At 47.9% G+C, this 71,249-nt stretch overlaps 3 protein-coding genes across 4 annotated transcripts in view; 2 read left to right on the top strand and 1 right to left on the bottom strand.

Moving 5' to 3' along the window:
• The first annotated feature begins 27,990 nt into the window (after positions 1-27,990).
• Positions 27,991-34,122, top strand: LOC139057503 (T-box transcription factor TBX21-like). Of its 2 annotated transcripts, none has more exons than XM_070535866.1 (5): positions 27,991-28,908; positions 29,711-29,811; positions 29,936-30,054; positions 33,697-33,842; positions 33,944-34,122. In XM_070535866.1, exons 1-5 carry the CDS (start codon positions 28,679-28,681, stop codon positions 33,945-33,947), a joined length of 600 nt encoding a protein of 199 aa, XP_070391967.1. In that variant the 5' UTR covers positions 27,991-28,678; the 3' UTR covers positions 33,948-34,122. The 2 variants fall into 2 exon arrangements, with proteins under 2 accessions (XP_070391967.1, XP_070391966.1); XM_070535865.1 differs by having other exon boundaries at positions 27,993-28,908; positions 33,992-34,122.
• Positions 34,123-42,810: 8,688 nt separating this feature from the next.
• On the bottom strand, positions 42,811-51,421 carry LOC139057501 (uncharacterized). The gene is made up of 5 exons (XM_070535862.1): positions 50,565-51,421; positions 44,430-44,530; positions 44,178-44,296; positions 43,101-43,246; positions 42,811-42,993 (listed from the first exon to the last, which is right to left on the bottom strand). The coding sequence occupies exons 1-5, from the start codon at positions 51,122-51,124 to the stop codon at positions 42,990-42,992; spliced, it is 930 nt and encodes a 309-aa protein (XP_070391963.1). The 5' UTR covers positions 51,125-51,421; the 3' UTR covers positions 42,811-42,989.
• A 15,136-nt stretch (positions 51,422-66,557) lies between these two features.
• LOC139057498 (uncharacterized) overlaps positions 66,558-71,249 on the top strand; it is a 9,296-nt gene continuing 4,604 nt past the window's right edge. Inside the window, exons 1-3 of the mRNA XM_070535860.1 lie at positions 66,558-67,839; positions 68,374-68,474; positions 68,612-68,730. Coding sequence (XP_070391961.1) covers positions 67,175-67,839; positions 68,374-68,474; positions 68,612-68,730 — 885 coding nt within the window. The 5' untranslated portion in view covers positions 66,558-67,174. The remainder of the gene's footprint in view (positions 67,840-68,373; positions 68,475-68,611; positions 68,731-71,249) is intronic.

Genomic DNA, 71,249 nt, shown 5'->3' with positions numbered 1-71,249 from the left:
CTTGGACGAGCGCGCCGTTTTGCAAGGCAGCTGTACGCTCGGCGCTGGTTTATGGTGTTTGTTGTCGCGCTATAGCGCGGTGTATGTAGTGTCACGTGGCGACTCCTACGTGGAAAACTGTTTTGTGAGACGTACTGAAGTGGTCTAAGTCGGTATGGCAGGGCTTTCTGCTGACATTGAGGCGATGAAGAATGCAGCGCGATGTGTGCGCGCATGTTTGAGCCTACAATGAGCCTTGGAGATCAATTGTGTATTTCTGAAAGTTCCATTTACTAATGTGACCTTATTGCAGTATTGTCCTCTAGTTCTAAGCTGCGGTTTAGGAGCAATGAAACATAGTCGACGATCGTAACAGCGTGGGTACCGTTCTGCTATGCGATAGGAGCTGTGCTGTTATAGTTTGAGAAGCGTTCAAACTGTTAACTGCAGATTAGATTGCGGGATAACTTGGTTCCGTGGATGAGGTTTCCACCCATTATTAAGATAGTTTTGGTTAGAAATAACAGCATACCTTACAGTGTGAACTATATTTGTCCAGCAAAGCGACCGTTCACGAACTGCGCCAGCAAAGTGGTAGGTGCTGGATTAAAGATATCTTTGTTCCATATAACGCTTACGTTTATATAGATCTGTAAATGCTGCGCGGCGTGACTAGGCGAAGTCGTACTGCGGCGTTAGCTCGTTTTCTTTTTCGAGAAAGAGGATGATAACAATTTTTTTTTTCGGTTGTGTTCGTTCCGTTCTCTACGACGCAATCGCACGTATTACGAAAATTTTGTCCACAAAAATAGCCATCCCATTCTTTTTATACAATTGCTCTCGGATATTATGGCTTTACAGGGCAAAAAGGCAATGTCGAAGCACATAGCTTATATATGTATCACGCTCGTTTACCAACCGCAGTGATCGATGTGTTGAGCAGCGCCATGTGCTTCATGCCAGAGGCTAGCGTAGACAGATACTGATTTCAAGCATACTAGACTTGAAATGCGTGAGAACGATGCCGGTTCATCAAAAATATTTGATAGCGCCTGCCGCTTAGATTTTTCGTGATTGCCTTAGGTTGGCCGTACACAAGCATGCGCTCTTATGTTTAGTCCCTACGCCAAGCGATCAGATATTGAGCAGCTTTACCATTTTATACTGGCATTACATAGGCGCCGGCTCTCTTCGTTAAATTGAAACCGATATACGCAAAGAAGTTCACAACATATACACACACCGCGGCTAATAATGCGCGTCACATGTTCGCACTCCCGAGAGATATTTCCGCGTACTTTAGTTACCGATGCACCGAAAGGATTTCCTGACGACCTTATGTAAACGTATACCTGTGAGCAGAAGTATATGGACCAGAGATTGCGAGAAAAAACTCAACTTCTCCTCTGTCTGCGAATGCAACTTGAAATTAAAGATTGCAGTCTAAACTTGGCAGTTTCCGTTTATGCGTGTTAATTGCGATGAAATTCTGTTTTTTTCGCCGACTTTGTGGTACTTTTGCTCACGGGTGTACATTGCCTAAATTTCCCAAAGTACGATCTAAAACATTTCGAAATCGTTCTGCAGCACGCGACAGCAATGCTTTCAAGCAGCGCCGCGCCGGATCACACAAGACAGAGAGGAAGAAAGGCTCGCCGCAGGCCCTTTCCTCCTCGCCCCATGAAAATGTCGCTGCTTGCCTTCACACGACTCTTCCCCCTATCTCATATGTGAACTTCCTCTTCTCTCTCTCCTACTGCTCTCTACAGTTCTACGAACGTCCCCTCTGGCCTAGTACACTAGTAGAAAAGGAAGCACTGCAGTTTCTGGAATGCTTTTGAGGGGAGTCACGGATAATTACAGCTGTCAAGCGGCTAAGGTGGCGATGGCCAGGGAGCCCCAGAGGGCATTGTGCCCATTAGATGTGGTGGCGTGAAAGTGAGTTTCTTCCGTCGCCTTTCCTCCTGATTCGCTCCTGTCAAGTATACACACGCTCTGAATCGCCCACCGAAGCGTTGCGCGCGACAGCAGCAGTGGCAAAGTCCAAGGAAGAGGCAAAGAAAGCGTCGTTCAAAAGTTCATGAGTGCCCTGATTACAATTATTTCATACACTGTAAACAAAAGTTAGCCGACATTGGGGTTTTTGCGGCTCATGAGCTTTGAAGACTACCTTGCACCAGAAAATTACTCTGGCATGAGGTAGTAAAATGCGTTACATTACATCGTTTTACTACCATCACCGAGAAACGTAGTAAAAGGATGTCATGAGCCGGCTTTACGACGTACAGAGTTTTAGATCACATGATCAAAAACCATCTATTGAGAGTTTAAAACCACGTGATCTGGAACCAACCTGAAGATCACATGATTAAATACTACCACTTTACTCCCCAAGGTTGCAAGCTCCGCCCAATCCAGTTAAGCCTACGCTCGGCGACAGGCACGGCCGCGGCAGGAATGGTAAAGATCGATGCCGTGGCGGTGCATCCACCAGCGGAACGGCAGAACGTTGGAAACTTGGAACGTATGTATACTACATACGTCGCGTAAGAGGTGTCTCAAGTGGACGCGGCTTCCTGCCGGCGCGCCGCCCGTTGCACGACCGACGAGCCGATCGACTGCATTGCGTCAGTGCGAACTCATCGAAAAATAGTGTTCCGATTCCGCTCTGCACGGCGAACCGGCGTGGCCATGCTCGCATTCAGCGACAAAAATCGCCTCAAGAATCGTTCCTGGACCGATCCTCTCTACGGCAGGTAAATATCTTGCCGTTCGCGAGGGATACCGCCATCGGCCGGCAGCCTACAAACGGCGAGTTGTCGCGTCTGCTGCTCCGGCCGGAAGCAAGCGTGTCGGTCAAAGTTCATTGCCAAGCACAAGCCCACTTTTTCATGCTTCTACGAGCGAGAAAACGACTGTTTCTTGTCCACTTTGAAGCTGTGAACGGAATCGTCACGACCCACTGTAGCACAAAATAAACAAAACGTTGGTTAGTTGTAGTGACAGTCAATGGAAAGCTCGATCACGCACTAGAAATAGATGCGATCATGTCGAGCGGTCTCGCCAATTCAAGGTGAGGGCACATAATCTTGTAAACACCACAGCTAGCGCTGTAGGAAGCGTGTATACGAGCGGTGATCATGAATTTGTGCTCACGGTCCGATTCGGTGTCCGATCCGGCGGCCGACGCGCCCGAACGGCAGCCGGAATCGAGGTGTTTTGCCGTGCGCATGCCGAAGCGCCGGATCGGACGTCCGGCGTGCGACAAACCAGGCAAATTTTCATCGTCCGATGTGTCCGACAACCGCACTCTCCGCACCGTCGTTTGGCCGCAGCTGTGACGTTCTCTGACGTTCCCTCCACGGAGGCGGCGCTGGCAGGCCGGTTTCTCGCCGTCTTTTTTTCCCCCCCTTGCCTGCTGCAGTTTGTTGCCGACACGAAATAGTTACCAGTTCAATAAAGTTATCTCAAATATGTGTTTATTATGCAAAACAGCGCCTAGTACACTAGCACTAAGCTACCGTCGAAATCGGGAGCCGCGACGCGAGGGCCTTTCCGCGTACAAACAGCACACACCGATCTCTATGCACCGACTGTCCGAGCGAGGCTGCTCGCTTCGCTTGCACGTTTGCCCTTCGCAACGACTGCGTCGAGTAAACCAATTGTATTTGATTACGGGCTACCTAAGTGCACAGCGTTAACTGTTTTGGCAAAAATAAGCCCTCTTCATCGAGCTCGGGCTGAATCGAGCGCCGTCGGCCGCAGCGTCCGCCTAGCTATGCCTGCCGGCCGTATCGCTGACTGTTACCGGAGCCGTCAGTGGACAACGCGCCGTCGTGAAGTGTTCTGTCACTTGCAGGGGCATAATTTTATTGACAGTGTTCACGTAAAGCGAAGCAGTGTTGTGCAGAGTTTTTATATTGCGTTTCTCGACGTGAATCAGCTGGGGGGGGGGAGGGGGGGGCTGGATCTGGGCGGAGCTTACGCGCCGCTCGACCGTTCGGATACACGCACGTTGGATCGGACGCCGAATCGTACCGTGTGTCTCCGCTCGCTCATGGTTCGGCGTTAGTCCCTGTATATTCTTTATAAATAAGGAAGCCTACCTAGGCACTGTAAACCCAACAATTGGGGCCTAAATGCCTGCCCTCCTCCCAGCTACAGTTTCGTTTGAGTGACAAAGTCTGATTTCGAAGGCCGTGCTTTTGCAAACTGCATGCGACTGAAGCGGTTGCGAATCTTGAAGGCGACATCCGCTTCGTTTTTTTTTTTATACATATACAGTACATTTTCTTGAAATTCGTATAAAAAAGTGCATATTTATACAAAGTTAACACTTTTGGACTCAAGAAATTTGTTAAAGTGTCCCTACCGATTGTTGTTAGGAAAAAACACGTAATTTTCTCATTTACGACACATTTTTTCAAAACCGCAGAGTGGCGCCACTGCAGTATTCGTTTGGTCGACGTACCACGTTGGTTCTGGTAAATGCAGTAATTTGAGTTATATTTTAGAAGTGCCTAGACAAAATGTGCTCCTTGTCGTGTGCAGTAACCATCGCAAACCCTCCGGATTCGTGTAACGCCGTTAGTTCGCCGTGTGTTTCGTGCGATCTATGAGTGTCGACAGTGAGTGTCTTACTACAGCGCCCGTCCAGCTGCCTTTGTTCTGCCCACGACCGGCTTGGTTCTGCCGAGCTGCCTGCCCGCGCTCTCGTGAAAAGTCTGGTACTGGAGCTTCGAATCGTAGTGTTGAAGGTTCGAATCGAATCGAATCGTAGGCTGTTGAAGGTTGTGCTTTTGTGGAGCTGGAGTTCATCGGAAGTTCTACAGTGCTTGCGCCAGAAAGACGTCGGTGCCTCGGTACCTTTGAGACGAAGGAGCGTTGGCCAAGTCTTTTTGAAAGGTAAGCAAGTTTGGCCCTTGCGCGCATTCTTGAACTTATGATTTACGTAATGAACGTTGTGTAACTAGCTAGAGCAAAGCGCTTTCTGATCGTAGGTTGGCCGTCTTGCTGTGCACATTTAGCAAGCAATTTCACGAAGGCTTCCTCTGATGTTACAGCGTACTTGCATTCTGCTGTAAAATATATGCTACCCGCCTTGATTGCTATGCCTGAATGGGCACACAATTATGAAAAAACTGAAAGTTGCTGTTCGTTCGGTAGTTTTCTGGCAAGATGTTATTCGTTATATATGCATTCCCGCAAGTACAGTACAGCCTCCCTGATTTTTAATAATATAGCGCGAGCGTCGACTGAACTGCTTATAACAGCTTATAACGGCGATAAGCGTGCAACAAGGCGAGAGTTCGCGCACGAGCCTTGTTGCCTTGTTGCACTCGCCTTGTTGCACGCTCTTGTTGCACGCTTATCGCCGTTATAAAGCGCTCACCAGCAGTTCAGTCGACGCTCGCGCTATATTATTAAAAATCAGGGAGGCTGTACATGTGTAATGTATCCGTCGATGTATCATGGGCTTCGCGCGTTGGCACACGATTCCTACGTTTGACGCTTAAGCGGATAGAAGCTTGTATGAAGATTTTTGTATGTATACAGTTTGGTTTGGAGGACCACGTTGCGAGAACCTGTTTATTGTTTATGTTCTTGAGTGTCTTCGCGTATTTGTCTTCTATGTTGCAAACCCGACATAGGCCGATATTACAGTAACGAAGTTTATTTTTAATCCAGACATTTCAGGCACCGGCCTTTAAGAAAGACATAGACCAACCAATTCTTACGAACGGGATGCCAGCTCTTGCAATCGTAGGTTATACGGTAGTGCATAATAAAGTAAGGACTTCGATTTTGTAGCGATACTTACCCCTCGATTCTATACCACTCTTGTCGCCCACCGCAAACGGCCGGCTGTTCCAGTACGTAGCACGGGCCGGGGCGGCGGTCAGACCACTAACGAATAACGAAAAGGAATAGCATCGCTACAAAATCGCGATCTAGCTTTCAGAATGCTTTTCATGTGCTCAATATTTTTGTTTAATCCAATGCGCCACGTTTTATTGCATTATGAGTTTTGTTTTTGATTGTCCTGGTAGCCTGTTGTTGCTGATTTCGTTCCTTCCTGAAACTTCACTTGTTACAAAATATCAGTGTAACTTCCTTAGATATAACAAAAAGACATTTGTGCAACCAGGTGCAAATTCATGCAGCTGGCTGTGTGAGGCTCTCTTTGCAATTCCACATGACACTGGTAAATCACAAATTCCCAGGTTCACAGCACAATAAATTAAACATTTCTTATTTTTGAAGGCTATGCGGATTCTGGAGGTATCCCTGCATCGAGCAGGAACCTGCTGCACTGCTGGAAGCTGGACAGCACGACAATAAAGCACGTGATCTGTGCGCTTTCTCAAAGGTGCGTACAAAACTGGTGCTGCCTTTCGAGTTGTAGGATACATTTGTGTTATATACAATCATTTTCAGGATTTCTAGTGGCTGATCACGAATTTTATGTTTTGGTAGAGTGCCCTCAGTTTAATGAATTTACCTAAAGTAGCCTCCTTTGAGTTAAATATAATTGGGTGCTTGAGTAATTATGCCTTATATACTCTATATAGACTATATTAATCTAGCCAAAATGCCTTTTTAAGAACCATGAATTGAGGTTTCGTGCCTTGAATAATGTGCTCTGGAGTGTCTAGAAAAATGCGTTGTACCACCTAAAGACATGGTTTACGGAAAAGTGCCTTAAGCAATGCTTTCGCACAATAGTTGTATCATCAAGAGTTTCAGAGAAGCCTGTGTGGTCGGTATGAAACATGACAAAGACAGACATAGACCAACCAAATACAACATTAAAAGCAATACATTTTGGCTTCCATATGGAAGCCTTGTTCACAATAAGGCTAAAAAAAGTGGAAGTGCATATTTAATTAAGTAAGTTTTAGCATAAGATGGGCGTGGGCTCCTTGGTTTCAGATAAACGTGTGTCCTGTTGATTGCATCTCCAGGGAATCCGTGTACAGGCATGGCTTCCAATTTCTTTCCTGACCGATTATGCTAGACACTATCCAGTCACTATTGTGTTTAGTCATTGCTGCATGCTCTGAAAAAGCATTTGATACCACTCTTTTCTCATCCACATCGTTCTGATGTTGGCGTAGCCATTGCTTAAAGTTGCCCATTGCTCTAATGTAGATAGTATTCATATACACATGTTATGTTTCAAAGGTCAGAATTCATCTCAGTAAAATTTTTGATACGGTTTGTTACTGAGATGGCTACCTTGTTGGTTTAACATGGCTTGTCACTGGGATTGCTCTCTTGTTTGTTTAGCTTCTTGTCGGGTTCTTATGGATTTGATTTTGTGCACAATGAGATGTTACACACACACCTTGCATATACATGAAAAAAAGGTTTACAACAGAGATAACATATATGCATGGGCATATATATGTGTCAATAAAATACTCGAGCCTCATTTCTGCCTACAGAAAAAGAAGTTATTTCTCCTCGAGGGCATGACTGCTTGCAATAATGAACCTCCTAGAAAAGGTTTTCTCTAATCCATATTTTTGATATCTAAATGCTTATGTGGCATGTACAAACTGCTTGCATCAATTTCTCATTGGGATGAGTGGTCTAAATTTTAAATTTGAGTAATAATTGCAATAAATAACTCATTTCACCTGTCTTCTAATGACTCTAAAATTTTATGCTTCTACCTTGCCAAACCTTTTATGAAATTAGTTTGATGAGGCCCAATATACAGGGCTTTCTAAATTGAAGGTATCAGTACCTATTAAAGACTGTGCTAACTAAGAAAATGCTGCTTGTGAATGTGGTTTATTCATTTCTCAGACAGAAGCTTTACACCCAAGTGCAGTCAGTAAATCGAAAACGATTGCGTCTTGTTCAATAGTTCTCGAGCACTTGTGCGTCACTATAGTCGGATACAAATTTAGAAAAAAGGGGAGGCCCCGTCCAGATGAATGAAGCGCGACGTCCGATTGCCTCCGCGACTAAAATAATCCCGCTCAAAAAATCGTGCTTAGGAAACGCGCAATTCCCAGTATAAATAAAGACTTTGATGACTGGTTTAGTGGAGCTCTCATGTGCTACAGCACATGCCAGATCGCAACAGAAAAATAACCCCGTGCCTTCCACAACGCTGCCCGTCGTCTGCTCTTTAGCTTCATTGCAAGTGGCAAAAGTAGAAAGAGCAACTCTGCATGGCATTTGCTCAGTGTCAGCGAAAGCACCGTGTTAAAGCTATATATATTTTGGGTGGCAAACTATCGACGCCCTCACGAAAACGCCCACAAAATGTGGAGAAAAGAAGCAGCACGAAGTAGGACACATGTGCGCTGAGGTCGTGTGCACGATTTCTTTCACCACAACGAGATACCGACGATCGAGAAGATCACTAACGAGTTCTCGAAGCGTATATTTTGTTATGTTTGTGCCCTGGGATTTGCCTGACGGAAGGCCAGTGCTATGGTTTGTCGACCGTCGAGGCAGCATTCATCCCCACATGGTGCCTGCCTGCTTCGGACACGACTACGTGCACGGCTCGAGTTTCCTCGCGGCTGCACGGCGTCCACGATGGAAGCAGCCACCGGATCACGGACTGCTATTCGGCCCCTCCCTGTCCCGGCAGCATTGCAACCCTCCCCTCCTTTCTCCGGCGGCGCCCACACCACAAACGACTCCCACTGTGTTTGGGACAGTTTCCAAAGGAGGGCTGTGTTTCGACCCGGTGCCTTGCAATTGGTTCCCTTTGTCCTATGCGGGCCATAAAACTTGCCCGGCGCACCATTCTGACCAACTGCCAAATCGTCCTGACGCCGCAGCGCGGTTCAAGGAAGCGCCGGCCACCGAGAGCGGCGTTAGGACCCTGGAGGCTGCCCAGACCATCTCTCTCACGGCCTTGTTTCGTCCTTGGGGACTGTCTGGGGGATCTTTGGACTGAGGGGTGTTATTTAAGCAGCTTGCAGCTGCTCTGTTGTCTCTGTCCTGATAACGACGACAACATGTAAACATTGTATAAAGAATTATTCGCAGAGAAAACTCTCCTCGTCTCTGACTCTGCGTGAAGCGAGGTCCAGACCTCCTGCCAGCCACACATACCTCGGCAAACGCAACAATGGATCTCCCATCACTGAAGCGGTGTACTGTGTGTCAAGCACAGCAGCCAAGCATTCTCCCGTGACCTCTCAAATAAATAAGCGGTTCATTTGATGACATATTCCTTCTAATGGAAGCCCAATTCTGAAAAAGCAACGTCCTGCACAGATCATGCTCAATATAAGCGTTGGCATGGAAACGTGCTGAAATGCTGGAAAATCTGAATGCAAATGCAGTTATTAACTCTGAATAACTATGTGGGGCCCGAAATGCTCATTCGGGCAGCCACTGTCCAGCTTCACACGAAAGAGCAGTAGTCAACCTGAATGAAATTGACAGCCACTCTTAGCAGCCTGCACGCCAAAGCACATTGTGCTTTGCGCGCAGTTGTGCTGCCCCTACTGTTTTTTCCAGCCCGTTGGGATGAATAATGCCAATGTCAGAAGGCCCAAAATACTCTAGTGCGCAGCCACCTATGAGCATGACGGGCCCTGTGATGAAATAACAGTCGTCAGGGCACGCTTCAAAGGCACCTTTAGCAGTCTGCACGTCAAAGCCCAGTCAAGCCGTCACCACTGTTGGTGAAACGGCAGCAACCAATGCGACAGTGACAGCCACTGTTGGCAGCTTGCATGCAAACACACATTCATGTGGTGGCATTGTTTATTTTGGTTACCTGGCCTAGGCAAGTAATGCGAATAAGAACAATTATCAAACATCATTAGCTTAGTTAGGCCCAATATACTCAGTCGGGTAGCTATTAATAGCAGTAGTCAAGGGCACGCTTGAAAGGCACCATTAGCAGTCTGCACGTCAAATCACAGTCATACCGCAGTCATTGTTGTATTTATTTATCTGACCGGGCAAGTAACACCAATGTAAGCACAATTATTCACCCTGAATAGCTCTGCTAGCATTGTGCTAAAAAAATGCTGAGTGAAGTTGAATTTGTTGTATTGAGGCAATTATTTAATTTACAAGCCATCGGCATGTCGATCAACGGCCAGGTTCAGACAATGTCATTTGTGAAGTAATAAATGGTGAAAGTTGCAAAAGCTCTCAGTGCACTGCTTTGCTGGGCTCCATTCACTGAAGAATGTCTTTGCAACGGCGAAAGCGTCAGACAGAAATCACACCCCGCTACACATTGTTATTCGTGCTGAAAATTTTCGCCATCATATGTGATAGGCAGCGAAACCGTTTGTTTACTAAGACTGAATGCATGAAAAATGCAACAGCATAGCAAGGTGTTTCACAATATGCAGCCTTTCATGTGCACTTCTGGCTAGCTGCCACATGCACTGATGCATAAACGTGAGCAGAGGTAAGAGGCAAAGTTGCTGTGCAACCCACATGACGCTTTTAAGAAAATGTATCTCTAAACCTTTCTGTTTTGATAGGCGATCAAAATATCTTTTGAGCAAGTTGGTTAATCACATTGCAGCAACAATACAAGAAACAAGGACACAAAACGCAGCGAGTAGGCAGGTTGAGAAGACGAGGTAGACCAGTGAGAAAGGTTTTAATGAGATGGAAGAGGCCAGTCCTGCAGTGTACAGGAGTTAGTGCTTTGAATGAGATTGGCTAATGAAAATGTGTAAGGACTTTGCTGAACGAAAACTATCAAAAACAAATGCTAATATAAAATAAAAGGACAAATATGAGTAAGTGCAAACACGCATGGAAGCAGGAACGCTGGCAACACAACTTATGCGTGACTGTGCCACAGCACGCATTCCACAGCTTGCGTGCGCGGTGAGCACTGGTGGAAAGAAATCAATCGACGGTGCTATACACAACGCTCGAACACCGCCATTAGACGCTCGGCTATCTCACTGTTGACAACGATCACTCACGCTAAGTTGACGGCGACAAATCTTTGCATTGGAGGCTTCTTTGTCAAATATTTTCTGTTGAGACGCTCATAGGTTTGTTTCACGCACGCACACTTTTCTAATTTCTCCTCAGAATGGTTTTGCTCCATCACTTTACCCCGTCCAACGAAAAATGCAGCGACACGGTACACGAACTCACCCGCCGCTGACAGCAGGCACCAGACTTTGGCAAACTTTTCTTGTCTTAACTTCACTCAGGAGCGAAATAAAAAAGACATGAAACAAACAGGCAGGATGTGTGTGCAGCAATCACCGAGGCATTCTATTTTCAGACAAAGCGTAGCGCAGCATCAGCGATGCTCGCTGCAATGTTTCTTCGCCGGATCACGGCTTAGAATAAACGCACGCGGCACAGATGCCGCATTGTAAGCTCGCAGTAATATTTCCGGCATGATAGACAATGACAAACAGATTGGGAATTCACTGTGACGAGGCATTGACACGCACAGCTGACGCGACTTGGCCCAGTTCGAAGCCCGGGTGGCCATCTTCGACGGCGCGCCACCGGCCGTCCGGCGCATGACGTCAGTCCAGAGTGTGCACCCATTAGTGGATGCTCGTGTGCATCCGCCTCAGACGAGTAAAGGCCCGTTTTTCTAAAGTTGTATCCGACTATAATCGAGCACAGCTTGACCCTTGGCCTAATACTAAATCAGGCTTGAAGCTTTCAATGTGTGCTAACCGCTAGAACAGCACCAGATTTCATTCTGTGCCAAGGGGTGGAACGCATTTGCTTAGAGCTAGGCAGATGAATGTCTTTCTTTTGCATTGAAGTTCCCAATACTTTCTAGTCTTAGGTGAAAGTACACAGCTCAGCACAACGCATGTATGGTATACGTAAGGGTACTTTGTTCTTTAAACCGTATCAACAGGAAGCAGCTACTTCCGTTTTTGCAAACCTTACCTTATTTTCTAACCTTTCCTTGATCAAAAGTGTAGAAAATTAATCTGTGCTTGTTCTGTTGTTTCACAGGTAGACATCGGCGACGGTGTATATGTTGAAAAGGGCCTGCTGAAGAGGCTGCGCCTGGATGCTAACAACTCGGGCTTTCAGTTTGCGGGGGGCCTCCTTAAGGCTCCTTTTACAAAAGAGGTTGAAGGGAGGCGCTACACATGGATGCGCAGCGATTGTTTGTGACAGCGTCACTGCTGGCAGGCCTGGCCTGCCTTTTCGCTTTGTTCTGGGTCTTCCACATTATCTACTCGAAAAAGGCCCACAGGATTTTGACATTTATTGAGCACTGCTTTCTGGATTTTTGCTACACAAAGCCGCAGGTGAAAGCATTGGATTTAGTCAATTTTTACAAGAACTATTGCTAGGCAAAAAAATTTTCAGATGCATATCCTCAAGAAAGTTTCTGTCAAAATTATTTTGCCTAACAAAAGCACTCGTGGGTTCTGTGGCTGACAGGTTGCCCAAGCCATGTAGCACAGTGCTTGCTTTAAAGGGACACGAAAAATAAAATTTATTTGAGCTTTATTAAATCATTCTTCTACAACACCGAAAAAACAACTCCCACCATGAGAATTGGCTTGATAAGCCAGATAACTTGCAAAAACGAAAACTGGTGTCGCCACCACCACCTTATAGTTCCTGCACCAGCTCGCTGTGATATGGAATTTGACGGTGTCTGTTCGGATCTAGCTAATGTTCTACTGGCCAATATTGATGAATTCTGTTGTAAAGGTGTCAAAGAATATACTTAGTTGAAGTATGACTCCACACTGATGTGCGGGCACTGCATAAAACTTGAAAAATGAAAGTTAAATCTTCATTTTCTCATCTAATAATCCGCTTATTGCCACAATGTTCATGAATACAGTTCTGAAAGATTGTTTTATTAGTCTAAAATGATTTACTGTTTCACTTTAGTATTTCTGTAATGGACCTTCAGCAACAAAATGTGTGTTAGTATTCCACAGGTATTCTCAGCGGGGGCAAAAGCACCAGCAGCATGCTCAATGATTCTGTACCAACTGATAACTTGAAGGATATCCTGTGCCACTAGGGTTAGGCCAACGTGGCTCTGTGTTAATCACCACAAGTGTATTATGCAAAACTTAATGGCCCAGAGAGAGAGAGAGAGAAACGTTTATTAAACGAAACAGTGTCCCGAGCGAGGCCGGGTATCACCCTAAGGTGGGAGGGCTCCTTAGTTTAGGAACCCTCTGGCTTCGACTGCCCTCTTGGCCCTGGCGACGAGTTGTCGCTGGTCTTCCAGGTCCCCGAGGGTTAGCTTGGCCTCCCACGTTTCGAATAGGTCGTTTGCTTCTATTGCTCGTTTTGCGTGCATTTCTGGTTGCATTTCGCTGCCTTCCTGCCACGGGCATTCCAGGAGCAAGTGTGCCAGAGTGTCGGGTACGTTGCAAAGTGGGCAGAGGTAGCCGTGGAGCGTCGGGTAGAGGCGATGCATTATCGTTCCGTGCGTGTACGTATTACTTTGCAGGCGTCTAAGGATTAGGCTTTCTTCTCTGTCGAGTTTAGGGTGCGGTGGAGGGTACACTCGACGCTCGAGCCTGTAATGCTGCAATATGGCCGAATAGTTGGTGGATACGGCCTCCGCCTCTTCTGTCACGGGTCCGAGAGCGCGTGGGGAGAGGGGAGCCCGGCTGACGTGCTCGCGGGCAGCGGCGTGGGCCGCTTCGTTCCCCTCTAGGCCCTCGTGTCCGGGTACCCACGTTACGCAGGTGTACGGGAGCGGAGTGTTTCGTCTTTTTAGTATCTTGAGTGCATCGGCCGAGATGCGGCCCCTCAAGAAGTTTCTGCAGGCGGCCTGAGAGTCGGTGAATATAACCGCTGCGTCTCTGCATGTGGTGGTGGCGAGAGCGATTGCCGCTTCTTCAGCCGTTTCCGGGTTGCGTGCCTTGATGGTTGCCGATGCTAGCTCGGAGCCTTGGGAGTCTACGACGCTCAGAGCGTACGCGTTTCGATGTGAATACTTGGCCGCGTCGGTGTAGCGGGCATTCGGGTCATGCCTGAAACTTCGTTTGATGGCGTTGGCGCTAGCCTGTCTCCTGCTCTTGTGATATATGGGATGCATGTTGCGCGGGACACGTGCGATGCAAATGCACTCTCGAACGTCCGGCGGTGTTCGTTCTTTCTTGTCCGTGTCTGCGACATACGTCTCGCTGTAGTTTAGGTGTCGGAGTACTGATCTCCCTGTGGGCGTGAGCTTGAGTCGTTCCAGCTGGCTGTTCTTGAGCGCTTCGGCGAGCTCTTGCCACGTGTTGTGGACGCCCATCTTAAGGAGACGTGATGTAGAGGCCATGGCGGGTAGTCCCAGGGCGACTTTGATTGCCTTCCTTATCATGATGTTCAGCTTTTCTATTTCAGCGTTCTTTAAAGCCAGGTACGGCGTTCCGTATGTGATGTGGCTGGTGAGGAGCGCCTGTATTATTCTTAGAGTGTCTTGCTCCTTGAGCCCGCTTCTTTGGCTTAAGATCCGTTTGACGAGGTGCATTAGTTGCGAAAGGGTGCGTTCTAGTCTCGGTAGGCTGGCAGCTCCCGATCCGTCTTTGTGGATGTGGAGTCCAAGTATTCGCATAGTGTCGACTTTCGGGATTGTTGTCCCGTTGAGTGTGATGCTGGGGTCAGGCTCTTCGTAGTTGGGTGGTCGGCCTCTCGTTCTTGCTTTCAGGATGAGGTGTTCAGACTTCTCTGGGGCGCAGCGGAGGCCGCAGTTTCGGAGATAGCTTTCGATGGTGTCGACGGCTTCTTGTAAGCTACTTTCTTGCCTTCCAACGTTCGTAGCTCTGGTCCAGAGCGTGATGTCATCAGCATACATCGCGTGACGCAGATCTGGTATGGTCTCGAGTAGTGGGGGTAGCTTGATCATAGCTACGTTAAAGAGTAGCGGGGAAATGACCGACCCTTGCGGGGTGCCTCTGTTTGGAAGTAGGAAGCTTTCACTGCGGATGTTGCAGATTCCGACTGTTGCCGTGCAGTCCATCAGAAAGTTTCTGACGTATGCGTAGGTCCTAGTGCCGCAGCCGGTTCCTTCGAGATTGTTGAGGATCGCGTCGTGGCTAACGTTATCGAAGGCTCCCTTGACGTCTATTGCCACTATGGAGTATTTGCTTCGATTGTTTAGGTGATCTAGAAGGCCTTCCTTTAGTTGTAAGAGTACATCCTGCGTTGAGAGGTGCTGCCTGAAACCGAACATGGTGTCTGGTAGGTGGTCGTTGTCTTCTAGGTACTGGGTAATGCGGTCGTGCACCATATGTTCAAAGAGCTTTCCCGCGCACGAGGTGAGGGAGATCGGGCGTAGGTTCTCCAAGGTGAGAGGTTTGTTGGCCTTGGGGATCATGGTGATGTCCGAGTGTTTCCACACAGCAGGCAGTTCTCCTTTCTCCCAGCACTCATTGTAGAAACAGAGGAGAGCCTCGGTGGCCTGCTGCGGTAGGTTGCGTAGGTGTTTGTTAACGATCCTGTCTTTACCTGGGCTGGTATTTCTAGTCAGCATGGATAGGGCTACGTGGATTTCGGCCTGCGTGAAGGGTCGGTCGAGTTCTGGGTTCGGTTTTCCAGAGTATTCTTTGCTGCGAGTTGACGTGGTAGAGGGTGCGTCTCCGCATAGTTTCTTTTGTAGTTCTTGCAGGAGGTGTTCTTCTGATCCGGCGTGGTTGTGGATAAGACTGTGAAGATGTTGCTTCTGTTTCGTTTTGGTGGGTTCAGTGGCCAGGAGTGCGCGTAGGAGGTGCCAGGTCCTCTTCGTGCTCAGAGTCCCCTGTAGCTTGTCACAGAAAGCGTGCCAGTTCTGCCTGACGAGGTGGTCCGCATAGTCTTGAGCCTGCTTGGTCAGGAGAGCGATACGTGTTTTTAGCTTTCTGTTAAGCTTTTGTCGCTTCCATCTCTTCAGGAGGCCACTTCTTGCCTCCCAGAGATGTAGGAGGTGCGCGTCGACCGCGGGTGTATCGGCATCGAGTTGTATGATCTTGGTGTGACGTTCTGCTGTGTCTAATACATTTTTGAGCCATGCGTCAATGTCAGTTATGCTTGCTCCGGAATCTAGCTTGTCCCTGAAGGATTTCCAATCGGTTAGCCGTGCAATTCCGGTCTTGGTCTGTTTACGGGTGTGTGCTACATCTAATTGGAGAATATGGTGATCGCTACCTAAGGTTTCCTGAAGTCGACTCCACTCTGCCCAGGGGACGTCCGCAGTAAAGGTAAGATCGGGGTTTGTGTCCCTGGAGACGCTGTTTCCAATTCTCGTGGTCTGGAGGGGATCATTCCAGAGGGTGAGTCTGTGTTGCTGTGCGGCATCGTGCACTCTAGCACCCTTCTTTGTGGTGGTATGATAGCCCCATGCCGTGTGCGAGGCGTTAGTCTCCCACTATGACGAGTTGGTGTCCATTCGTGGATTTCCTCATTTCTCGTACAAAGTGATCGAAGGCCGGTAGCTGGTCACGACCCGGGCTGTATACGCTGGCCACGAATAGGCTTTTCTGCGTCTTTCGTTCCGGTAAAACCTCGATTAAGGTGTGTTCGGTCTGGGTGTTCTCTATGTCATGTTTTTGGGCTGTCAGAGTTTTCTTCACCAATACGGCAGTTCGTCGGGTTTGTGCATATGTGGCGTATCCTTGCAGTCGGACGTTCTGCGTGTTGGTTTCCTGTAGTGCTATGACATCCGGCTGGTTCAGCTTGACGAATTCTTGTAGATTGGCGTGTCGAGGGCGGTATGATCAGCAGTTCCATTGCCATATGCGTATAGTTGACTGCTGGTTCTTTGCCTTGTGGTTAGGGATCGCCATCGTCGATGGATTCGAATTCGCGTCGGCGATCGCGAGTGGGCGAGACCGAGCAGGAATCGCTGTGGCTGTTCGCCTGTGCCTTCTTCCGACTCGTGGGGCGCGAATTTTCGAGCTGTGCCTTGGTGATGTAGTTGTTCTTCACATGCGCGATAAAATTGTTGAGCTGTGGTGCGATACCATCTATTTTGGCGTTTAACGTGGCGATCTTGTTCTCGAAGGTAGCGGCTGTTTTTTCGACTGCTGATTGTACAACTTTTTCCATTGTGGCGTGAATGTTTTTCATAAAGGCTTCTTGAAATATCAGGCACCTTGCATCTACTATGGCTTCAACGTTGGCCTTGGTCAACGTCGTTCCCGACGCCCTGTTTATGTTTTCGAGCTCCTGGCATTTTTGGTGCAGCTTGTCTGTGAGTTCTTGTTGTTCTTTGCATTTTTGAAGCAGTTTATCGGTGAGCTCTTGCTGTTTCTGTTGACTGCGGAGTAGCTTGTCTATGAGGTTTTGCTGGCTTTGCAATTGGCTGTGCTGATTCTCCAGTTTGCTCTGCTGGTTCTGCTTTTTGTTTTCTAGGACCCGTATGACTGCGGCTTGGGCCGATGCATCCAAGCTGCTCGTACCACCCGAGCCGCTCGAGCCGCTTACCGCGTCGGCGTAGCTCGCGCGCTTGGCTGAGCGGGAGCGAGAACGGGAACGTGAGCGCGAAGCACTTCGCAGTATTGGCTTGGAGCTGCTGCGTCTAGGGGAGCTGCTCGCGCTGGTGGCCGAGGTGCCCAGCTCCGGGAACTCTTCACTGCTGGAGCTCCAGCGGTTGTCTCTTTCTTGTAGTCTGTTAAGCCGCTGTTGCCGTATATTGTAGGGTGGAGGACTTGGCTTCAGTCTCTTCTTGCACTCTGTACTTGCAGTTTCATGCGCTTCTCCGCAGAGCTTGCAGGTCGGTGTGCAGTCATGGTCTTGTGCTTGTCCACTCTTGCCGCATTTGTAGCAAAAATCTGGGATCGGTTTCGGACAGACGTCTTGGCGGCAACACACTCAATTCCCTTTTAGTCTAAGAAGCACTACAATTTTTAGGCAACGAAATTGAAATCTGGCTTGTACCCATAAGTACTGCAATACAGTTGTGCAATGTGTTCCTCTTGTGTGGAAAAAGGGCTGCATATGTTTTCTTTGAGCACAAGGGGGAGTGGTATCAGTTAGAGCCCCTCCATCCACGTGCCACTGCCGCTTTCTTAAGTAGCGACAACCTTTGTTGTGCGCCGCCTTTTCCCCTCACACCAAATCCGGTTCCAGCATTTCCAGTTTAAAAGTTTCCGGTTCCGGCGTTACCGCTTCCTGAAGTTGTGCTGCTGGAATTTCCGCTTTGACTGCCGATGGTGAGACGCCCACGCTTGCTTAGCAGAGCTGTGGGAGTCACCATGAGAAGAATGCAAAGGGGACATGCTGTTGTATTCCGCTGAAGTAGTAATTCGTGGTCGCTGTTTTCTAAATGCACGAAAAACGGCAGTGGTCTCCAAGCGGCCAGGCACTACATTCCACTGTACGTTGTCTCTCGTGGCACAACCCGTCGCAGGTTAACGCGAAACAGCGAACACGATCAGATCACTGATTGCAATAGGCGGTGGTACTTGGATGGAATCGCATTCACAGTTTAAACCGCAGCTGGTGCAATTAAAGCCTCTCCATCGACGCGAAAGTAAACAATGTTAAGAAAAACATAGCGTTACTTCCACTCGGAACAGGAAGCTGCAGCTACGGAAATTCCGCTTGACACCGGAAGCTAAGGGGGTGAGTGGCAGAGGAGCGTGGAGGAAGAGGGTAGGTTGGCGGTACTTAACCTGGTCGGCGAAAACGTGTATAGAGGGGCTTTAGTATCAGTTAATGGCTGTTTTCACATATAGGTTTTGTCGTGTGTATTAGCAATCACCATTTTCCTTATCTGAGTGAGGTCATTTTTTAGAAAGTTTGAAAGTTTATAGAACATGTTGCTCATGGTTGTTGCAGTTTTCTTCCTAACTATCCATTCATTGCACTGTGCACCCATGTCTTGGGCAACTAGCTGTTTGAGGGTTAGTATGCTATCGATGGGTCTAATGGTAATCTCTAGTGCCCTCTCATTTGCTTGTTGCAATACTAAAGAGTTTTGTATATTGTGTCACTTGTTTATTTTCACTGTACTTTAGTTTCACTACATCTTGAATGTGTTGTGATAGTTTTTCTTTTGCAATGAAAGATATGGTGGACAGTTGCCCACACTCATGTGATAGTATGAATGCTTGCTGTATTTATCACGATTGTTTCATTTCGCTGGGGCACTAATGGTCATTAGCAGCAGATGCTAGCTGCCCTTAAGTGCAATTTTTTTATGTTGCATAGTATTGTTCATGATCCATTGAATGCACTGCACGCGCATGTTGTGGACAACTGCCTGTTTGAAGAAATTGTCTGCATATTCAGTGGGTCTAATGTGAACATCTCTACTACTGACTTAGCTTCACTACATCTTGAATGTGTTGTGATAGTTTTTATTTTGCCGTGACAGATGTGGTGGGCAGTTGCCGGCACTAATGTGATAGTATGAATGCTTGCTGTATTTACCACATGGTTGTTTCATTTCGTCTGAGGCACTAGTGGCCGTTAGCAGCAGATGTCATGTGGCCTTATGTGCAATATTTTTATGTTGCATAGTTTTGTCCATAATCATCCATTGAATGCACTGCAGACCCATGTTCTGGACAACTGCCTGTTTGAAGGAATGATCTGCATATTCAGTGTGTCTAATGTGAACATCTCTAGTACTTCCTCTGTATTTGTGAGTTAGATTTTGTATTGTGTGTCATTTTGTTTTCACTGTGCTTTAGTTGCACTACATCGTGAATGCGTTGATAGTTTTCCTTTTGCAGTGAGAGATATGGTGGGCAGTGGCCGGCACTAATATGATAGTACGAATGCTTGCTGTATTTACCACATGGTTGTTTCATTTTGTCTAGCGCAGTAATGGCCATTAGCAGCAGATGCCATTTGGCCTTAAGTGCAATATTTTTATGTTGCATAGTTATGTTCATACTAATCCATTGAATGCACTGCACACCCATGTTCTGGACAACTGCCTGTTTGAAGGAATGACCTGCATATTCAGTGAGTTTTATGTGAGCGTCTCTAGTACTGACTGTATATTTATCAGTTAGATTTTATATTGTATGTTGCTTGTTTTCACTGTACTTTAGTGGGATTGCACATTGAATGTGTTGTGATGTATTTTATTTTGTTATGAGAGATCTAATGGGCAGTTACCAGCCCCCAGTCTGTGTGTTAGTACAAATATTTATTATGCTTATCACAGCATCTTATAAGGCTATAGTTTTGTGATGATTAACTCATGCCTGACTTTTTTATGAGAAACATGTCAGAACTAATAAACAATCCCTCATGCTTGGGATCCATGAAATCATCTTTGTAATCTTTCAATTGTCTTCGAAATATTTCCACATCAGGCCCAAGAAACTCCAGAACGGGCTTGAAAAATTACTCTCGGAAAGAACCGAGAAAACCTGATGAACGAGGTAAGAAAATACTCCGAGATCAGCTCCAACAAACCACAGAATGGGCTTGAAAAATTACTCTCAGGTAGAGCTACGAAACCGTGATAACGAGGTAAGAAAATACCCCGACATCAGTACCAACAAACTCGAGAATAGGCCTAAAAATAACTCCCAGGAATAGCCTAGAAAACTGGATGAATGAGGTAAAAAAATACTCCCACATCAGACCCAAGAAACTCGCGAATGGGCTTGAAAAATAACTCTCAGGAATAGCCTCTAGAACTTCGTGATGGCAGTAAAAATATAGTACCACTATCGTCCCTAAAAACCTTCCCACAGATTAAAAAATTACTCTCGTTTCTACATACAAAAACCTTGGTCAGCATGGTAGTAAATTTTTACCTCGACTGGTACGTAGTAAAAAAAACCCAGAAACGGGAATGCGATACAGGACGAGCGGTTTACTCCCGTTTCGCGTTATTTTTGTTTAGTGTGTACCACCTTGCAATGGGTCTTCTCATCAAGAAAATCAGCGGCGAGATTAAAAAAAAAAGAAACAGTTTTCGCAAGTTTGACGGCATTTGAAGCGCCCTTCAGCAGTCCACAAATAAATCTTGGTTATACGCTCCTCACACTGTCCAGGCGGCGCGTCCGAGCAGTGATCGTCAGCGCCTCTTCCGGCACCTTCCGTCCAAATCGACACTGATGGGCCGCGCTACTCACGCTGCCCACGCGGATCTGCCAACGTGATCGCATGTTCATGCTTGTTTTGAAACGAACAAATCGTGCAAGTTTTGCTGTGTGGTTTCAAACCAATCTCAAATTTAGGCGGTCGGATACGCCCTGCCATTCGTCGAAAAAGGTATGGCCGGTGCAACGCAGGCTGCTGTGGATGAGCCCGTCTCCGGTGTCATGGATCCATCGACGAAGATGTGAAGGTGGTCCCCAAGTTTCTCTTGGAGAAGAGAGGCTGCCTTCTGCTGTAGGGCACATGTTGCGGAACGGTTCTTTAAGACACCTGGTAGCTCCGTCGAGGTAGGGATTGGTGGTCAGTGTGGTGGGCGAGGCTGTACGGCGTTTGCAGGCGTGTCCCCTATGACTTCCTTATAGAGGCCATACAGCCGTCCCATGTGTGATGCTGGCCGGGAGCGTAGGCGGGTCAGGAGTGCTTGATGATCTGCGGCACGGTGTAGGTGATCAATGTGTCGTAGCCCCTGTTGCAGGAAGAGTAGTGACAGGGCCCAGTTACCTGCCCCAGCAAGAGTGGCGGCCACTTGTGAGGATCGGGGAACGCCAAGACAGACCCGTATTCTTGAGCGGTGCTGCAGGTCCAGTTTCCGCAGGCGGGGTGGGGGCAAAGCCACAAGAGGGAGGGGCATACAGTAGCCGTGAAGTGGCTTCAGCTTCAAAGAGCTGCAGGGCCCACCTGGTGGTACAGCCCTGTGCACGGGCAAGGAGCTGTGAGATCGCCTTGCGGACCCGGAGCGTCTGGGCGCACAGGGCATTGGTAGCCGGCAGCCAGGTCAGCCGATGGTCAATGCGCAAGCCAAGGTACGAGACTGCCTTGCTCCATGAGATCTGGACGCCCTCCAAGCGCAGCCGGGCAGCTGAGCGATGGGCTGCTGCTCTGGGATGCAGCAGCAAGGCCTCGGTCTTCCTGGCCGAGATGGTAAGGCCGATGCTGCACAAGTAGGCAGCCGCAGTGTCCAGGGCTCTCCGTAGGGCTGCACGTGTCTTGAGGATGGGTTTGGGTGGTCCCCGTACCCATAGGACGATGTCATCCGCGTATATAGATTGAGGACTGCACGGGGAAGTGAGGGTCGATCGGCAGGGCAGCAGGCAACCGTGCCAAGGCCAGGTTGAAAAGGAAGGTGCTCACCACTGACCCTTGTGGCACACTTGCAGCGACTGGACGGGGGGTGCTCTTCAATTGACCCACACGCACCCTGAGGGTGCGATTGTGCAGGAACGATAAAAGGAACTCCCGCAGGTTGCCACAGATGCCGAGGACGTCCAGGCCCTTCTGGAAAACTGCGTGAGGGATGCTGTCGAAGGCACCCTGTACGTCGATCAGCAAGAGCATCACGAAGTCCCCACCGGCGTTGGCGTCCTCCAGGGTGGACACCATGTCAGCGATGGAGTCCGCAGTGCACCGCCGCCGCTGGAAGCCCGTCTGTTAGTCTGCCAGGAAGCCGCAAGCATGGGCCACCCAGTCCAGTCGTGCCAGGGCCATGACCTTCATCACCTTGCAGGCAGCGGAGGTGGAGACCGGTCGATAGGACGACAGTTCCCTAGCCGGTTTTCTGGCCTTGAGGATGGGTGCCACAATGGCTGTCTGCCATGCCTCTGGCACCTGCCATGACTGCCAGATCTCATTGAAGTACTCTAGCAGGCGCTGTTGCTCGCTGGCGACCAGGTTGCAGAGCATTTGTGGCGTTACACCATCTGCTCCTGGTGCGCTGCGGCGTTTCCCTCACCTCAGGGCCGCCTGGAGCAAGTGGCTCTTGGCAGAGGGCAGCGACCTGGCTGGACGTCCAAACAGGGTGGACGTCGACATAGGTCACTGCATAGATGCGGCATTTGGTAGGCACCGCTATTCAGTGAACCTATTTGACGCCCATTTGGAGCACTGCGTATGTGCTACTCGGTCTGCGCTGACCTTCAATGAACCTTTTTGATGCCAACTTGTGTCCCTGAGTATGTGCCAGTTGGTGTATGCCGCTCTTCTATGAGCCTCTCACCAAGTCGGGTCGCCGAGTGTGTGGATTTTGATCTAAACTGGCACTATTCAAAACGCGCTACATAGGTACTTTACACAGTCTGTTACAAAACAATAATCGTGAATCAAATTGGTGTCAGTTTTCACACAGGCTGACTGCAAGAATGAACTTATACACTCTAAAAACTAGGAAGGGTATCGCAGGAGTGAAGCGGCCGGTTCACTCTTCCAAGCGTCGTTTTACTCTCGCAAAATGTCGAGGAGAGTGAAATGCATTGTTCACTCTCTCACCAAGGAGAGAGTGAAATGTGCTTTTCACTCTCCCCCTTCAGAGAGAGAGAGTAGTTCTACTCTTGCGGCAATAGAGAACAAAACGTAGCGTGATCTTCTGCTTCAACTGTAGGTGGCTGGCCCCGAACATGGCAATGTATCATTCATGCACGCTGAGCAAAGAACACATCGTTTTGCTTCTAAGAGAACAGGCCGCCGCAGTTCAAAGGAACGCGTAGCGAGCGCTCTACTTTTTCACTCGGAGTTCTCCACCACGCGCGCGCGCGCTCAAGATCGCGGAACAACACAGCACCGGAGAAAGGTGATCTTTTATTGTGTCTGTAGCTCTCAATTTACTCATCACGGCTTTTCTTTGAATGCCTCAACCGTTGAGCTTCCTGCTTCTGCTCCTCCAAGTACATTTGTCGCCGGTTCCATGTCCCTAAAACTGGTATCTGCAGCTCCTTTGTAATTTGAACTTTAAGGATGTCGCTTTCCTTCTATTACCTCCACAGACAATTCTCTGTGACATGCGAAGAATGTCACAGAAGGGAAAAAAAAAACACTTGGCAATGTCTGCTATGTCTAGCAAAGTGTACAAATTTAAGGACTTTCCAGTACTTCTAAAAATTCCAGGCTTTTCAATGCCTTGAAAATGGCATTTTAGAAATAAAGGGTTTTCAAGGATCGCTACAAACCCTGGTTTCTAGCACCTAAATAATTTTACAAGCTTATTTTGGCATGGAGTTCGGAAATTCATGCTTTTTAGCTAACGCTGCATCATCTCTGTACATTGAAACCACGAGAGCGCAACCATTTTGGAGTAAAGAAAAATACTGAAAGCTTTTAATACCACTCTTTTTCTATGGAGCTTCGTATTGCCTAGTTAGGTTTACGAATGTGCCTGGTTTTGGTGGGCGTTTCTTCGACATTTTCTGTGAGAAGTAGATGACTAACCCCCGTATTCAGAAATGTATATTAATACAAAGCCCATGCTTGACTTTATATAAACGACGCCTGGTGCGAACGTCCCCCAGACGCTCACTGCCTTTCTTTTGGTGCGTTCACGACTTGCGTCATTTAGATCAAGTCAAGCATGGGCTTCAAGTTATGATGCATTTCTGAATATGGGGGTAAGCGTGCGCTATTTCGGGCAACGCATTGTGCCATTGACACTGAGAGGAAACGGGGAAAACAAAGTTAACGCCCTATACTCCTAAACTTTCGCGTACCTGTGGTGTGCGTGTATCGTGGAAGAAGAAACAGCGCTAACACCAGGACGAAAAAAAGCATCGACCACACCAGCGCTTCGTGGTGTTGTCCATGTTTTTGCGTCGTCCTTGTGTTGCGCTGTTTCTTCTAAAATGCTCAACCAACTAGCCGGCAAGTCTATCCTGTGCATATATATTGAACACACGTATGAATGTAGATGGTCTTCGAAGCTTTTAGAACGAGCACTGCCACAGGATACGAGCAGTGCACGCGTAACAAGTGGACACATTACTCATTTAAACATGCGTGCCAATGCATGTGACGCGGCTATCGGCATAAGCAGTCTCCAAATGCTGGAATGCGTGCTCTTCAAAACGCTAACGATCCGCTGCTAATGCAGGACAACAGCTCACAGCGGACTGAACCAAACTCTAAACTAATGCACCTGAAAAGAACGCCTACACGGCAGCGTGAGGCACGTCGAAATGCCTGGTACTGGCATCGCAGTTGACCACATACGAATGGAACTGGCGGAAAAAATAAACAGAAATGCTCACCAGTATACGCGCGACTTAAATTCACATACGTGGATGGTTGGCACGATACTTTGTATCCGCGTAATTTCGGAGAACATATAATGCATGGACTGGAAAAGCACTCGATCGTGAGCTGAACGGCACATTTGTTATTTTCCTGGGGTGACGACAAGCCGTGAATAGTTCTCACGTCGTCGTCTACGTTGTATTCCTCCGTTAGTCGTAGCAAGGAATGGAAATGATGCAAACGCAAACGTATTCCAGTACACAACAGCACAGCACACTGCAGAGAAACTCCAACCACCGCAGCCGATTCCTCAAATACATTTGTTATGTATATAAGCTCTAAAACAACACGACTGAGCGTGGTGGCTTTGTGGTGTAATGGTTAGGATGTGTGCTTTGAATTATATAGATGCGAGTGTACATGGGTTCGAATCCACGTGATGTATAGAGCAATGTGGTTCTCCATAAGTGTGGGATTCCATCGACTATTGTGTTCTAATTAGATTATGTGCCTCCTGATTGTGAAATATGCGAAAATATTTGCGGATTACATGTGAATTAGCTTTTTTTTCTCCGCAGTGGCGTTCGGGACACATACGCATAGGCCGATTACGAGCCGTCACGACTCATGGTAGGCAGCAAATAGCCAGGAAAAATGACTTTAAAATCCTGCATAACATTGCTCACGCCTATTCTGAAGGCCGCTTGGAATTGGGCCACTGAGTCTGAGGAGCCGCCTAGAGAACGGTGTATCAGCGACCCTAATTTGATCTGATTTCCTGCCTGCATGCGTGGCCAGGACTTCGCTAAGAGGGTATTGGGAAGAGTAGTTGCACTCTGTTTGGGGGAGTAGAAGTACTCGGTCTGGTGGAGTGCCATTACCCCTACGGTGAGAGTATTACCACTCTGCGGAAGAGTACTAGCACTCCCTGTGGGAAGAGTATTATCACTCTGCAGAAGAGTACTAGCAATCCCTTGCGGCGGAGTAACAAAACTCTGTCAACAGGAGTTGACCTACTCTCTCTCAAAGAGGGTCGATCTACTCTCGAAAAGAGAGTGAAATATGGGACAAGCCGCTACTCCCTCAAAGGGAGTGCCCGGCACTCTCTTAGTTTTTAGAGTGTAGGCTACTTTTGCACAGTTTCACGTGCATCTGAGCTCATACCGTGAATGACTGTTTCTCGTAATCGATTCTGAGTTAATTTTGAAAAAAAAGGAATAATAAAGGCCAGGTATACATAAGGGGCTGCAGGTATAGTTTTAGCATCGTATATATGCGTGTCTCGGGAGCACATCCGTCACGACATGTACGGCAATTGATGCGCGTCCAGTAATGAAGAGTGCCTCATACTGATATCACATGCTGATATCCCTCATATCGGGCGCCATTGAATGGCCAATCTGGTGAACATACATATATCTTCGAATCGGAAGTCGCTGGCAGGCTGTCGCTACAGCTCGAAAAGAAATTGGAACGATTCGAATCTGTTCTTGTAAGGCCGACCAGTTCGCCTACCAATAACTATCAGGCCTGTATGATACGCCTGAAATAGACAAAAGAATTGCCGATTCAGAGAGCGACCGAACGCGACGCGACCCACCGATGACGTGGCGTATCGCGGCATGCTGACAACGGAATGAGTCAGCCTTTCTGCGCGTCCAGTGACGAGCATGCGGGTAGCGGGAAATAGCGCACGAATCTTACAGGTTATCCTAGCTATCAGCTAGGCAGACCAGTTTATGCACTACCGGAGACAAAACAAAAAACGCGATTGGAAAAAGAGCAAGACGCGCCGTCACGAACTATCCCGTACTTTCATGGCGACATCCAGGACAAACGCCAAAAAATGAATCAATTTATTAGAATGGCTGGCACTTTGGCCTGTTATGAGAAAGGGTAATATAGGCCGTACTTTACATCTCCTGAAGATTATAACGGAGAAAGTGGTGTGCGAGTGAGGATTACAGATAACTGAAAGAAAAATAACAGGAAGCTTATACACATAGGAGTGGGGGTGTGGCATCAAATAAACACACGCGAGAGATCGGTAAAGAAATAGGAGGAATTTTGACAAGAACAAAACCTATTGCTTGTTTTCCCGTGATATTAAAAAGTAAATGAATATGTAAAATAACCTAATAAAGACATAGAAGGTGTCGTCCTTTTATTCGCCCAATAAAATGCAGCACATCGATTAAATCATGTGAAATGTCGTGTCACTTGGTGTGTATAATCATTCGTTCGCCTCAGATTATTTCCTCGCATCCGTATCGTGGACAGGAATAAGCGCGCGCAGCCGAGCGTTCGAGGGAGAGGGGAGACAGTATGTGGCGACGACGCAGTGTGGTGCCGTTAAAGGAAAGTATGATTTCATAATGTATGCAGCCTAAACAGCTTCGCTGGCAATCCGTCCCCATACGAATGTTGCGGCCCCACGAATGTTTTCTGGATACACCACTGACGGCACGAGAGAAGACTTGTTTGCTCCCCCCTCCTCGCATTGCACTATGTTATGCCATTGTTGACGTCATCCTGCAGGTTCTTTCCAGGAACCAGCACAAATCTTAAGATCGCGACGGAGCCTGCGCATGCCGCAAACTATACGTACCGTCATAAAAGCAAAGGTGCGCAAGACAGATGACGATTATTGTGGTCCAAGATGAGCCGCGAAGGGAGTAAACTTTTTTTTAAAGAATGTGGCCGCCGATTTGGCATGACGAACCACAGCCGCTGTGGCTTGGTCGAACACGCTTGGTCCAACTCCCGTGAACTCGTGGCTCGTCGCATCGCGTGCATTTGTGCCCGCGAAAAGAAAAGCGCGAGGCCAAGCGCCGCCCCAAAAGAGCCAGTTTGCGAGCGAAGACGAAGACAGATATATCCAGAAAACCAGTCATTCAAACATCGCAAAATACCCTCTGGTGCATTATCACTTACCCCCCCCCCCCTCCAAGAAAAAGTTGACCAAGCCCAATGCTATTGTAGCCTGGATTCGTGCCAGTCATTCTCTAATTTGATTAAGGGAGGGGTCGCGACAACAAAAGAAAGCTCCGACACAAGTTTTTAGGCTTCCTGCGGTTCGAGGGAGAGGAGAAAATTGTAGACAAGAACCAGGACACGCTCGTACGGCAGAGAAAACCAATGCCCGTGAGCGGGTATGTGCTAAATACTTTGAGGTGATCATCATCATTATCATCATCATCAAAAACGCCATGCGTCAGCCTTCTCGAGTGGTACACTTTCCGAGCACGATATACAACGAGTCACTGCACAGCGAACGGCAGCTACTGAACAGTCGCAGACCAGCTGCAATCGCGTTCGCTGCGACGCACTTCGCAAACGCCGCTTGTGCCTCGAGGATGGCGTCGTCGGGCCGTGCTGCTGGCTCCGCTGGCGCTGGCCTCAACGCCGGTCTCCCCAGGGACGACGACGTCCGGATGAGCGCTTGCAACGGCTACGCCACGCTGAGGGGGACTGCGAGGTGTCGGCGAGCAGCAGCAGCGACGACAGCAGCAGCGGGGACGACGACGGCACCAGCAGCGACGACAGCAGCAGCAGCAGCGGTTCCAGCAGCGACAGCGGAAGCAGCGACGTCGCGCAGGCCGGCGCGTCCCAGTCGGAGGACATCGACATCGAAGAGGCGCCGACCGTCTCCATCGTCGCAGCCGGGGCCGCCTTCGCTGCGGGCGAGCCACAGATGGGCATCTGGATTCAGCCGAACGTCGTCCGCCCGGCGGACCTTCCCAGTGACCACCCGGACGAAGTTCACGACTGGAGCGGTTGGCCCAAGTTTCCTGCCAAGAAGGACTTGGATCAGCAGCCCGCGATCGCTCCGAGTCTGCCAGCCAAGGTTCCCCATGTCACCCTCGTCAACCAGCACGAGTTCCTGCTGCCCAGGATGGAACTGCTGATACACACACAGGGCAGGCGAGTGTTTCTTTTGTTTTGTTTTTTTCGGACCACCCCGTCGGCTGCTCGATCGGCATGGGTGTTGGCGCGGCCTATTCTGGGTCGTATGCGCGTACTGACTCGTACCATAGAGCAGCGGATGAGAGGAACGCACGCAGTGTGCGTTCTTGTAGTGCTCGGGCGGACGCCGCTTTCTTCTTCGGAGCTTGCCGTAGTCGTAGCGTCGTGGCGCATTTAAAACATTTATTATTGCGATACCAGTTATGCGGAAAGACGATATGGATACCCCTCGTCATGCAAGGGCACGAACTCTAAACGGTTCGCTTTAAGAAGCATTGCGACCTCGCACCCCACAGGGCAGCGTCCTGCCTTTCATTGTTGGCATGAGCGTTCCGAGCATGCATTAGCGTTCCTGCCGAGAAGCTTCAGTTACCACACCGTGGTGTACATGCTTGTCCGAAAAAAAAAGCAGTGGACAGTAATCGCGGGACGCTATGCATTGATCACGCGTATGATAATCACCGTATCATTTTGCGTAGGTATCCCTGCAGTTTAAACCGATTCAGCAGTGTTGAGAGCAAGCTCATCCAGTCGCCCATGTTCGTCCCTACAGACAGCGCGTAATTCACGTAATTCAGATACTAGGATCAAGCACATATGCACGACCCACGCATATCGCTGTCTGTTCATGTCTTTTACAGCATGGCATCGTGCAATCATCGTGTTTTAGCTGCTCGTTTCGACACATGCTTGTCTACCATCGCGTGACAACGGTGTTCGTCAAAAATGACCGTGCCTCGACCATCTCCCTCGCGTGCAGGTTCATGCAGCCAGCGCCTTCGTTTCGGATTACAAACTTGGTGGACGACTTGCAGTACACGGCCTGGCTCACCTTCACGGATTCCACTGGGAGCGAATGCGGTCAGTGCGACCGAGACGCTACCGTCGTCGGCCTTTTCACCGCCTCCAGAGAGAGAGGCGTCTTTCTTTGCGTTTCTGCGTTTGTTTGTGATGAAGTACGAGGCACGTCCTTGGACTTGTGCAGTTGGTCAGTATTCCCACCCGGATTCACCGCATCCCGGTTCCTCGTGGAACGGCCGTGTGCTGTCGTTTTCTCGGCTGAAGCTCTTCTCCAGCGACGGCTTCACTTCGAAACCACCCCCGGTGAGAGTTAGTTCGCCGCTACCCCATTTTAGCCGCTCTTGTGATTTAAGTTGTCATTCGTAAGTTGCACTATACTTCGCAGGCTACCAGTGTAAAATTCCCCGGTGCCCTTAGCTACCGCCTAAGAGACGCGAAGGCAAAAGCCTAATGTAATTTACAGGAATCCTCCTTCATCCACCTTAATCTTCCTTAATGCACCCTAATTCTCCTTAGTACACCTTAATTTACTTTGGTAATCAATAATAATGTTTTATACACGGCTGGACATGCTTTGGTTCCCTTCTGGCCTTCCTTAGGTCACGTGATATTTCCTGTCCGTCATCACGCGCGCTTGAGACAGGTATCGCCTTATTCAGTGGATCGGCCACATCAACTGGCGACGAGCCGCTGCGGCACTCACGTGACATCATGAACTCTCGCCTCCTCTATTTTGCTCTGCGTGTAGGTGCGCGATGTTGCGTGCTTTTTTCTTCGTCTGCTGACAGATCGGCGCTGTTTTTACGTTCTTCCCGTGAGTCATGCCTTATGATGATGATGATGTCGTTGCCACCAATCATAATCGTGATGATGTGGTCCCTTCTGTTGCGGCGTCGCCGCGTTCATAAGACCAGGAGAATGAGCTACTGGGTGTTGCCTCCGCGCAAATGTAATCAGGGCCCGTCTTCTCGCACAGAATCGGATATGGCGCACTGTCTCCGAAAACCTTTCCGTCGGGACGTCTCGGTTTAGACTCATCATTCTAAAAAGAAAAAAAAAAACTATCGGAAACCATTACAATTGCAATAAGCACGAGCGAGAGCTGACGCGAGCAGACGATAGTACGAAACGAGCGTGCCTGCTGATACCACGTACTAATACGAATCACGCGGTCGGGCGGGTCCGCATAAAACCACTCATCTCCCTCCGCACATCACTGAAGGGGCAGCTCTCATTGGTCTTCGGCGTTCGCGGCTGTCTTGTCGCTGCGGGATGCCGCGAAAAATCGGTCCAGGACCGATCCATCCCGCGGTGCGAAAATGCTGCCACGCGGCAGCTTACGCAGCGTGAACTTGCACATTAACAAAAACCTGCACTCACACCCTTCGCGAATGAATGCCGTGCGCTAGGTCACGCGAAATTTGACGTGAAGCGCACGTCACATTTTAAACAAACACGCAAGGAAATAATGATAAAAACAAAAAAGAGCTCGTTCAAGTGAGCAACGCCATTCCGCAGGACATACTAGCTGCTTTGCACAGTATGCCAAGGCTTGCGACAGTATCGCTGATTGTTCGTTATCGGTGAAACCTGACAACTAAATTGTGAAATAGAAAAAAGAAATGCAATTTGTTGTTTCAGTTTACCCAAAATATTTGACACGAAATATTTACTCGCACGACAGTATACTGTTCGAACTTTTTCGAACATTTTTTTTTACGCGTAGGTTTTCTAGTTTCAGCGTTCGTCACCCCCCCCCCCCTCCCCCTCGCCTAGTCACGCATCAATCGTGCACCACTAACTGATATCTCTGGCGATAAGTCTTGACGTGCTTCACGACCTTTTGCAAGCTTCGCGACCTATTTAGATGGACCTTGCAAGGTCGACCCAAATGGGTCGCCCAGATCCAAGCGAGAAGTGGCTCAGTACAAGTTGTCACCGACATCAGCAATGGTGGTTATGGGAGCAACGATTGAAGCGCGACTATGTTTGGAGAGAACAAACATTGGGAAAGAAAAAAGCGTTTTTTTTTATTCAAGCGAGACACAGATTCATTCAAAGGAAATAAAATTTGTGGTCAATTTTATATATTCGTGACGAGTTAAGAAAATACAAGTTAATTTAATTTTATCGTTATAATAAAGATATTTCTTTTCAGTTCCCATCGTTACAGAGGGCGTTGACGCCCGTATCACTCGCAATACATAGCAGCTCTTGAAATGTGCGAGAAAGGCGGGCTCGTAAAGTTCACCTGTTGAAATACGCCACCCTCACACGTAGTGCTTTTCTTTTGCTTGTCGACTTTTGTCTGAATTTGGTGACGCAGGTAGCTTCATCGATTCTTAACCTGTTAATCAAAAGTAGTGAGTTACGACCGCCAGATAATTGTTTAGTAGTTTTCGTGCGACTGCACCAGCCGACGGGCTTGGCGTCCGACGATGGGACCAGCACTCTACACTCGAAGCTTTCGTCGGCCTCGCACCCGCCGTGGTTGCTCAGTGGCTATGGTGTTGGGCTGCTGAGCACGAGGTCGCGGGATCGAATCCCGGCCACGGCGGCCGCATTTCGATGGGGGCGAAATGCGAAAACACCCGTGTGCTTAGATTTAGGTGCACGTTAAAGAACCCCAGGTGGTCAAAAATTTCCGGAGCCCTCCACTACGGCGTGCCTCATAATCAGAAAGTGGTTTTGGCACGTAAAACCCCAAATATTATTATTATTCGTCGGCCTCCAAAGAAAGTATGTTCTGTGTAGGAGTGCGATTTCGACAATCGTACGGCTGGCCTTGCGTCGCTTTCCGCGCTGAAAGCGCGAAATGCCATCAAGTCGAATGGCGGGGCATCTGGATATGTAGTTCTAAAGGCAGACCAACAAAACAAATTTCCCGACTTCGAAAACAAAATGACATCATTTCTGTTTTAACGGATATGGCGTCACCTTATTTTTTCTTCCGCCGGAAGTGTTCCCTCGACATGCAGACGGCGCTAAGCCCCATGAACCGCCGCTGAACCGCCATGTTGTGAACGTATCGGCTCCTATATGGAAGCTTCGCTACCAGGCATATTTAAAACCCTGGAACTTTGTACTTCACAGCTTTGAATGAGCGCGCACGTTGCACTAAGACGCAGGACAGGACTGTCGAGTTCGCAGTGTGCGCTTGTTCAAAGCTGGCCCAGCGTCACTTGGGGAAGCATATCGGGAATTTATGACAGCGCGGGTGCTAGAAGTGCTTGCCGTGCTGTCCTGTCTCGTGTCTTGGTGCGTGCCTACGATGGCTTTCACAAGTCACATTCTTCCGAGCCCAGCCCACAACACGCAGTCCTACCACGATACTCGTCGCCATACCTGTTTTCTTTCTGGTCATTGTGGTTTCTCGTCACACCAAAAGATAGCACAGATGACCATGTGTACCCCAAGGAGACAAACACTTATTTTGGTAATTTTCGCTGTTATAACTCGTCGATCAACGGCCGCCGAGAAGTGTCAATTAGGTTGAACTGGGGATGGGTGACCAAAATTCAACCACTCTCAGCCAACATCGTGACACCCAACACCTTATTTTAAGATTTGCCTCTACAGGATAGCTAGTGCAGGAGGTGCCAGGCCGGTTTTGTATTGAACTAAATAACGAAGTGCTTTGTGCCAGTCATGCTGCTGTGCACTGCGATTGTTATAACTTCCATCAGTGCAGTTTAGCCTTGTGATAATGGAGTTTAATACCTTCATTATAAGTGGACAGTTCATTCAGGGTAAGTGGGCTCCCAGTCGCACACTACGGCATTGGTGCATCAAGCGGGCTGGATTTGGATTTTTGTACATACGTGCAATATCATACGAATAAAAAAGAAAGGCGTGCATTCTACTGACTAAACCGCGATTTAACACCTGCCTCACTCCAAACTAAACGCTCAATACAGAAACTGCCCTTTTTTCTATGTCTTGCAGATCACTCTAACGTGTAACAATAGCTACCGTATCCAAGTGAACGTTGGAATCGTGGAAGACAGCGGACACATCCTGAGCGCGTCGGTCGTCCGACAGTTTGTCGGTGCCTACTTTGTCGCCGTCACCCAGTACAGCAAGAAATCTAGGTGGGTATTGTGCTTTCCACGCGGGCTGTTATCTTCCCTTTCAAAATCGGTGCACTTAACATTTCCCTCTCCTCTTCTATCATTCTCTTTTCCTTCTACAGCTGATGAAACCACAATCAGAGCTTTATTTTCATTTTTTTTGCTTTTAGTCTCTCGCGTCCAAGCAACAAGGGGTTGAAGACTAAGGCACGATAATATAATGTCAATACTTCGCACCATTTTCACGACTTCCATTGTTTCCGTGATAACATTAATAAAGACATATTTGGCGGTACATAAAGGTCTTTTGTCCTTTTTACTTGTTCAATGACATCCTACATTACAACAAAGACAAACAATGTAATTGTGGTGGCTACTGAGGAATAGAAAAATAGACCTGCTGCATACATGGTCATGCCGCAGTCCAGTTCCCGCCCTAAAGAGAACGAAAGAAAAATGGAAGCGCTCCCAGCACATAAATATGAACACCCTATAGTTCTCCTGCATACCTCACAGAAAATGCATTGCGCACAGAATGCAACCTGGAGATGTAGTTCCCACTAGAACAAAGTTAGAATTCCCAACATGCACGTTATTGAGGCCATTCAACAGGTACAGAGCGATAGCGCCCTCTGGGATACTTTAGTGAAGATGTGATGGCTTGAACCGTAGACAATTACTAGAGAGAACTGTGGCCCTGTCTAAGGGACCGGCAAGCAGGGCAGTCCAGCCAGCATGGGCATGATGGATGACGCATTTGCTTAAACTTCGTCTTTGTGACTTTGCAACGTGATCGTTTCACGAAGGCACTGCATTATAAATAATTAAACACAAGAAAAATTGTTTGACGGCAGGATTCAAGCACAGGACCTGTAGCACAGAAGCCCAATATTGATATCATTACGCCACGGATGCACGGACAAGCGGAACCACTGCAATTGTCAGGGAAGTGGTTCTTGAGGGGAAGGAGAAAAGGCTAGCGCTATTTTCTGCAACCCATGCGGGAGCACGGCTCAGGTTGCGATTATGCGTACTTGCGGCGTCTCATTATACCCTCTGCGTTAAAGAAAAGTACAAATTGCTTTGAAATATAGGATAATTTAGGCCCAGGTAAATCGTAATAAACGACGCTACAAGAACGTCCGAATCCACAAGCACGACGTTCAGACCAATCCACGTACTACCCATCATTCCCGTGGTGGCTGAACGATCCCAGCGCCAAAGTTCCCTGCAGTACTTCTAGGAAACTCTATGGCTTAGATGGCACCCAGACTTTCAAGCGCAGGCCTTATTTTTGCATCAGCTTGCCATTATGTGAAGGATTTTGAGGGTGTCCACTTGGACAGGGAAGAGGATAGAAGTACAATTAAAGCTCAACATAACGAAACTTAACTGCCACTTTGGGTCCAGATGGAATGACATGTTGCCGTTTACGCACCTCTAACCGCGAGGTAGAGTGTGGTCCCCAAAGCGGAGCCGCAAGATCTTCTCACCGTCATGTTCCGTACAAAGTTAAAGTGCCATAAGATCCTATTGCGCGCTGTGTGCTGTGGCTGCGAAGGGAAGCGTGCGAGGGTGCGGCGAGAGGCATAGGATCGTGCGCATCGTCTTCCCGCGCATGCAAAGGATTGGGGAGACCAGCGCGCGTGCGTTTGCGTCTGTCTGAATGGGGGCAGATGACCGCGCTTCTCTTTTTGTATGCCCATGGCGGTCGGTGCAGGGCCCCAACCCGCTCTGCATGCAGACATCTGTGGCGGATTCAAAGGTGCGAGCCGAGACGGCCGTGGCTTCATGTGGAGTGTTTACTCTCGCGTCTAGTGCTGGAGGTGTGTTCACCAATTTCTTGCTTTTGCTTGAAAGTCGATGACAAGTTTAAAAAAGAGGCCCTAAAAAGTAAGGTTTGCGCTTATTTTTCAGGGCTAAGCTCTTAGGCGCCCGGTCCTGCGGCGAGCGTCGACATCGTGCCTCGGCGTCCTAGTATACCCGAGCGAGCGAGCACAGCGAAGGATGAAATACCGAAGGCGGAGCGCGGATAAAAGACTCCGATAGCGAAGAGATCGAGCACGAGGTGGAAAGCGGGAGGGAGGGGGGAGGGCGCAGCGGAACCATGATGTAGAAAGCGGCGGAGGAGGGCATGGCGAAAGCGTGAGAAGAAAAGCGTAGTGCCGCGTGCAAGACGCGCCCTGCGGCGACTACCGCTACGAGATGGCCCCAGAGTATACCGCGCCCTTTACCGCCCTTATCTCTTCACCGATGGCACGCGACGAGCGCGTCCACCGCTACCATATATGGAAACCAAGCGCTGCATGAGTGGAGGTCTGTCTGCGGCGGCGGCTGCTGTGAATCGCGTCCACGCGTCACCTGCGCGCTGCCTCTCGCGATCTCTCGTTTAGCGATGCAGTAGAGCCCCACTTCGGTCCGTTTGCAACGTGCCGCACGAGACATTGCCAGCGCCAGTCAATATATCGCGAAATGAAAACACCTATACAGCTGCGCTCAAATTTCGCGTCGGGGAGTGTCGTGATCGTCGGTGAACTTTTTTCTTTCAGCATTGAAAGAAATTCCGAACTGTCCGACGAAAATTTCCTACAATTGCAGTATCATTCGCATCGTTTTTGCAGACTGCTGATTGGATCAACAATGTACAAGCCTTACAGCGCCACGTTACGCCAGGTCATGGGCAAAGGGAGTGTGACAGTGAGGTTTTCAAAAACAGCTGCGATATAGCTGACGGCCCATATCCTGTACTTCTCTCTCATCATAGCGCTACGGCAGTATGTCATTTGATGCGCCAAAAAATGCTTTTCAGAAGGCTCGGATGAGAAGCGTTACTGCTTCCTTGTTGGTCTTAAGATAACCCGCAAATGTATTTATGATGCTGGGATCACCAAAGGCTAAGCTCCTGAATATTTCAGCCCTGTCCAAAGAAGCCGTATTGCTACCCGTTCCACACAAGCACGTAATATACTTGCGCATCTTTTTTTTAAACTACCATCAAAATTGGTTTCAATACTCCTATTTTACGCCGTGTCTTTTAATGCTTTAAAAAAGAACATTCGCTCTTTTCTTTCACACAGTGCTAATAGGACAAACTAAATCCAAGTTCCCTTAATTATGTGTGTGACGTGGTATACTTGTGGAGCAAAAGGGTTAACGTGTAGAAAGCTGTGTTCTCTATACCACGAGCTTTTAAGATTTCCAACGTTTTGCGATTCGATAGCAAGATTTTTGCACCTTGTCCCAGTTAACATTTCTTGAGCGTGAGAAATGCTTTCGTGTCTGCCCCTCTGCTCATTTGTATGCTGTTCGGTACAATGAGCTTTCTTTACAGCCAAGCTGTATGTACTTCTGCCCCTCAATGCATTTGTCGTGCCAATCGCATCCACTTCAACGAGATCGGCTTACTAGCGTTCTTCAGGAAAGCTCTGCCGTCTACTCTACGATTGATGGACTTACTGCTGCTGCGCGGCCATGCATGTGCCATCATTTGTTTTCTTTCGAAGTCTGTTTAGTTGACCGCAGTTTAGTGTGTTTTGTGCACTGTTAATTTCTGTATCCACTGTTAACTGTTCATTGTATTTCTTTCGTCTTCATGACTGATCTAGATAAAGTGAACGTGTGTTAGTTCTTGTGTTTTTTTGTGTGTGTTTCGTTTAAATTGTGTGTCGTTGTCAGTCTGGAAATATATTTTTTTTCTCTATCTCCCGCCTCTGACTCTTTCACTGTATTCGCTTGAGTACGGAACGACCAACCGGCGTGTATACCCCGTCGACGACTTCGCGCCGACGGCAAACCGGTCGACAAGCCGTGACAGATGCACATGGTGAGGATGGAGAGGGCGCCAGAAGGAAGTAATATCGGGTTTAATCTCGCATACAAACAAGCTGGTACAGTAGTAGAGCAGCGACTTCCACGCTTATTCTATGCGGTATAAGTCGGTGATGAGCACTGGGGCAGACGAGAGAGGATGAAAGAGGGCGGCGCTGGAACACGGCAGAAAATGACAAGGCTTTGTCCTCTGAGCGGGTTTCTGCACCACTTGGGAACAAGCAGACGAAATGGAAGCACAGCTTTCTTTCTAAGGCACAAAATAAAACAAAAAACACGCAGACATTAAGTTTGTATCTTCTAATATTTCTCTAAACTTTAATCCGTATATTGAAGCAACGTATCAAACAACTGATGTCGCCTTAAAACAAGTCACGTGTCACTGATTGACGTCACAGCACTGCCATGTATGTAGGCGCACGGTGCGCGCAAGAAGAAGGGCAAACGGCGTTTGGCTTGAAATTTAAGCTCTTTCCGCGGCGCTATTGGGGGCGAAGAGTTACGGAGTCGCCATCTGTTGGGAGCGCCTAGCTCCCTTGCGTAGTGTGAGGGATCACGCGGCACGCTCCTCATATGTTTCGCTTACCGCACTCAATAAAAACGCCACGCGGCAGCCCTTCCCCACATTTGTATAGGTACCCTCAAAACGAGAAGTTTTTTACTGTCGATATAACGATCTTGGGCAAACTGAAAGCACAGAATCGTTTACGCACGCTATCTCTTTACCGAATACGTACAGTGAACGTGCCACTGCGCGAGGTCGTAGCGATGGAGTCTCCCGAACCGGCTTCTTGCATGAAAGGTAGGCAACCGCTGAGAGTAAACTATGTTAAATGTGTTGTTATAGTGGGCTGTCTGTATAACCAAATGGGGCACAACAGAATGAAGCCTCAATGCATCGATCGCACGGGTTTGTAGCTACCGACTGTGCGTCTGCATGCATCTCTGCGCACAATGCTTCGCTTTCGCTGTGAGCACGTTTTCGCACCGTGCCGTGAGCTTTAGGCCGCAGCATATGAGCACTTGACAGCACACTAGCAACCATTGTTGCGTGGACGCTATCAGAACTGTTCAAAAATAATTTCGTTATAGAAACTTCGACGCCTACGGCGACTATGATGGGCCGTGGCGACGATTCAATCTTTTCTTGTCTTCTTAATTCTTGGACATTTGAATATTATTTCTCAAGTTGCGTCGCACTGTATGTTTATCGGTCTTCTCAGCGTGCGATTTCCCCCTGCTTTTTTATCGTAATCCAGTGCATTAATCCATAACACAAACATGACCGTATGCCATTCCTTTTTTTAATGTGCGTCTTACCCCTTCCTTTCCGTTCCAGTGAACTTGCCAGTATTTAGCATCATCGAGTTCATAGACCAAACCCTTATGACATTAGCCGGGCAGCGGGCGCGGGCGAGAGTCTCAGTGCTCGTTTTCTGCTACTCACCGAACATCGCGCAGTCCCGGCGCCGTATAGCAGAAATATTCCTCGCGTCTGTGCTTGGTGGTGGTGATAAACTTTATTTCTGCTATTTACAGGAGGAGGTGTGAGCTGAGCCCTAAGGGCCCAGTCCTTACAAAGTCTAGGGGGGGGGGGGGTCCCAAGTCCGGTCCCCCCGTGGCTTCTGCAGCGGCTTTGGCTCGGGCCACCAGGGCACGTTGGTCCTGGAGGGTTGAGCAGCCGAGCAGGGCGGCCTCCCAGTCCTCTCGGTGCATACCCGAGTTGTAGCCGATGGCTGTCTGCTCGTTCTCAGTTTCGCCAGTCAAGCTTCACGCAGCTTCTTGCGCTGCGGCTACGTGTCAATAAGGCTGACACAGGGCTCCCTTGCGTACGTCCGGCACTGCGACACCGAGCAGTAGCCTACCATGCTGCACGCCTCGATAGACAGCTACTACCTATTATAGTACTTTCAAATGTTGTCAAGCAGACACCGAAGGCGGTAAAGCCTCACCACTTAATCAGAACCATGGTGCAGGTGGGACTTTAAACTTTCGTTTTCAGCTCGCTTCAACGCTTCCGGAACAGCCTACGCGGCCTCTGTGTCCACGTGATCCCTCATGCCACGTCACGCCGACGGTGGCGCCAGCTTTCCCAGTGGTGGAACTCGCCCCCTATAGTGTACTACGTAGATTAGGGGTAGTGGGGGTGGGGGCAGTGTTGAAGCAGTTTTCCCAGAAACGTGCAGGTGGCGCTGCGGCGTCTTTCACCTAACGTCTGAGGAATATGGAAGACTGTAAATGGGCTGGGAGAGCGTTCAGGTATTTGTACAAGATTAACATTGATTTACAGAGAAGGAAAAGAACTGCGATCTTACCAGCAAGCATGTGGCCTGTAGGGTGAGCAGCACAGCAACAAAGAACGTCAAGCGGAAAGTCTGAGAGGCTGAGATAACCTCATGGGTGGCGGCAATGGAAAAGAAACCTGTCATGAGTAACTACTTAAGGGGAAAAACGAAATTAGGAAATAAACAATTTATGATAACTCAAAAGGAAGCTCATTACTTTACGAAGCGAAATCAGGAAGCGAGATATAAGAAGGAAGAATAAGCATCTGCTTGCTGCGGCAAAGCTAGGGAAACGATGGAGCATGTTTTATTAGAACGTGAAGAACTGCCAAGCGGTCAATTTAGGCAACACAGGCCTCCTTGAAGCCCTTGGGTTCAGAGCAGGAGAAACGTAAACATGTCCGCTATAGAGATTAGTAAGAGGTGAGTGGAAGATTGGTGGAAGAAAAGCAGGGAAACTACAAAAGACGGAGACGTACAAAAACAAAGTTCACAACAGGGGTTCAGAAAATTTGGTTATGGCAATTCATCGTTGGTTTTGTTTTCTTTTTCTTCTTTTTTAACCTAGGTATGACATTAGGCAGTATAATAGAAAGAGCTTGGTGGTGCAACCCACCGGCCCGTTCCAATGGGGACGTTCATAATATCCATCCATTCTACATCCATCCATCCATCCGCGGCGTCGGACGTGCGGGAAAAAAAAAAAGACCCCCCAAGCACTTCGTATAGATGGTTAACCAGCGAAGCTGAAACGTGCGGCCCCGGTGTTTATCACAGGGTTTATCCAAATGGTTCGTTAAACGACGACTTGGTAGGCTGCCGGATCCTCGGTACGCAGTTGCTTGCGCTCGGCTGCACGAGACTGGTCTTGTGCCCGGGTTGCAGCATCGGCACGGCATAGACGAGCTCGTTCTCGGTTCTGCTCACGGCATTGCTGATCGAAAGGTGCCTGCCCCTAAGGAGTACGTATGACGTGTGGCTAGAGTGCCAGCGAGCGCCCGTTCTTCGCGTGGACGCTGATTTACACTCAATTTTTCTCGAAGTAGGTCTGTGCAGTATTTTTTTATGGTTTTATTTGCTTTGGTGCGCACGCGACTCTTGTCGGCCGGTTCCAATTGTAGTTTTAGCCAGGTGAACTGCTATTTTTAGCAGTTTTCTCGAAGTAACACGTAATTTTGGCCGCAGAAGCCGCCTATCTGCAACATTGAGCTACGAAAAATTTTATTGATATCGTGTCATTTTACGCGCCTTCTTGGTGATACATCCATCAGGGACAATGATGAAAGAAACAATATTATATAGTGGTTTATTGACTGCGTGGCGCGAACAGATGCAGCTGACCAATGCACTTCTGGGTAAATCTAAGGGTACATAGACATATATATGTCAAAGACGTACATGTAAGAGAAAAATTATAAAACATTCTAAATGCACTGATTAAAAAAGTGAAAACACCGACCGGAATATAGGCGTCTCTCTTTTAAAAGCTGCTCCAGCCCCGGGTGAACCAATTGACTCTCCGAGAAAAGCAATCAAGGTAATTACTGGACGTTGATATGAACAACAATGCTAAGGAAAATATGTTGCATGTGTACTCAGGCTGAATCGGGGAGACCGGGATGTCTTTATGTAATCTCCGTGAATTGTCTGGCGATCTCATTCAACGTACCAGCAGGCGAAATGAAGTAGAAACATATAGTCTTTGCAATCCGAACCAGGTTGCAATCCGATAATTTTTCACAATGTCACACTGTCAACACGCGCTCTTACAAATTGTAAACTTTTTCTGTACATGCACTGTTACCCTGAATTTGAATTCGCCATTACTAATCACTTTTTTTTCCTAAGAGAAAGTAGGACATTCTGTACTCCCATTACACAAACACGATTCGTTCATTGGCTAGCACTTGTACCATTTAATCTTCACCGTCCATGCAAGCCTTCCTTTTCGATCCTTCGGAAATGCAAACAATCCCCAGCCATTTCTCGAGTTAGAGTTAGTTCTCGTCCAAGCCACACAGTTTCATATGACAATAGAGGGAACTCTGGTACTGCGATCCTTCACTTCCACCATGGGTATGATGGGTAGTACATGCATTTGCCCGATCTTTGTGCTAGCGGCTTCAGACATTCTTACGGCTTCGTTTTACCTGGGCCTAAATTCTCCTAAATTTCAAAGCACTTTATACTTTTTAATGCAGAAGGTAGTAAAAATTCGCAAGCACACCTCATCGCTACTAACTGCAGTGGTTCCGCTCGTCCATGCGTCCATGGAGTAATGCTGTCATTGGGCTTATGTGTTAGAGGTCCTGCGTTTGCATCTTGACGTCCAACAGTTTTAATGTTTATGTAGTCACATATGCGATGCAGTGCCTTCTTAAATTGATCACTTTGCAAAGTCACAAAGACCAAGTTTAGGCAAATTCATGCACTTCCCCACCCCGCTGGCTGAACTGCCCCACTTGCAGATCCCTTAGACACTAGCGCCACAGTTCCCTCTAGTAAATGCATATAACTGTGGTCCATTCCATCGCATGCTCACTTTGCATTTCCAAAGGAAGCGGTCACTGTACGACTGTTGGATGACCATCATGATGTGCATGTTGGGAATTCGAATTTAGTTCTCGTGGGAACAGCCCCTTCAGGCTACATTCTATGCATAATGGGCTTTCTATGAAGTATGTAAGGGAAATTGGGTGCTCTTATTTATATGCGAAGAGTGCTTCAAATTTATCTGTTTTCTTTTCAGTGCGGCAACTGGCCTGGTATCATCATGTGTGGAGCAAGTCTATTTTCGTATTCCTCAATAGAACCACCACCAGTGCATTGTCTGTATCGTAAAATGTCATTAGGCAAAGAAAAAAAGGACCTCTTCGTACCGGCAAATGTGACTTTATTACTTTTATTACAGAAACAATGAGAGTCGTGAAAACAGTGCAGTGTATATAATATTAAATTAGCGTGCCTTAGTCTTGAATTCCTTGTTGCTTGGATGAGCGAGAGTGGGCAAAGAAACAAAAAAAAACATGAAGATGAAGCTCTGGTCGTGGTTTCCTCAGCTGTAGAAGGAAAAGAGAGAGAGAAAGAAGATGACAGTGAAATGTGAAGTGTACCGATTTGGAAAGGAAAGTAAATAGCCGGCACGCAAAATACGTACAACACCCACCTAACTTTTTTGCTGAACTGGGTGACGGCAATGAAGTGGGCACCGACAAAGCGGCGGACGACCGACCTGCTCAAGATGTGTCCGCTGTTGTCCACGATTCCAACGTTCACTTGGATGCGGTAACTGTTGTTACACTTCAGAGTGATCTGCAAGACATATAAGGGAAGAGTTTCCGGTGCTGAGCTTTGGAGAGGGGAATGTCTTAAATCATCGGCTAGTCAATAGAATGCATGCTTAATCATTCTTTATTGATATGATATGTACATATTTACAAAAATCAAAATCGAGCCCGCGTGAAGCACCAGTGCTGTAGTGTGCGACTGGGCAGCCCACTTGCTCTGAATGAACTGTCGGTTTATAAGAAAGGTACTCAACTTCATTATCACAACGCTAAACTGCACTGAAGGGAATTGATAACAATCGTAGTGCACAGCAGCACGAATGGCACAAAGCACTGCGCGAATCAGTTGAATACAGAATTCGCATGGCACCTCCTGCACTAGCTATCCTATGAAGGCTAACTTTACAGTAAGGCGTCTGGTGTCAGAATGTTAGCTTAGAGTGGTTCAATTTTGGTCAGGCATACACAGTTCCATACATAGTTCAAACCAATTGACAGATCTCGGCTACCGTTGATTCATGCGTCACGACAGCCAAAATGACCTAATTTGTGTTTCGGTCTCCTCGGGGTATACGGTCATTTAGGCTACTTTTGTTTTAACAAGAAACCACAACGACAAGGAAGAAAACAGGTTGCGAAGAGTATATTTTTAAGACCACGTCGCTCACAAGAAATCGACTTGGGGAAGCCATCGCAGGCACGCACCAAGACGCAAGATAGGAAAGCACGGCACGTAACAACTTGTACCAACCGCGCCGTCATGATTTGTTGACGACTTCCCCAAATATCGCTAGACCAGATTTCAACGGGCGCACACTGCAATTGATCACACTTCTTCCTGGGGTTTTAACGCAAAGTGTGCGCACGTTCAAACCTGTGAAGTTTAGTGCAACTTATGAACGGCGACCTAACTCCCAAGCGCGACTAAACTGGGGAACCGGCGAACGAACTCTTACCGGAGGCAGTTTCGAGGTGAAGCCGTCGTAGGAGAAGAGCTTTAACCGAGAAAACGACAGCACCCGGCCGTTCCACGAAGAACCGGGATGCGGTGAATCCGGGTGGGCGTATTGACCAACTGCACCAGCCCAAGGATACAATTTAGGGCTCAAATTCACTTCACCACACACGAGGACAGAAATGTAAAGAAAGACGCCTCTTTTGGGAGGCGGGGATAAGGCCGACACCGGTAGGGCCTCGTTCACACTGACCGCATTCGCCCCCAACAGAATTAGTGAATGTGAGCCAAGCCGTGTACTGCAGGTCGTCCACCAAGTTGGTACAGCGGAACGAAGGTGCTGGCTGCATGAGCCTGCATGCGAAATAGAACGATGCGGCGCGATCATTTTTGAGAAACACAGTGGTCACACGTTGGAGATATTTAGGTACGCGCGCTTCAAAACGAGCAGCTAAAACACGTGGTGTTCACGGTGGATATATGTGGACCATGTACAGAACACTGAGCGCTCAAAAAGCTATAAAGACTGTTGAAACGGTTAAAAGCAGAGATACATTCGCAAAACGAAAGTGATTATCGTCCGCATGATAAATAGCTGGCTAGACGAGTATACTGTTCCCTTCATTTAGCCCAGCATATGCACCACTATGCGGCATTTGAATACATACATGGGGACCTGTGGACTCTGGTGAGGACTCTTCTTTGCCTTGTCCTACTGATCCTGCTCGTCCGATAGACTCAAAACAAGCACGGCTGGCGCTTAGGCTTAGTGCGGCCGAGCCGCCGCGCTCGCCCGACGAAGAAGAAGTGTCTGTGCCAGATGTGAGCTCCTCATCTGTACCTTCCCCTGGACTGCTGCGCATGACAACATCCATGCCAACTATGCAGCCGAAGTGTGCATCCGATAGGTCGAATACCCAAGATGCAACGCCGAAGGACAGTCCTCTTCGTGATGTGAATGTGAACCTATCCGCAGTCGTGCCGACGGACACTGGTGACCCTATGGACGTGCAGCCGTCTGGCGGTTCGACGAATGCAGCCAAGCGAGGTCCCCCTATCAACGTGCTTCAACAAGACGCCATCGCATCGGAGCAACCGGCAAAAAAGGTAAGGGCCACCCCAGACTATTCCTCCACTTCCTCCCCTACGCCCGCTCCCTCTCAGTCTTACCCAACGCCCACCCCTTCTCAATTATATCGAGTTCATATACGGCCCCTTTCATGCTACGACATAACTTCCGTAGCCACAAAATATGTCCAAAGGGTCATCGACCAATCTCTTGAAACCACCGGATACAAAGGGTTCACAGCATATAAATCTACCAACTCGATCACTGTGCACTTGGCATCTCTCAGTGATGTGCACAAAATGTGCACTTTAACATCTATCCCGCTGTCAGAAGATCAACACCTGCCTGTGCAGTGCTACTTTGCATCGGGCCCTAATACACAGAGGTGTGTTGTCTATGGCATTGACCCAGAAGACACCCCTGAGATAATATGTCGTGAATTGACCTCCACGACACACAGGGTGCTCGCAGCTAGATTCATGGGCAAAAGCCGTACATGCTTAGTGACGGTGCAGGGCCCACAATGTATCCCAGAACGGTTTTATTACTACGGTTGCATATTGCGACCTAAACCCTACCTCCCTCGAGCAATATTCTGCTACCGCTGCTTTCAACGTGGACACATGCAGGCATTTTGCCCACAGCGTACTATTGATCCAGAAAAGCTCACACCAGAAGGCCAGCCACGATATCGATGTGGCTTATATAAATCTGATGAGCACGATTTGACAAGCACAAATTGTCCGACCAAACAGAAAGCCACAATACGGATACGAAAGGCTATACCAAAAACGGCTATATAGTAACAACACACAATCGTTATGAGGTTCTTGCAGAAGAGCCAGAGATGGTCCTGGCAGAAGAAGAAAAAGCCCCAGAAACACAACTGTATTCTTCTGTTCTTAAACGTGGCAAGCAGTCGCAGACAAAGAAACAGAAATTAGCGGAACCTCTGCATCAGTCAGATGATGACCATGATGACATTGACGCTCGGATAGACGCACTGGTCAGAGAGATTGAGCGACTACGCAAACATAAAGAAATGGCAATTCTCCGTCGTCAGAAAATAGGACCGACACGTGACGCATCAACCACTGCTAATGCCACCGTTACGCCTGGATCCCGTCCGGCACGACAGGTCAACCAAGCTGTTTGGACAGCAGTTTTAGGTCAACTTGCTCAACTAACGTTGCTCATTCAGAATTGCCTGCATCATGGCTAATTCTCTGCAGCAGCTGTCACAGGATGGAATTCTACAGTGGAATTGTCGGGGCCTAAACTCCAAGTTAGGAGAAATTAAAACCAAGCTTCAATACAATAAGCTACATGTATGGGCACTACTTATTCAAGAGCATAATAAGCTATGCTCCCTATCCAATTTTAATGGGTACCATAACCCATATATTAGAGATAGACGAGCTACGACAATGGCTTCAGCTCCGGCAAAAGCTGCAGTTTATATATCATCGCATATTGCTCACACAGTGATTGACCTGGAGCCATGGCGTAGTGGTAATCAAGAAGTTGTCGGGGTCCTGACACGACCAGTGAATACTCCTGTCATTCTAGTGTCATTCTACGCCAGACCGCAACGCACACGTTTGAACTTGGGGTGGATAGCCCATCTCCGGTCTACGTACCCGGGAATTCCTATTCTCGTGGGTGGAGACTTCAATGCCCCACATACAGAATGGGGGTACAAGTACAACTCCCGAAGAGGATGCCAAGTTAAAAACATCATGAGCGATGCCACTTTTACACTGCTGAACCATCATGCTGTGGCTACCTGTGCTGTACCCGCAGTATCTAGAACAAACGCTCCGGACCTCACGTGGTGGTTGGGTCCTGGAATGCCGCAGTGGCGGGTGGAACCAGATACATGGGGCAGTGATCATATGCCAATAATGATTGGTTTGCACAGAACGTGCATAAAGAAAATTCGACGACGAGTAACCGTCACGCATTGGGATAAGTTTCGGGAATCATCGAATGATAAAGTACCCTCAGAGCCCTCAGAAATTCTTCCCGCTTTGAAAGAACTACTACGGAGGAACACCACTGTAACCACAGTTGACGAGGAACAACCTCAACCGGACCTCACCCTTTTGAAACTTTGGGCAAAGCGACGTCAGGCAGAATTGTATGCGTCGAGGAATCCCGATGCACCAGGTAGCCGTGCACGTGCTAACCATATTGCGGCGAAGGCGCGTCAGCACGAAAAACAACTTTCTCGACGACGATGGTATGAGTGGTGCGAGAATCTTGGATCGGGAATTGGAAACAGAGCACTTTGGCGTACGTTCCGGTCAATGGAACGCGGTCATAAGCAACCTGACCCTGCAGCGAGCGTTAGGTTAGCGATGCAGAGTTCGCCGCATCAATTTGCAGAACACGCTGCTAGAGCGTTTTTCCCGAAATACGACCAAGCGTCACCTATAAACTGCCCCAAAATTGACGAGTCTGACACAACCTCCAAATCCGATATCTCCAGCCCTTTCAGCATGGCCGAACTAATAGCGGCGATTGAAACTTCGAAGCAATGAACAACACCTGATCCCGATGGTATTCCTTATGAGGTTTTCAAAAACATGGAAGGAGCAGCTCTCGACGCACTTCTTCAGGCTATTAATAAAGTATGGGAGACTGGAAACGTTCCACCTGATTGGAAGCATTCAATTGTTGTCGCGATTCCGAAACCAGGAAAGTCTCCAAATAGCCTGCAGTCTTTACGCCCAATTTCACTAACCTCAACTGTCTGCAAACTCGCTGAAAAGATGCTGGCCACACGAGTTTCCTGGTGGCTTGAACGCCACGATAAATATCATCCTGCTCAAATTGGATTCCGTTCTTACTAGGGAACTGAAGACGGACTTTCTATGTTATCAGACGATGTTTTACAGGTTTCTCCACACAGTCACGCTGTGCGCACGGTAGTAGCAACAGACATAACGAAAGCTTATGACAGTATAGACCATGAAATCATTATAGCCAACCTCATCGACCTGGGACTTCCACCGCGGGTGATAAGATTCATCTACTCATTCCTTCAGAATCGCACATTTGCGATTAGAGTAGATGGAAGGCAAGAAGGATACTTCACATCGAACAGAGGAGTCCCACAAGGTTCGGTTCTGGCTCCTCTTCTCTTCAACGTTGCTCTAATACCTCTAGCCTGGCAACTACATCGGATTCCAGATGTGAGGTTCTTAATCTATGCGGATGACGTCACTTTGTGGTCCGTGCATAAAGATATATCTAGACAAACTCAACAGCTTCAAGAAGCCCTTGATGTGCTGAATTACGCTCGGAAAGCAGGATCGGACATTTCCGCCCAAAAATGAAGCTATGTTGTGGTGCCCAACAAGAAAGGACGCACAAGAATCACGCAGCACCCCTTTACATTTAGACTCGGCGCACTGACAATCCCTGAGGCTTCTGAGGTCCGCATACTGGGTCTCGATATTCACCAATCCGGCAGTGGTGTACACTGGCTCCGTAAACCCAGACAGAGTTCGACAAAAACACTTCATCTTATTTGTCGCATTGCAGCAAAAGCAGCTGGAGCTCGTACTGACGTAGCTCGACGGTTGGTGCGTGCAGTCTTGCAGCCACGAATTTTTTATCAAGCACAATTTCAACGGCTGACTTTGGCGCAGCTGGCACAGTTGGAGACGATTAATCGCGATGCTATGCGCACAATCACAGCACTGCCCCGCATCACTCCGATACCAACTTTACAGGAACATGCCTAGCTCAACACAATTGCAGAGCTAATTTTGCAACGTGAAAAAGCACGTGAAATAAAAAAGCAACTTATTCCGGCTGTCGCTGCGTTGCATGGTCATTTTCACCGCGGCTCTCGGATTGACAATCAGCCCTACCCAATGCCTCCCTGGGAATTCACCAGCATCACAAATAATAAGCCAACGAAGTTACGACGCAGCGATACAACAGGTACTGTTGACGAACACAACATCGTCGATGCATCATGCGTTAACACCTGCAAAGTCTATACGGATGCTGCCATTCTCCCAGACGGCGGAAGGACATCATTCCTGAGTACTACGCATAATTTCATCAGCGGCCACCAGCGCTATTTATCTACGGAAGCCAGCGCTCTAGTAATGGAACTTCAAGCCATCCACGACGCTGTGCAAGATGCGACATCTAAGCTGCCTACCATCAAGAATCTAGATATCTTCACGGATTCTTTAGCGGCTATTCAGGAACTCAAGAAGATTGATAAGGCGATGGAAATCTGCGAGAGAATACACACTATGAATAGTAAGACAGCTACTTGCGTCAAGGTACACTGGATTCAAGGCCATTCAGCGAACCCTCACAACATTGCTGCTGACCAGCAGGCACACTGCCCTCCTAATCCTGATCCTCCACCTGTTCCCCTCCCACCCCAACCCCGTAACTCGCTGCGAGCCCGTAAAAATGTTCTCCGGCAGGACACACGCGCTCTTATCCCACCGTGTGTCTGCTCCCTCCCCCTTCACCTTACTAGGGCGGAGGAAGTTGTGCTTAGGAGGCTTCGGGCCGGGGTGGCCCTTACACCGGCTGTTGTCTCAAGGTGGAACTGGTCGCATTTACCACTGGGTGCTACATGTCCATACTGCTCCGTTCCTGTGGTGGAATCAGATGCATACCACCTAATATGGACATGTACGGGTTTACAATCGGAACGCTCGCGTCTCCTACTGCAAGCCGGCCTCCGATACAGTGTGACAACCAGCTATGACCGCTGGATACATGACAACAGATTTCACAAAACACTGCTTCAATTCATACACAACACAGGCCTCACAGCACACATATAATACACATATACGCTCCAAGAATTATGCATTAAGGGCAAGCCTTCATCGCAATAAAAAAAAAAGAATAGATGCAGCTTCTCGGCAGGAACACCAATGCATGCTCGGAACGCTCGTGTCAACAACGGAAGCCAAAGCGCTGTCCTGGAGTGCGATATTGCAACGGTTTCTGAAAGAGAACCGTTACGAGATCGGCGCCGCACCACGGCGCGAACATGCGTCGAGTGCCCGTGCAGTCGGAATCGCAAAAATAAAGATCTCGGGAAGCGCGACGATGCTTCAACTATACGCAATCTCAGCAAAGGAAAGTATAGCGTCCGCGCGTGCACCAAAAATTAAGAACGCGCACAGCGTGCTTTCCATTCAAGCGCTGCTCTCTTGTATGTCAGTGCTATCGAACGTAAATGGCGCGCGCGTACAATCCAGGCAAGCCCGCGCCAACAACTGTCCCGATCGCGCAGCAGGCCCCGGAAAAAAAAGATGAAAAAACACTCGCCTGCCCTGTGTGTGGATCAGCAGTTCCATATTGGGCAGCAGGAACTCGTGCTGGTTGACGAGCGCGACGTGAGGAACCTTGGCCGGCAGGCTCGGCGCGATCGCACGCTGTTGGTCCGCGTTCTTCTTGGGAGCGAACTTGGGCCAACCGCTCCAGTCGTGAACTTCGTCCGGGTGGTCGCTGGGAAAGTCCGCCGGTCGTTCGACCATCGCCTGGATCCAGATTCCCAACTGTGGCTCGCTCGCCATGAAGGCGGCGACGGCTGCGACACTGGAGGCGGTCGGCACATCTTCGATGTCGACGTCCTCCGACTGGGACGCGCCTGCCGGCGCCACGTGGCTGTTTCCGCTGTCGCTGCTGGAACCGCTGCTGCTGCTGCTGTCGCCGCTGCTGGTGCAGTCGTCGTCCCCGCCGCTGCTGCTGCTCGTCGACAGCTCGCAATCGTCCCTCCGCAGCGTGGTGTAGCCATTGCAAGCGCTCATCCGGTCATCGTCGTCCGTGGAGAGACCGGCGTTGAGGCCAGCGCCAGCGGAGCCAGTAGCACGGCCCGACGACGCCATCCTGGAGGCACAAGCGGCGTTTGCGAAGTGCGTCGTGGGGAGCGCGACTGAAGTTGATCTGCGACCGTTGAGTATAGCTGCCGTTTGCTGTGCAGTGACTCGCTTTATGGCGTGCTGGGAAAGCGTGCTACTCCAGAACGCCGACGTGTGGCGTTTTCGCTCCAACGTGGACGCGTTCTCGTTCTTGTCTTCTACTATTTTCTTCTCCCCCTCGAGCTGCAGGAGGCTGAGAAACTTGCGTCAAATATTTTTTTTTTGTTGGCCCGATATCCTGGAAGAACATGCTCCCCCCACCGCTTATCAAATCGAAGAAAGCATGAGCGGCGGGAAACCAGGCGACAAATTCGTTCGGCTTCGTCATTTTTTTTTTAGTAGGAAGTGATAATGCACCAGAGAAAATTTGCGAGATTATCGTGGCTGGTTTTCTGGCTGCGTCTTCGTCGTGGTTCGCGAACTGGCTCTCTTGCAGCGGTGCGTGGCCTCGTACTTCTATTTTCGCGCCACAAACGCGAACGAAAATGCACGTGATGCGCCAAGCCACAAATTCAAGGGGGTTCGAACAAGTGGGCTAGAGACGCCAAAGTGGCGGTTCCTGGTATCTGTTTCCCGTCTTTTTGTGCTCTCGCCTTTCCCGCGCCATAGTACCAAATTCAAATAGAATCGAAAGAAAAGTATAAAAACAACAACTAGCGCAATTCTCTTCGTTAACACTTCGGTAATTGCTGCGGTGCCGTAGCCACCTCCTGGCTACGCCACTGCGGGCAGTGCACCATATTAGAACAAAGATATTGCGCAAGCTGGCAGGTAAATGTTGAAAACCAGGAAGCGGAGCCGAAGTAGAGAACGTCTTCTTTATTCGACGCTTGCAAAAACAACTAAAAGAATGCAGGCGCGCGCTCGGCTCGACGCTCGCTTCTAACTTCGTCTTCTTCTCTTCGTTTCCGGAGCATAATATTCAACAGCTCCCGGCCGAACAATTTGCGTATGCTTGTTTTTATGCGAAGCATATTACGAGGGCTCAACCCAGCTCCTCAGGCGCGGCGGTGACCATGAAATCACGTGACACCGTGACGTCACGACAGAGGAGAAGTGGCTTTGGCTCAACTCTTGCAAGACGGGCTGGGTGGGAATCGAACCAGGGTCTCCGGAGTGTGGGACGGAGACGCTACCACTGAGCCACGATTACGATGCTTCAAAGCGGTACAAAAGCGCCTCTAGTGAATGCGGTGTTGCCTTAGAAACGAGCTGTTTCTAAGGCGTGCGTCTCTTGCTCAGGCGCACATTTCGTTGCCGCGCCGAACGCTGCTTTGCTCGACGCTCACCGCGTCCAATGCGGGGCGCGTAGTCGCTGCCCTGTAGCCCATTGTCTTACACCCCTTGGCGGGTCGACGGGAACGCTGTCGCGTTCCACTCTTGAAGGCGAAGAAGTAATGCATGAGTTGTTTCTTCGTCTAGCCGAACCAAATATAGCCAAGCAACAGCAGTTCACCAGGCTAAACAGTGGTTCAACAACTAAAATAAAGGCTAGTATGCTTCGCATCCTGGGCTTAACCTTACCTAAGCCACAGCCATTTTTTTTCAAGATGGAGCTTGTCCAGCAGATTCTAGGTGGTACCGCATCTGTGCCGGTCTCCGCAACGTGTTGCCACTAGAAACGCGCACTTTGCATGAGCGAACTTTGCCGTCGGCAAAGCCGTCTTCACCATGAGCACTTTGCTGTGTTGGTGGTGGGACCATCGCTGGCATGTCTTCCTGATGGGCGTAGGTGCCACAGTGGAAGTCGTCGCAGCCACCATTGCTGACGTGCTGCTGGTGCATGCGTCGGGTGTTATGACTGGATTGCCCTGGCCCCGGCCCAGACAGCATTCCTATCCCTGCAGGGGTTAAAGGTGGTGGCTGCTGGGGTGAAGGTAATTCCTTTTCAAGGCCTGGCGAGCTGTTGCGGGCGGCCATGGCTTGAGGCTGTCGTGGAACTGGCATTCGCGCCACCTGGACAACGGGGGCCAGCGTGTGGTTGTTGCGTTTTAGCCTTTTCACCCCACTGCTGTGCCTCCCTGACAGTGCGGACCTAGATGGAGCCTTTGCTGTTGACGACGGGCGCCCGGCAGGCCCGCTCGAGTGTCGCAGGGCGGAAGACGATAACGTTGAAGACTGCGATGAGGACGACAGTGACAAGGAGCTGTGCACCGAGGACTTCCCTCCACCCGCCGGTTGGAGCACGGACGTGTCAGCAGTGTCGTCACCCCTACCAAAGGTGTCGGTGCTCCCATGCCACTGCTCCAAGTGATTTCGCAGAGCCTGTGGTTTTGTTACTTGGTTACATATTTCACACACAACTAAATAGAAATCATCCCACGCTTGACAAAATCCGAAGAGTCCCATATCCTCTTTTCTTAATTTCATGTCATCGCTTTCTCTTTTCTCTGTCTCTGCCTCTGTATCGGCTTCTTCGTTTTCTGGACTCCTGAAGCAGATAGGTTCGGCCCAAGAATTCCATGACTGCCCTTGAGTAGCCGACGTACTATTGGTGGCCGCCTTTCTGTGAAGACCTTTCAACAGTTTGGCAGTAGAAGGGTATTTGTCTTCTACTAGTTGGAAGCGGTGTCGCAGAGTTGCAGCAAGAAGAAAGGGACTGCTGTAGGCACCAAAAGGAACCCTTGTGATGCGCAGTTCGTTAATATGGGAAGATCCTTCTTCAAACCAGAAGTAACAAAACGCGTCTCGGTCTTGTTCAGCTGGCGACATTTGAAGAAACGCTTTTTCGATATGGGCGGAAATTATAATCTTGAAGCTGCGAAATTTCAGCGTTAAGTCGATGATGTTGGGGTTCAAATTCGGTCCTGTCCACAAGACATCGTTGAGTGAAGGTGACTCCGGAGCATGAGAAGAGGCGTCGGATACCACCCGTACTTCAGTCCTAGTTCTGTCGCGTCGCACTACTGCTCGGTGTGGCATATAGTACGTTATATGTTCACTCGTACTGTCCATTGTGACCTTCTCAGCGTAGTCTTTTTTACAGTAGCTTTTAATGGCAATGTCATATTCCTTCTGAAACTCTGGTTCTCGATGTAGCGTTCTCTGCAAAGACTCCTGCCTCTTTAACGCAACATCGCGGTTATCTTTAAGCTGGGAACAATTGCTGCGCCACGGCAGTTCAACTTTTTCGCGACCATTGTTTCTAATAGTTGTTTCCACGCAGTTCTTCAGGACGTGTTCGTCATCTTTCGAAAGTCTGTCTTCGTTAGTCTGTCCCAGATTTTCTATTTCCCAGGAAGACCTCAGTTGCTGGGAAACATTGCCTTCCGTTAGGCATATGTTGAAGTTCCTTACGGTTTCCTCCTTGTAGAACTTAGGTGGACTTCTGGTATCTCCATGAAGTGTCCATCCTATGACAGTTTCGATGGCGGTCAAGGAGTCGCCCAGTCGATGAATTCTTTCGCTGACGAGCTTCCAGTAATAGTCGGCACCTATAAGGACGCTTATTCCAGGCTCAGGTGAGACCTGAACTGCGTTGACGTCAGCCAAACGTAAGTTTTTGCTTTTCAAATTGGCAAGTACATTTGTCTCTGTTAATGCTGACAAGTCATTGCATATTTCGGGAACTTCGATAGCCTCTACTTTAAGTGAGTTTGAGTCGTACTGGCTATGCAGCGTGACTCGCACTCTCCTATAATATTTCCGCGGTGCTGAAACGTTTCCAAATCCCGAGATGGTGAGCTGCTCTTTGGCTAACATAGTGGCTTTCAGCTTCCTAGACAGTTCTTCTGTGATGAAGCTGCGCTGACTGCCACCATCAATCAACATTCTTACAAAGCATCTGCTTCCTGAGCCCACAGCCCAAACTTGGGCGGTCTGCAGAAGAACTGTGCACTTTGGCGAATCTGTTGAAGAGCTGGAAACCGTTGTCTGCGTTTCCGTATTCTTCTGCTTCCATTTTGGGTCGCACATAGTGGTGATATGTCGCCCCATGCATTTCGCACAGCTTAGTCTCTTCCAGTTTCGACATTCCTTAGCTTTGTGAAATTGTCTAGCGCAGCGGAAACAGCATCCTAATTTCCGTAGTTTCTGCTTTTTCTCGTCTCATGTAAGTTCCGTTGGGTAGACATCCACCGAGTGATCTTTGTCTCCGCATAATATACAACTCTCTGGAGTCAGTTTAGTCAGTTCAGCATAGATGCAGAACCTTGAAAATGCTCATTAGATTGTCGTTTTGCTGTTGAGGCTTGTTCTCTCTTGTCAGAAGTCATCATGATAGTCTGTTCCCGGCTTCTTACTTCAAGGCTCAAGAAGTCTAGAAGAACAGACATTTCGTTTAGACTTTCATTAGTAACGCCTGTATTTGTCGAAGACAAGATGCGCTGATTATAACGGAGTACCATTTCTTGCGGAAGATTTTGTATTATAGCAGTTTTCAGAAGCACTCCATATTCTTTTTCTTCGACGCCAAGGTTATGCAGGGATCTCACGCGAGTCTGCACTTCTTCATGCAGCCTTTGAAGCCCTTCAAAATCTTCGCAAGAACGAACTTTACGTAGGTTTAGAAGGCGACGCATGTGGTCGTTAACAATCAGTGACTTCTGACCGAATCTTTCTTTGAGAAGTTCTATAGCTGTGCTATAGCTCTCGTTAGTTGTCGACAGGCCGCTGATGATACCTTCCGCTTTACCCATCAAGTAGCTCCGAAGATATTTCAATTTGTCTACGTCGCTAATATATTGGTTCTGGTGAATAGTAGACTCAAATTGATCCCAAAATTCCGGCCATTTAATGGGGTCACCATGAAACTTCGGCACATCGAGCTTCGGTAGCTTAACGTGTGCGCGTGCTTGGCGAAAGTCATCGTGAGATTCGCGCGTAGTCGTTGTTTGCTTATCGGATAAAATGCGTTCAGCGCGGGACTTCGCGAGGACGATAGATTCTTGATACTGTCCGACGCTGAGAAGCTCGTCCTCAAGCTTGTCATCGGTAACCTGCTCTTCTACTTGGTTATCAAGGTCCGTAAGCATATATAGCTTCCTTTATCTTCAATAAGTTAAGATGGTCGGTCAGCTCACCATATGGCGTTGGTTCCGTCTGCATAAGAGTTGTCATGTCGTTGATGATCCTGGTGACCGCCGCTCGAACGGTAGCACGCTTCCGTCGTATTCTTTCCATGTCGTCACGTCGGGAATGATAGGCCTCGTGATGACGTGGATCGTTCTTAGACTCTGTCGCAGCGTGGTCGCGTTGATCGCGTCGGTAGGTTGTCCTCTTCAGGTAGCTCGCTTCATCGTTAGGGGTCTTCAACTGTAGGTCTGATATCCTGGTCACGGCACCATATGTTGAAAACCAGGAAGCGGAGCCGAAGTAGAGAACGTCTTCTTTATTCGACGCTTGCAAAAACAACTAAAAGAATGCAGGCGCGCGCTCGGCTCGACGCTCGCTTCTAACTTCGTCTTCTTCTCTTCGTTTCCGGAGCATAATATTCAACAGTAAACAAACACCTTGCACCAAACGAATGATTATACTCACCAAAAGTGACATGAAATTTCGCATGATTTAACTCCATGTGCTTCATTTTGTTTGGCGAATAATATGACGACACTTTCAATCCTTTTTATTATAGTATTTTATTAATTTATTTGCATTTTAAGGTCACGGGAAAACACGAACTAAGTTTTGTTCTTGCCAAAATTCTTCCTATGTATTTTTTTTCTTTAACGATCTCTCGCAGGTGTTTACTTGATGCCACACCCCCCTCCGATATGTATAAGCTTGCGCTTTTCTTTCAAACCCTCACTCACATACCATTGTATTTGGTATTATTCTTTGGAAGATGTAAAGTGCATTCTATATTTTCCCATTCCCCTTACAGGCCCAAGTTTCAGCCCTCCTAACAAATATATTCATTAATTTTCTGCCATTTATATGCTGCTATTAATAGCCAAAACTATTTTATTCATGGGTGGAAACTTCCATCGAATCATCCATCCATCGAACCAAGTAGTCACGCAATGTAAACTGCAGCGAACAGTTTGAACGCTTGTCCAAGTATAACAGCACAGCTCCTATCGTAGCAGAATGGTACCCACGCGGTTACGATTGTCGCGTGTGTTTGATCTCTCCTAAACCGCAGCTTGGAAATAGAGGATAATGCTGCAATAAGGTCACATTAGTGGATGGAACATTCAGAAATACACAATTGATCTCCGAGGCTGATTGTAGGCACAAATATGTGCGCTTGGAAGTTTGGAAAAGACAGGTTCGAGCGGGAAATTGTGGAAGCCTATTTAATCAAAAAAGAGGGCAACGCATGCGTCAGCAGGCCGTCCATTATGCTTAGTGACAAGGAGACGATTTTTTTAGAAGGTTTCATTTAGGCTTCATGTTAGAGTGATTTCATTTGGTTTTACCGTCTGTCTTCCTTTTATTTACCTATTTTTTATTTTGTTGACGATTTTCTAGTGGCTCTTAAGCTTTTGTTGCACTTTTTTTTTGACGCAGACGCTGTTCTTTAGACCTTTATCGTTCAACACTTCTGTCCCTTTAATTGTTTGTCACGTGGTTCATTTTTCGCGCGGTCACATGTTTTATCAATTTTTTAGGTGAGTGACTATTAGAGATTTTAGTTTTGACGCAGACGCTGTACTTAGACGCCTTTTTCATGTTATTTCCGCGTTATTCGTTGGTCATTATTCCCATAGTCGTGCGGGTTTTATCACTGACTGGGCCTTAGGCGTTTGAAGTGTGTTATGTTGTGAATAGTTTGGTAGTGAAGCGTAGACGGTACCTTTTATGTCTGGTTTTGTCCCCTTTGGCTCGGAAAAAGACTCCCGCGCTGATCCACGTGTGGTTCCTGTTTGCTCATTCGATATTATGTGCCAGGTATGATTTCTGAGTTGTCGATAGATTGCTGTTTTTTACTTATAAAGTTTTGTGCGCGACTCGGCGTGAATAACGAACATAAGGCAGGTTTGTTGCGAAAATAAACTTAGTTGTGAGTGGCGCCGGTCCTGTCGTTTGTGTTCTTCTTCCTGAGTCCTGGTCTTCTGCGCCTTGCCTTTACTGATTCAAAGAGGCCAAAAATGGTCGCGTGAACACTCCGCATACAAGATCAATTCGTCCTCAACTAATCGATTTTTGATGCCCGATGCAGCCGAGCGAGGGAAGAGGGCGCGACATTAGTGTTCCTGTATATGCTCCCGCAGGGAGCATATACAGGAACACTAACAGGGAGCAGGGAGCATATACAGGAACACTACGCGACATGTGCACGTAGCGACGTCTCAGGTATAGTGTACTAGAATTATTCTAGTACACTATAGTCTCAGGTGCGGCGGAGGCCGCGTGAGAGCACATACCCGAAGCGCCGTCGCTGTTATTTCTGCACAAAGGCTTCCCCCGTATCGAGGAGCCCGCAACATTCGTGGAAAGAAGAAAAAGGGGCCCGTGGCATACTCTCTTCGCAACATAATGTTGCTCGCGGGGCTGAACCACCATCTGGGAAAGACAAGACTATTTCCACCTGTGCCAGATTGGTTTCTGGCCTAAGGTTGACATGTGCGAAAGTAACCTCTTTCTGCATCAAAGCATCGCCAGTACCAGCCACTTCGGAGGAAAGATGTATGGGTTCTTAGTCAGCCGAACCAAGAAGAATGTTGAGCACAGTCTGCAACGAGGAGGTACTAGTGGCCTTTCGTGAAGCCTGCCCAGCCTTTATGAAACTAGGTTGTCAGTGTTGCCAAAGCATCTTATGCAACCAAATGTTTGAAATATGAAGTTACATTAAACAGCCAAATACTTTTACGAACTGCATAGGTGAAAATGCGAGTAAAACCCAGACCAACACACTTGGTTGCAGGAGTGATTCGCTGATGAGGTAAGAAGGTGACTTAACAGTTGGTGATAAGGTATACCGAATGCAGGTATGTGCACTGTGTATACATACGTACCTTGCAGTCTGAATTAAGCTTGTCCAGCAAAGCGACCGTTTACGAACTGCGCGAGGGTCCTAAGCCGTGGTAGGTGCTGGATTGCAGATATCTTTGTTCTATATAGCGCATGGTCCAAACATACGGCGTCAGCGGTTATATATCGTTATATATATCAGCGGTTATAGTAAGAAACGTTGTGTGGCGTGACTATGCGAAGCTCGTTTTCTCTAGCTTTTTCGAGAAAGAGGATGATAACTGAACTTTTTTTTCCAGTTGTGTTCGTTCCGTTCTCTACGGCGCACTCACACGTATTACGGAAATGTTGTCCTCAAAAATAGCCACCGCATTCTTTTTATGCGATCCCTCTCATATATTATGGCTCTATATAGGCCAAAAAGGCAATGCCGGAGCGCACAGCTTATATATGTATCATACTGGTTCAGCAACCGCCGTGATCGCTGTGTTGAGCAGCACCATCGGCTTCATGCAGGAAGGATAGCGTAGAGATATAGTAATTTCAAGCCTATTAGACTTGAAATGCGTGAGAACGGTGCCGGTGTATCAAAAATATTTGATAGCGCCAGCAGCTTAGATGTTTCGTGGTTGCCTGAGGTTGGCCGTGAGGCGAGCATGCACTCTTATGTTTTATGTTTTACTTCCTACGCCAAGCGATCGGACAGTGAGCATATTTACCATTTAATGCGGATAATACAGAGACACCGGTATTCGTTGTTGAATCGAACCGATATAAGCAAAATATTTCACAACATATACCCACACCGCGACTGATAATGCGCATACACCGCGGCTGATTATGCGCGTCACATTTTTTCACTCCCAAGACATATTTCTGTCTACTGTTGTTACCGATGCACTGAAAGGCTTCCCTGACGACCTTATTTGAGCGGACATGGCGTAATTTTCACAAGGTATGGTGTACACCATACCGAAATCGTTCCGTAGCCCGCGAGAGCAATACTTTCAGGCAGCTCCGCGCCGGATCGCACAAGCCAGAGAGGAGGAAAGGCTCGCCGCACGCCCTATCCTACTCACCCGATGAAAAGGTCTATAGTTGCTGCTTGCGTTCTCACGTCTCCTCCCCCTCTCTTATATGTGAACTTCCACCTTCTCCTCTCTCCCTCTCCTCTTTACAGTTAGTAAGTAAGTGCTTTATTTCCCATATACTACATACATTTGAATATGGACAGGTCTTGAGGAAAAAAGCTGCGTCAGCAGCTTGACTAAGTCCTAAAACCCATTTTATGGCAGCAGGGGGAACAAGAGTGCATGTGGGACTGATAACAATAAAGCAGACTGAGACGAATAAAATAACGCAAAGAAACAAACAAGAATTGATAATCCAAAGCAAGTTACTTAGCTTACATATTAAGAAATCAGCAGTATGGAGAGAAAAGAAAAGAATAACGACACTCAGATCAGACATGCATACTAACAACAGATGATGTTGCAAAAGTAATATTGTGATCTACAAGTATAAATTATTAAGCATAAAACCAGCTCTACCAGCAATAATAATTATACAGACTAGTTAACGAAGACTGTGAAACATCGATATCAACTGCGATCAGTGTGTTAAGCAGGACAGGCAGCGTATAAGCAATCATTTGCTTTTCATAATTAGTGCGTGGGTGCATTACTTACTAATATTCTGGAGATCGTGTTCGATACTGGCGTATGTTCTGTTTAAGGTTAGCTATGGCACAGATATAACAATTACTCGATTTACGCTCCGTAACGTATGCACGGACTAACCTGTAAGTGTATAAATTATGCGCTTTGTGTATTTTCAGTTCTTGGAAAAGAGCTTCACTTGGGGAGTCCGACAAGTAAGTCGGGTTTAATCGCTCATACAAATAGGCGGGCACAGTTGTAGAGCAGCAGCTTCCAGGTTTATTTTATTCGGTATAAGTCAGTGCCACAGCCACGAGCACTGAGGCAGACGCGAGAGGATGAAAGAGGGCGGCGCTGGAACACGGTAGAAAATGACAAGAAAGCAAGCTGACGAAATGGAAGTATACATATCTCTCGCTACAGTACGAAGTAAAACAGAAACACGCAGACCTTCGGTTTGTATGTTTCAATATTTCTCCAAAAATGAAACTGTCTATTGAAGCAACAGTTTAAACAAATAACTGATGTTGCCTCAATTAAATGTCAAACTCACGTGTGAATGTGAGTGACGTCACAGCAATGACATGCATGTAGCCGCGCGGCCGGCCCCCGCGAGACTAAGGGCAAACGGCGTTTCGCTTGAAATTTAAGCTCTGTGCGCGGCGCGAAGCGATCAGACACGGTCGTTAGCGCGCATTGTACGCACTGAGCTTGTCAGCTCAAAATGGCCAGACCTCGTGAGGGGCGCTTCAACGAGGCCTTCAAAATCTTGCTAAGGGGATGAGGGGCAAGCAAAACAGATTGCTGGTCGCATCGCAAACCAGCTCCGAACTCGGCTTTTCCACGTGACGAAAAGTCCGGCGCCACGAGAAGTTATCGTATGATATCCCCTGCGACAAGTTCACCTTCCTGATTAGTTTTCCTATAGGGAGCCGGCCTATGACGAATGGCCGCGTGACAAGTGGGCCTAGAGCCGCAAGTGCCCGTGGAAGCCAAGACTGACTGATCACACAATCACATCGTAGATGTGGCGTCCCGAATGTCCTACACCAATGCCTGCTGCACTTCAAAAGAAGTTGAAATCATTGAACATTTTCGTAAATGCAAGGATTGGAAGAAACATTCACCTTGCTGACAAGGCGCAAGAACAAAATGCCCGTGCGCTGCCAAATTTTATATCTGCGCCGTTTTGGCCCGGGGTTGCAAGCAGGAAAGGCATTTTTCAAAACGGCAGTGAGTGAGAGCCGCAGCAGGCCCCGAGAATTATGCGCTATGAAAGCAGTTTTTACTTTTATGCGCGCGTCCCACGTGTGTTAATTGTCGTGCATGTTCCTTGAGTCTTGTGTATCATTTCAGTTATCATCGCTATCACGGGGGTAATAACATGCTGTGGGCCTTCCGCCAGGTATTAACCTCTCTAATTTAATTCAAGAGCGATCACTATCTCTCTTCGCTAATCTCAACCACAAAAGAATTCGAATTTCTTGAAAGTGATGGACATCTGCTAGATCTTGGGCGTTATTGTTTCCTGCGACATCGGCAAAGCCTCTGCTTGGCCTGTGGACGTTTTTCGAAAGAAACGTATAAGACCAGCGTGTGTCTTGTGTTCGTCTTCTTCATGTGCTTCACCGCTTCGCTTTCGCCAGGACAGTCATATCAGGGAAACTTCCGTGTACACAGAGGTTCGTTTTACGCACACCAACGGTTTTTTTTTTTCGTGGCTGCTAAACACTTATTGAATTATAGCAAATCATTTGCATTCGTCGACCCTGCCTCTGTTGATCAGTGCTGAGCAAAGCTTCTGAAATAAGATGATAGAGAGAATGAGAAAACTGGGCACTTAAACATTGAGAGCAGTAAATTACTTTTAAGCCCTCGTGATGGCTTTGCAGTACGAGGTCGAGGGATCGAATCGTGGCTGCTGCGGCTGCATTTTGATGACGGTGGAATGGAACAACTCCCAGGTACCGCTAATTGGGTAGACGCAGAAGAACCAGAAATGGTCAAAATAATCCGGAGTCGCCCCCTCCACCCTGTCTCCAATAAGATGTGCCTGAGAAAAGCCCAAAATTTGATTTAGATATTACTTTTGAAGGAGTGGACGAAAAACTCGTACATCATCCTTTGCCGACCGGCAGTTCATGGACACCATGGCTGGGGTGCGATATTGTTTATTTCGCTGTGTGTGTTTTTTTTTTTTCAAAACGGTTTCCCGTCGTCCCTATACCGCGTTATCCAGATATGCTATCGAACGGTGTGTATGAATGAACGTGCGATGCCGAGCAAGTGTTAACGTGCCAGTCTGTGTGGAAGTTAATGGCGAAGAACGAGATGAGGAGATCTTTATTTCCTGAAAACAAGGACACTCGGAACCAGTCAATCTCCACCACATTGCTCGGGAATAAATTCGTGCCTATGGCAAGCGTTGCATTGGAAACGGAACGTTACTGGCGCCTCACCTTGTCGTTTTTAATCGCACTGTTTACCATACGAAATGTAACGGTCAATAAAAGCGTGCCGTCGTTCATCGACAAGAAGCAGCGTAAGTTCCCCGTGGGACCCACGACGGATAAATAATTTCAGTTCAATATATTTGATGGAAAACTTCGCGGAATGAATAATGGGTCAAAAACGGAATCAACCGCTTGACGAGACCACTGCCCGAATCATCCTTTCGTAGAGTCTGTGGGTTGGTCTGTCCGTATATCCGTACACCTCTAAGCACTTTTTTCTCTCGTGGTCTTTAAGCCCCTGAACGCAGCCACAGCAGCTGGTCAGCATCCGCCACAGAAGGCCGGCGATTGCCCACTTGCATACGTTGGTTGTGCATGTTTGCGTCTTCCATTGTCAAACAAAAAAAATATCGTACACCTACACGAGGACAGGGAGCGTTCCGGACATCTTGACAATGCGCGCGCTATAGTCGCCACATCTCGGCCGTTATCGCAGTTTCTTTAAGCAATTTGACTCTATCCCAGAAGAAGAAGTATTTTAATGATTGGAAAAATGTAGAGAGGTCGGCCGGATAATGGAGCATATTATATGATAATTCCTATTATAGCAATGATTCTATTTCATTTATATTGCTTATTTCGATCCACCCGCATTATCACCACGATCGGCCAGTCTTCGGTGGTGCAGATGATAAGAAAATCACAGAATTCAGTAAAAGACAAAACACTTCAAGACACTTCAAGACAAAAAAAAAAGCAGTTCAATTGTTGACAGAGTTGATGCCGCGATGTGATGTTGACTAACCACTTTCACAGTCGAGAGTCGCGCTTGTCTGAAATTTCTTCTGTCTCGATTCGACGTCACCATGATGAAAGCGCGGACTTTCCCGAACTTAGGAGAGCGGCTCCAAAGAATTTGAGTGAGAGGTCTTCGCATACGCCTAGGAGTTCCGCGCGCGACTTGTAGCTGCCTTTCTATTACAGAGGCTCGCGAATCACCGCTTCCAGTTCGGAGAACTTCAGAAAAATGTCTCTCTTTTTTTTCCCTTAATCTGAACATGGAAAATCACCCATTGGATTTAAACATAATGAAAAGGGGCGAAAGTCGTATCCATAAAAAAATCCAAGGCTATCTCTGCATCCTTCAGAAAAATGAGTTTCGCAAATCGGGGCTTACCTTCCCAAAAAATAGAGTTGGCAGTAGATGGTATAACTACAAAACGAGACAGGTTTCATTAAAGCTACGCAACAACTAGCACTATACCAAATATTTCGGGATGATAATATTTAGGTTTTCCGGATTTTTGATTTCTTTTAATCGCCTGTTGCAGTTGACATAGTTGCAGTACTTGAGCTGGATTAATCAGAGAGGCGGGCATAGTCACTGCTGAAAGCGAAACACATAATCTGCTAATTTAAAAAAATCATAAGTTAGCTTCTTAATTAATAACATAATGGCATATAATTGCATTTCAAAGATTGCATCAAAGTGTATCCATTTGGAATAAATTTCCATAATGACACCAGTTTTGAGATATGCGCCATCAAGCTCGCAGTGAGAATTCACTGTTGTTTGACTTTTTAACGAAACGCACGTCTACGCGTTGAAAAATAGAGTAACTAGAACGCGCATGTATTTTGTCCCACACTTTGGGAAATTATAAATCGAAACTGGTGTCATCCTGGATATACAAGTGGATATGCCTTGTAAATTCACCGGCTACGATTCCTAAATCGCACTACATGCCGTAAATATTTATGAAGTTTATTAGTGAATTTGTGTTAATTATTCTAACATGTGTGTTTTGATGTCTCCTTCCAGTAATGTCCGCCTCTTCGACTAATCCAGCTGAAGGACAGGAATTACGTTATCTGCAACAGGCATAATTTAAAACATTCCGGAAAGCTTAGACATGATGACCCCGTATATGCGGCATCTAGGATACATACCATGCCTATAGAGATTCCTCTAGTTTAACACAATCATCTACTTCAGCAAGAGTTATACCATACTTCAATAACGAACAATCCTCTCGTGCAACTTCGTCAACAATTATATAACAGCTTAACTATTCGCTATCTTATGCGCGATAATATTTATAACTTCCTTAAGAGGATAGTTTACATCTCCTTCCAGGCTTAGAGTGACAGAAAGCTGAGCTAGTTGGTAAGGATTCATTATGCAAAATAGAGGTGAGGCGTGCAGACAGGACACAAGAGAAGAGAAGTGGACAACACGAACGCCGACTATCAACTGAATGGAGCACAGAGGCGAAAAAGAAAGAAGACACAAAACTAATCTGCGCAAGCTCGATCAGGAATGGTACACCACGTGTCAGTCGGGTACACGTGCCGGTCTACGTGAGAGATAACTGTTAAGGCACTTAATCTCTTCCTTGTGTAAAGTAATCGAAGGCTTACTCACGCACGCACTTCTGCCATTATAGATATACCAGGCCTCTACCATAAGACGCGTATTTTCATTCCTATGCCTGTGCAATATCGCGCATTTATCTATCTCTGGCGTGCAGTTACAATCTCGGCAATGTAGCGAAAGATTAGAAGGCGATCCACTGGTTAACGACCTTTTATGTTCCATTAGCCTCTGATTGATACACCGTCCCGTTTGCCCTACGTAGAACTGGCCACAGCTAAGGGGAATTGTATAAACCACACCCATATGACAGTCAGTAAAACTGTTGTTCTTATTTTGCCTCTGGACAAATATCTGTTCGTTTTTTGCCTTTTACCTGCTTCTTTTTCCTCAGTACGGCAGCGCATATTTTATCTAGCATATTGGGAGCAGTGAAAGTAACATTAACATCATATCTACTTGCAACATTTTTAAGCCTGTGCGACACTTAATGAATATACGGAATAGCCACTACTCTTTTTTTTGCTATTAATTACTGCTTTCTTTAATCGCGTACGTCCCCCTCGAAACCGACTTCTTTAGGCGCTCACCCGCAGTGGCCACTGCTACACTAGGATAACCTGCTTCATTAAAACATTGCGCTCATTTTGTGCATGCAGGATCTGGTCGAGAAAAGACTTAAGGCACGACATGGCAATTCCGTTTTTTACTACTTAGGAATGCTTGGATTGAAAGTTTAGCAACGGCTTCGAAGATCTTGGGGAGTACTGCCAGCAAACATGACTTTGTTCGAAGACCAAGGAAATGTCAAGCACCAGCGCAGAAGACTCGTTCTTCTGGCCTCTTCTTGTTATCCACGACTTCGGGTGCACTTTTATTGCTCACCCCTTTTTTTCTTTATTTTATCTTTTCTTTGCGATTTATTTATTTTTTCCCGCCCCCTCTATTGTATGGGAGAAGCAAGCGAAGGGTGGTGAGGCCTCGTTAATTCACTGCGTCGGTTGTAACCACTTTCTCCCTCCCCTCACCATCCTCTCTTCCAGTCTAGCTAATCTAGTCGAGTATCTAGCTTCCCTCTGGCCTTACACATTCGTAAAAAGGCAGGCGCTGCTTTTGCGAGAGATCACGGTGATTTGCAGCTGTCAAACGCTAAGGTGCCATACCATCTCGTCTCCTTTATTCTCTGCTATCCATGCTCTTTCCGAGAATATACACCCGCTGAACCGCCATGACTCAGTTTGCAATACAGCAGGCCATCGACTTTGCAGTGTCCTGTCGCGCCGGTCATACGTCCTCCAAAAAAGAAAGGGGGGAGGGGGGGTACATGTTCGTCCAGTATGTCAGAACAAAGGAAAAATTCGAGACAAGTTTTTCGGCCACCTGCGGTTCGAGGGAGAGGAGAAAATCGTAGAACGAGGACACGCCTATGTTGAAAAGCCAACTAAGCTATACACCAATGGGCACCAATTGAAATCGAACCCGTGCACGTGCCAAATACTTTCAAAGCCATCAACATAGCAAAAAAAAAGCAATGCCCATGCCTTCTGCAGTAGCCCACTTCCCGAGCACGCCATAAAACAAGTCGCTGCACAGCAAACGGCAGCTGCTCGACCATCGGAGACCTGCTGAAGTCGCGCTCCCTACGATACACTCCGCCAACTCCACTTGTGCCTCGAGGATGGCGTCTTCGGGCCGTGCTTCTGCCTCCGCTGCTGCTGGGCTCGACCCTAGTCTGTACGGCTACGCCATGCTTATGGGAATCGGTGGCAAGCTGTCGACGAGCACCAGCGACGATAGCAGCAGCGACGAAAGCAGCAGTAGCAGCTCTTCCGGCAGTGACAGCGGAAACAGCGACGTCGCGTCGGCCGGCCCGTCCCAGTCAAAGGACGTCAAAAGCGTGCCGTCCACTTCCAGCGCCGCAGCCGTCGTCGTTGGGAGCGAGCCACTGGCCGGCCCGTCCCAGTCGAAGGAGATCGAAAGCGTGCACCCGTCCACATCAGGCACCACAGCCGTCTTCGTTAGGAGCGAGCGACCGGGCGGAGCGTCCCAGTCAAGGGACATCGAAAGCGTGCCGTCTACCTCCGGCACCGCAACCGTCGTCGTTAGGAGCGAGCCACATATCTGGATTCAGCCAAACCTCGTCCGTCCGGCGGACTTTCCTAGTGACCACCCGGACCAAGTTCACGACTGGAGCGATTGGCCCCAGTTCCCTCCCAAGAAGAAGGTGGATCCACAGCGGGCGATCGTGGAGAGACTGCCGGCCATGCTTCCCCATGTCATCCTCGTCAACCAGCACGAGTTCCTGCTGCATAGGATAGAACTGCTGATAAACACACAGGGCAGGCGAGTGTTTTTTACAGCCGACGCGGTTCCGCGCCATTGTGCAAGGGGCCGATCCCAAAACGGTTCGCTTTCAGAAGCGTTGAAATATCCTACTCCACAGGTTAGCATGCTGGCTTCTGTTGTTGGCATGAGCTTTCCGAACATACATTAGCGTTCCTGCCGAGAAGCCTCACCTTCCACATCGTGGTGTACATGTTGGTCTGAAAAAAAGACAGTGGACAGTAATGACACGAACGATAATCACCGTCTCAATTTGAGAAGGTATCCCTGCAGTTTACACCGATTCAGCAGTGTTGAGGACAAGCTTATTGGGTCACCCATGTTCATGGCAACAGGCAACGCGTAATTCAGATTCTAGGAACAATCGCCTATGCACGACCCAGGCATATTGCTGTCTGTTCATGTCTTTCTCAGCATGGCATCGTGCAATCGTCGTGTTATAGCTGCTCGTTTCGAGACGTGCTTGCGTATTCATCGCGTGATAATGGTGTTCGTCAAAAATAACCGTGCCTCGACTATCTCCCTCGCATGCAGGTTCATGAAGCCAGCGCCTGAGTTTCGGATTACAAACTTGGTGGATAAGTGGCAGTACACGGTCTGGCTCACCTTCACGGATTACACTGGGCGCCAATGCGGTAAGTGTGAGCGAGACGCTATCGTCGTCGGCCTTATCGCCGCCTCCCGAGAGAGGCGTTTTTCTTTACGTTTTTGTGTTTGTCTGTTTGTGGCGAAGTGAATTTAAGCCCTAAAGTGTATCCTTGGACTTGCACAGTTGGTCAGTACTGCCATCCGGATTCACCGCGGCCCGGTTTCTGGTTGTACGGCCGGGTGCTGTCGTTTTCCAAGCTCAAGCTCTTCTCCAACGAGAAAAACATCCCGAACCCGCCTCCGGTAAGAGTTCGTTCACCGCTTCCCCATTTTAGTCGCGATTGCTAGTTGGGTCGCCGTTCGTAAGGTGCACAATACTTGGCGAGTTTGAAGAAACGTACGCTTTGCACTAACACCCTGGTCAGAAGGCTCTGGGTTTTACCAAGGTCTAGTGCCCTATATATTCAGTCTAGTGGAGTGTGCTATCGCTCAAAGCTGGCCCGGTGACATTTGGGGAATCCGTGAGCAAGACATGACGGCGTGGGTGCTACAAGTCGTACTGTCCTGTACGATTTTTTGTTAGCCCAGGGAGGAACGGGCTCTTACAATTATACTCGTCGCTACCTGGGGGAGGAGGCTATTCTACAAGTGGCCACCTAGTCGACATTTCCATTTCGTCTGCTGCTGAATTGACTGCAGCCGCCTGTTTCCTTCTGACGCGCACTCCAGCCCTGCTAAGCAGAACTTTAGCAGTGGACGAAATCGACATGTCCATTTGTTGGACCCTTACAGAATACTCCCGTTCTCGCTTCCTGATTTCTGGCTGGTCACTACGTCTTGTTTAAAAAAAAAATGCGGCACACATGACCAAATGCCCTAAGGAGAAGAAACTCTGATTACGGTCATTTTCGCTGTTATAGAAGCAGTATTCAAGAATACGAATTCTTTGTCGGTGATAGCAACCGATCGCTGACTTAGGCATCTTTAAGCACGCCTTATTGCATGGAACGCTTCTGTATTTTGACGAGTTCGTTTATTTTTACTCGAAAACAAAATATCAGTGTCAAAAACTACCGGTTCACAATGACATAAGTTGCAGTGGTTAGACAAGTGCGAACGATTTTCTTTCACATTCGCACTTGTCTAACCAGTGCAACCTATGTCATTGCGAACCGGTTCGCTGAACCGTATGTCATTGTGAACCGTCCTGTACATCGTCCTCATCCTGTACAGCCAGAGTAGGAAAGAGCAAACAATGAGTTCATGATAAGACAATATTTACCAGACATTAAGTCATTGCGAACGCTGTGAAAACGAAGTATTTTTATGCTTCGTGTTTATAGGAACTTCAAGCGAACCGCATGACGCGGCATAGCTAAAGTATGCAAGAAAATCGTTCTTAAAACATTTCACGTCGTTACTGCTCGCGCAATAATAACCTGCCAAAATGCGGCGTAAGAAACTGAAGTAAAAGAACATCAAAATAATATGTTTATGAAGAATGATAGAAAAGAACGTATATTCTAATATAATTTGGAGAAAGATGAAACTTCAACGCAGTGCTGTCTTGAGGAACCGCTGTTCGCTATTTGTGCCGTGTGCAGTTTAAAACACGGAGGGTGCCAATATTAAATCACCTCACACGACACTGCATCGCAGCTGGCAGAGAAGCTGCAGAAACGTTCACATCACGGAACGAAGAAAGCACTGTGGGCTTCGCAAACACGTTGCTGGTCGGCTTGCAATGATGAATTATCCACAACACAGCATAAGCATAAACAGCAGCAAAAATAGCTAGATTGCTGCTACAATGCGCGACGAAACGCCTACATCTTTCCGACCGTACCATGCCAGCGTCGCAAAGGAACCGATGGCGATTCTTCGTTATTTGGGAAAGTACGCTTAATTCTGCAGCACAGAATTAAGCGTAGTACGTTCCTTCTCCCAAATCACGAAGAATTGCCATCAGTTCCTATGCGAAGCTGGCGTGGTACAGTCGATTGCGACGGGCTCTTGCTTTGCCTCGACTCGGACCATGTCAAATTTGTGCGCATGCGCGAGATATGCAGGTGTCATTCTTTCCATCCATCCTCTTCGCCTTGACCGCGGCAGAACTGAAGCCCCTTTTTACGCCGAAATATTCCCCCCTCCCTCCCGCCTTGGGATGGTATTATGACTCACGCTTAGACATTCGTCGCCTCTCGGTGAAAAATTCGGCCGGATTTTTTGTGCGCACTCCTTTCTGGGAACTGCACTTCGAGGAATGTACATACTTCGTGGCAGAGGTTGAAAAAATAACACCTGACAAGACAGCCGGCTCAATTTTGTTGTGCATTTAGGGACTGTATATTTTTATATTTCGAGGCAAATATTGTTCTGAAAACCGGCTTTTTTTTCTCCAAATGTAATAAACATAGAAAAATAATGTCGTATTAAATAAATTATGTGTTTATCCTATTTTGCGCAAGAACATCCTTCAGCGCTTGTCGCTTTCAAAGACAAAATTTTGCTCCAAGGCGCCCAGCGCAAAATAATGCTGAAGCCTATTGTAGCAATATTTTTATAGTCAAATACATGTCCGAAGCGTGGCGGCTATGACGTTAGCAGTTTTCAGGCGCCCGAAGCACGGCAGAATCATGGCCTTTGATATCCTGGCTCTTGGTATCTGGAATGCCATAATTACGGATGTCATGGTGACCGCTTGTTGGAGCTCAAAATTTTGTCGCCGTGTTGTGAAGCGAAATCACTGAATATTAGGAGTGCGTAATTATTTATTTTCAATCTGTTTTCACACACAGCAAGCTATCATCGCCGTAAAGCAG

Source organism: Dermacentor albipictus, chromosome 3, assembly GCF_038994185.2.
Source record: "Dermacentor albipictus isolate Rhodes 1998 colony chromosome 3, USDA_Dalb.pri_finalv2, whole genome shotgun sequence".
NCBI lineage: Eukaryota > Metazoa > Arthropoda > Arachnida > Ixodida > Ixodidae > Dermacentor > Dermacentor albipictus.
The sequence above is the reverse complement of the archived record's forward strand: the minus strand, read 5'-3'. Positions and strand labels throughout refer to the sequence as shown.

What these genes read in the sequence shown, in the direction of transcription:
- LOC139057503 (XM_070535865.1), top strand. Translation starts at nt 28,679, where the DNA reads ATGGGCATCTGGATTCAGCCGAACGTCGTCCGCCCGGCGGACCTTCCC. An exon ending in TTCCACTGGGAGCGAATGCG is followed by an intron (nt 29,812 to 29,935) that starts GTCAGTGCGACC and finishes GGACTTGTGCAG; the next exon opens with TTGGTCAGTATTCCCACCCG. An exon ending in CAGTACAGCAAGAAATCTAG is followed by an intron (nt 33,843 to 33,991) that starts GTGGGTATTGTG and finishes TTTTGCTTTTAG; the next exon opens with TCTCTCGCGTCCAAGCAACA.
- LOC139057501 (XM_070535862.1), bottom strand. Translation starts at nt 51,124, where the DNA reads ATGGCGTCGTCGGGCCGTGCTACTGGCTCCGCTGGCGCTGGCCTCAAC. An exon ending in TTCTGTTGGGGGCGAATGCG is followed by an intron (nt 44,297 to 44,429) that starts GTCAGTGTGAAC and finishes GGGCTGGTGCAG; the next exon opens with TTGGTCAATACGCCCACCCG. An exon ending in TCACCTCGAAACTGCCTCCG is followed by an intron (nt 43,247 to 44,177) that starts GTAAGAGTTCGT and finishes TATGTCTTGCAG; the next exon opens with ATCACTCTGAAGTGTAACAA.